The sequence below is a fragment of the Syngnathus typhle genome, linkage group LG14 (genome assembly GCF_033458585.1).
Source record: "Syngnathus typhle isolate RoL2023-S1 ecotype Sweden linkage group LG14, RoL_Styp_1.0, whole genome shotgun sequence".
NCBI classification, from domain to species: Eukaryota; Metazoa; Chordata; class Actinopteri; order Syngnathiformes; family Syngnathidae; genus Syngnathus; species Syngnathus typhle.
Window position 1 is genome coordinate 9,373,122 of NC_083751.1, and position 70,558 is coordinate 9,443,679.

General features: G+C 45.1%; 4 protein-coding genes across 9 annotated transcripts; 2 read left to right on the forward strand and 2 right to left on the reverse strand.

The window, feature by feature from the left end:
- Positions 1–15,149: 15,149 nt before the first annotated feature.
- lrrc8db (leucine rich repeat containing 8 VRAC subunit Db) lies at positions 15,150–20,614 on the reverse strand. Of its 2 annotated transcripts, none has more exons than XM_061296475.1 (2): positions 20,376–20,614; positions 15,150–19,214 (listed from the first exon to the last, which is right to left on the reverse strand). In XM_061296475.1, the coding sequence occupies exon 2, from the start codon at positions 19,210–19,212 to the stop codon at positions 16,702–16,704; it is 2,511 nt and encodes an 836-aa protein (XP_061152459.1). In that variant the 5' UTR covers positions 19,213–19,214; positions 20,376–20,614; the 3' UTR covers positions 15,150–16,701. The 2 variants fall into 2 exon arrangements, with proteins under 2 accessions (XP_061152459.1, XP_061152460.1); XM_061296476.1 differs by having other exon boundaries at positions 20,193–20,519.
- Positions 20,615–20,880: 266 nt separating this feature from the next.
- On the reverse strand, positions 20,881–26,020 carry lrrc8c (leucine rich repeat containing 8 VRAC subunit C). The gene is made up of 3 exons (XM_061296477.1): positions 25,880–26,020; positions 24,881–25,023; positions 20,881–24,305 (listed from the first exon to the last, which is right to left on the reverse strand). Exons 2-3 carry the CDS (start codon positions 25,016–25,018, stop codon positions 22,077–22,079), a joined length of 2,367 nt encoding a protein of 788 aa, XP_061152461.1. The 5' UTR covers positions 25,019–25,023; positions 25,880–26,020; the 3' UTR covers positions 20,881–22,076.
- A 75-nt stretch (positions 26,021–26,095) lies between these two features.
- On the forward strand, positions 26,096–30,936 carry LOC133166518 (kynurenine--oxoglutarate transaminase 3-like). The gene is made up of 11 exons (XM_061296483.1): positions 26,096–28,079; positions 28,245–28,386; positions 28,533–28,769; positions 28,849–28,971; positions 29,039–29,159; positions 29,406–29,482; positions 29,596–29,685; positions 29,745–29,931; positions 30,027–30,106; positions 30,512–30,598; positions 30,701–30,936. The coding sequence occupies exons 1-11, from the start codon at positions 27,997–27,999 to the stop codon at positions 30,767–30,769; spliced, it is 1,296 nt and encodes a 431-aa protein (XP_061152467.1). The 5' UTR covers positions 26,096–27,996; the 3' UTR covers positions 30,770–30,936.
- A 110-nt stretch (positions 30,937–31,046) lies between these two features.
- On the forward strand, positions 31,047–35,601 carry LOC133166516 (kynurenine--oxoglutarate transaminase 3-like). Of its 5 annotated transcripts, none has more exons than XM_061296479.1 (14): positions 31,054–31,104; positions 31,221–31,283; positions 32,290–32,359; positions 32,442–32,506; positions 32,585–32,729; positions 32,925–33,161; positions 33,241–33,363; positions 33,430–33,550; positions 33,837–33,913; positions 34,195–34,281; positions 34,355–34,544; positions 34,764–34,837; positions 34,962–35,048; positions 35,155–35,601. In XM_061296479.1, the coding sequence occupies exons 2-14, from the start codon at positions 31,261–31,263 to the stop codon at positions 35,221–35,223; spliced, it is 1,368 nt and encodes a 455-aa protein (XP_061152463.1). In that variant the 5' UTR covers positions 31,054–31,104; positions 31,221–31,260; the 3' UTR covers positions 35,224–35,601. The 5 variants fall into 5 exon arrangements, with proteins under 5 accessions (XP_061152462.1, XP_061152463.1, XP_061152464.1 ...); XM_061296480.1 differs by having other exon boundaries at positions 31,064–31,104; positions 31,221–31,252; XM_061296478.1 differs by lacking the exons at positions 31,221–31,283; positions 32,290–32,359 and having other exon boundaries at positions 31,047–31,104.
- Positions 35,602–70,558: the final 34,957 nt, after the last annotated feature.

The window sequence follows — 70,558 nt, forward strand, 5'->3', positions numbered from 1 at the left end:
CCAATCGGAACTAGCACCCAAAAATATTCAGTTATATTTGTCTTTGTGATGAAATATTATTTTATATTTGGATATTGTTTGGGGTTTTATTAGTTTTTTTATAGAGGTATTTTTATATTATATATATATATATATATTTTATGATTTTATGTCTGGTTTTCTTTTCAAAGCATATTTTTAACTGCAAAAGGGAAACAAATTAGTGAAATGACAATACATTTAAAATTAATTTTCAAGAAAATCATTATGTTTTCATAAGAAAATTAGCCCAAATATCCTATTTCTTATTTCTAAAAGTATCTGGTGTGAGAGATTTGTTTCTTCGGAGAGTGATTTTTCACAACTCTCTGACCGTCGGACGGGTCTACGAAAGCCCCCCTTGATGGTGCGGCTTAATGCGACGGCAAAGGGTGGAAGGAGAGTGGGGGTGAGGAGTGGGCTCACATCTCATCACCAGGGAGCCGAGTGGACCTGCTAAATAAATCAACTTAGGTTTGAGGGCCCGTCGGTGTTGCTTCGGCGGCCCGGCGAGGAGGTGCGGGCGAGCGAGCGAAAGGGGCCGGGGGGGGGGCATCTGGCTAGAAGGGATGCTGTTGAAAGTTTGACTGGTCGGCGCTTGGCTCCCAGCGGGCACAAGGACCAAAGACGCCAAACACTCTGTGATTCTTTCAAACATTCAATATATTCGCTTGGTGTGAAAGGGCCCCTTCTCCATCTTCTCCTTCTTCTTCTGTACATTAAAGTGGCGGGACTTTCCCATTGGCTTTCCATCAGCGGCGCTTTGAAAAGTCCCGCTTAATGATTTCAAGCTCTTTTAAGAACTTACTTTGGGACAATTTCTTTTCATGTGGAGATGAGTGAGGGGCAAGGGGGGAGGGAACACGAGGGACTTTGGAATTATCCGACTTTAGATGGAACATTGCTTCTTTGCCGTCTAATTGGACGCGACTGACTTTGGTTTTAATCCACTCGCCACTGGTTTTATTTGCACGCTGACTTATTTATCATAGACACGCCTCGCCTTTGGCTGCGCCGTCTTTACTGCGGTGAAAATGAAGGATGCCAACAGGATCAAGTGCTCATCTTCCCAGATTGGATATTTTTTTATGGCAGAATATATTTGCAATTTTTTTTTTTTTACCAGGCGAACTTGGCATTTTTCAAGAAAAAGAGACTCATAAAATGATCTAATTGTTTTATTTTTGTTGAGTAGAAAGTAAAGTTTCTAAAGAATTTAAAAATATATAATCAAGAAAGTAACATTTTTACAATATTTTATTAGAAAAAATATATATTTTGCTCTGGATAATATCGGCAACCTCCAGGAGTACAGGGACACCTTATAATAAGGCCAGTATCGACGTGATACCGATACCTAGTATCGATACTCAGTAATCCTTAGTTCAGTTCGTTTGGTTCGGGTTCGGGTTTCACATTTCAATAGTTCAACAAGGGAACAACCCGACTTTGGAAATTTCTGCTTTACTGAAATCAGCGATCCAAGCCCCCAACGGCGTTTGGCATTTTGACAGCGTTTGATGTGATTGGTGGCTCGACGTTGACACGCTTTCGGCTGCATTTTGTCAGCTGACGCTCCAATTAAACGCTCGACTGAGGGATGCGTCACGTCGGCTGCAAGCGTGCGAGCGGGAAAACTAAACAAAAGGTGTGTTGGGACGAGAAACAAAAGGACAAATTCCCCGCGTGCTTCCTCCCAGTTAGCAACTTAATGGCTGTGTTTACCTTCGCGCGCGCACACAATACACACGCACACACACACATCCAAGGCTTCCTCTCAAGGCTCTGCTTCAACATACTGTATTTGACTCTAGGAAACATTGCATCCCGTCTCATTTTCCCCGTCACTTGCTCATTCCCTTTGTTCCTGGGCCGCTGTTAAGTTTGCCGCACTTTGCCGAGCGGCGGCAGACGTGTCTGGAGGCGTATCGCCGGCTGACAGAGGCTGCCGTGCACCGGGGCTGACAGGCGGGAAACTCTTGTTCTTGCTTTTTTTGTGCCGGCGCTAACACAACACCCCTGTGATTAGAATCTCTTTCTGATATCACCCGCAACATTTCCATGCTGCGGCGAGAGGCTGCCAAAACCGACAAGCAAACGCGGCGTGAGACGGGATGGGACGGGATGGGAGGAGGGGGGCAATGGCGCGAGAATAGCGGGTATTTAAAATATTGAAGCCCTGACTGCTTTATTGTGAGTTTGTTTGTTGATTGCATGCTTTGGAAAGGAGGGGAAAAGAACGTCAGCGTCCAGCGGCAACACGGCTCTGCACGTTGCTACAAATGGATATCGCTACGCGCAAAACCAAACCGCAGAGTCCAGCGTAAAATGGACAGAAATATTTTCATAAATCGTGTGCAAGCATGTGACCTTGAAGGAGAACTTTGCAATTCTTACATTTGCACTGACCTGTTATCTTGGGCTTCTGGAGAGTTGCTGAATCTGTGGCGGAATATCCAACTCAGGGAAATCCATACATCCATTTCCTAAATCACTTAATATTCAGTGTGACGCAGTTTGAATACCTTTGGAAAACAACAAAAAATAAAAACTCTATGTGAGATGAACAATCAGAAGCAGCGAAAATACAAAAACATTCTTGTTCGGTACGAGTAGCACCAGTGGTACACGGGCTCCCTCCAATGTCACAAAATACTTCCTGCCTATACAGTTCAGTTGTATTTAACCTTTTATGACTATACATCTAGTCTTTTGAAAAATATATTTGAAAACTTTTATTTTGGTATATATAAAATAGCAAACCAGGAGGGGGGGTTGCCCCTCCCCGACCCTGCGCCACTGCAACCGCCACCCACCATCACACAACAACGCCCGCAGACAACAATTTTTAAGTGGCGCTTCTTCACCGTTTCGCATTTCCACCTGCGTCCCAGACAAAAGAATCATTTACATTTCCTTGGGCAAGGCCCAAGCCCCCCTCAAAGCCCTCCTCCCGCCCATGCCGCCACCTCCATGTTTCACTCTGCTCCCCTGCTAACAAAAGCTTATTTAACCCGAGGTTGGATTACACCGGCGAGGTGATTGCCTGGCCCTCTTCCAACACCCCCATTATCAAAGGGGCGGCCACCTTCATTAATGTATTATTAACGAGCGTGTCACAGTGTCGTCCCCGCCGGGCCGGGCGTTGGGGGTCTGTCGGGCTAATGGCGAGCGAGAAGGGCCGGGCGAAGCGGTCCCTCACTCGCCGTCATCCTTCGTCGAGCCCCGGTAGCAATTAGCTAAATTGCGTATTTGCACTGTTAAAGACAGCGTGCTTTAATTGAAAGCGACTCCCCCACTGAGACACACACACACACAGGTGGCCAATCTGTCAGCACAGGCCACCTCCCTCAACCTTTTATAATAACAAACGCTGCTAACAAGCACCTCGCAGACGAAGCAGCGCATCAAAGAGCATCTCAACAAAGCGAGCATGCGAAGACATGCTCGCGGGGCATCCGAGTCGAGTGGAATTAAGAGTAAATAAATGATGAAAATGCAATAAGTGACAATTTGGCGAACAGAAGCAACACGGCCGTAATTAAAAGACATTGAGAAGGTGCAGCAGGGAGCAAAGATGACGCTACTTTTTTTTAATTCAAGATCTGATGAGACTTTCTTTGATATTGCGTGATCCACTTTTAGATTTTGTTGTTTTGCTTGTTTATTTGACGTTAAAGTTCACATTGTCACGCCGCCAAACCCAGAAAAGGGCTGAGCCACGACTTTTCTTAAACACAATATAGGTAACTGCTTGATTTTATTGTTTGGTGGCCACTGGGTGGCACTCTTAAAATGATTTTTCTGTGAGAAAGCTCTGCATGTTTTATTGCCCGATACATAATTCTGGTGATTCAAATTTTTTATAAAATGCTATTTGTAAATAAAGTGCTATTTTGCCTTTGTGAAAACATGACGTTTCTTGGAGGTCTAGAACAGATTAATAGCATTTCTACTCGTTTCAATGGGGAAAGATGATTTGAAACAAGAATTAAGGGTTGCAAGCGCAGTCGACGAATTGAACTCGTATCTCAAGGGGTCACTATTTTTTTTTGGAGTGGTACTTAAAAGTTACTAATGGTCCCTATGGTGTAACATTGTTTCCATGTTTTTGGATATAAAGCACTGGTAGGGGGAAAGAAAGAAGCATATTCGGCTCTTGATCGATAAGAAAGTCATTTTCAAAAGGGTCTAAGTTAAGCCTCTTTTGCAAAGGGGCCTCCTTTCCCTCCCCTACTCCTTCCTTCCTGTGCTCTTCACACTCCCGCCCGGCCGCCTAATTGACTTCATGTCTGTTCACGAACTCGACGGCGCCCTCCACCTGCTCGCGTTCCATTCACGGCGTAACACCCGAATTCTCCCGCGCTCGCACTCTATTAACGCGCACACAGCCAAGTTCAGCTCCCCGCTATTACAAGATCCAATCTCATTTTCAACCCAATTTAACCCGGACCACCTCAGAGCGGTGGGAAGGCTTACTGTAATTAAACATACACAATAAGTCAGAGTCAAGAACATTTGGATATGAACCATTCGCCCCAATTACAACACAGTACATACAATACTGCACATTGACATCCTCAGAGTGATTCGATTCACTTCAATAACGATGCGATTCAATCCCAACACTGTAAGATTCATGCCAACTGAGTGACCTAGGCACAAAGAGTGATTCACGTCAATCACGATACCGTTCCCGCCAATTCACCCCGACAACGAACCATTCACAAGGTATATAAAGCGACTCCCGTGAGCTGTGATTCACTCCAATCGCTATTTGATTGACTCTGTGATTCACTACAATCCCACTGGCTAAGATTCACTTCAATTCAAATGCCTTTGCCTCAATTCTGATGAGACTGACTGCAGTTACATGATGCTCTCAGAAACTTTATAAGGCCACTTTTGAGGTTTCAAAATACTTTGATTGACTCCTGCAAAGATATGACCAGATTCATGCCTATTATGCTATAAATTTCCAATATGTAGAGAGCTTCTGTGAGGTGATTCACTTAAATTAGAATGCAATTAGATTCGCTCCAATAACATTAAGCTAGGGCGTGATTCACTCGTATTACTATATAATAAGATGCATAATATTTGAGTGTCTAATATTCAAGTGATTCCTGCATTTGATTCAACCTTCGAGGTGCCCAAATTATGATGAATAATTCAGTGGTCTTTATGCACCCACTTCAAGTGACCTACATAAATGCCTTCAATCAATGACCATGAGTTTATTTTACTAGCAAAACAGACACCAAGTTAGTCTGAAGACCTTCTCTGAAGAATCTATTCTTTCTTGCACTGCACAATAAACAACTTTACGAAGCATTCCGTGCTTCAGCTATGCGCAAGCTAGGCATTTTCCGACATACGACTCAGCCTTAGCACGCTAGCGGCCCGGGGTGGGAGGAGGCGGAGTATCACGCCGGGACTTTGCTCCGAGCTCCCCTCGAGCGCATACAACAGATCGTCAGCCACCGCGCGGCGGATCCGTGTTTCGCCGGCGCGCCGACACCGGCTCGCGTGTGATAGCGACGACTCCCGTCTGCTCTTCTCCATGGCGGTTGTCGTCTTCTTCCTCGCAGCCGTGGTGACGTACTTAGCGAGCCATCTGTGACTCAAGTGCGGCGCAGTTAGCCCACTTTTACACGCATTAGCCCGTCACGCCGCAAGCACTTTTAGGGCAGTACTGAAGCCAGCAGCTTTTTACTCTCAATCAATAATTGATATAATAATTAAGGGCAAAGCTAAAACTTGGAAGTTAGAGGTTGAAGAAAAGATTGTAGATGCCACAGCAAATTGGCAGCAAAGCATTAAGGTCTGAATAAAACACCTCAACTCACTTCAATGTACTTCCTAGACATAAAAACAGCGCATAGGTGAGTTTTCCAACGAATCGTAGAATGCATGTTTACCTGACAATTCAGTAAATAGGCAAATTTGTAAATATTCAAGGGGGAACATGTGGGGGTTGCCATTATTTGCAGTTAGACACGACATCCACGCGATGCGACTGTTGAACACATGGTCTCAGCCGCTCGCACCCAGTCCTCATTTTCACCTCATTCGCACCCGCAGGGAAGGCGGCGTTGACGCCGCGCTCAGGTCGTAGCCCGACGGCGCGCCCCCCTGCCGTAGGTAACACCTCAGAGCATCTGTCAAGCAGCGCCCGATGCCTATTCATGTCGCTTTCGTGACGCAAACACGGGGATGGGGGTGTGGGGGAATCGTTGAATTTGTGCTCCGACGCCATTTTTGAGGGAAACAAATGCTGCCGGACTCAAGTCAAATATCAACCACAAAAACTCTTTGGCAGCGAGATGCCACAAGATGGTGACACCCATGGAACATGTTGAAGGCAACTCAAGGCCTGTTTGTCAAAAGTGCTGCTAGCAGCTAATCGCTAATAGCGTCGTTCAGCTTCCCTTTAGTGGCCGAGAGCCGAGCTTTTTCTTTGCCGCTGTGCTCGTATTCCCCAAAGTGGAAGCGTGTCCCCTCCGCTTGCGTTAGCCCTCTTTATCCCGAGACTTTCACAACGCCGAGACCTTCAAGCGCTTTGCGACATGTTGATGCAGGCGCAGGTCGTGCATTATTCATCATCTAAACGCTGCCGTCTTATTGCGGTGCAGTGATCCCCAAGTCTGTTTTTCCCCGTCCGGTCCGATCCTTCATTAGTTGGGCCTGATTGAAAAACATTATTGTTGTTCCGAGGGCGGCATTTGAGTGACAAGGTGACGCTCTTGACTTGCGTTGAATTAAAAGCGGATCCACCAGTGCAGGTTTGCCGATATTGGAACGGACATTTGCATATTTGCGCGATATTAAAAAAGGATTAGCACAGCAGAGCACAACAAGTGGAGGGAGGAAAGGGGGGTTGGGGGGCGCTTCATATCATAAATGACAGAGGTTGGAAGGAGGGGAGTGGGGGCCCCACATTCCCGTATGGCAACCTGATTAATGCTTCTTAATTAGGACAGCTTCTCATCTCCGTCCTCATGTTCGGCAGGAGTTAAGTCCCCACATTCAATATTTACTCGGCACTCCCGCACTTGTAGCGCCACTTTCTACGGTGTGGGAGGGGCAGAGGGGCTCCTAGGCAGGTTCCTCGTGGAATTATCTCGGAATGTGCAGGTGCTAACCAATTAGCGAGCTGGCATTTGAAGGACTTTTAATTAATATTTAGTCACACAGGTAAGGTCGGAAAAGAGCGGGAGAGCAGCAGGCACTTGGCGGAAATGGAAAAGTGAAGGGCGCGTTGGAAATGTCACTCTGAGTCACATCGGTGGAGACCAATTTTCCAGTTTTGTTTTTTTGGTGGTTTGGGATTGCACTAGTAACCACCACACTGTACTAGTCACCACCACACTGCAGTAGTCAACTGACTTTTTGCTCCGATTTCGAATCAGCTGTCATTATTTTTCATTTGATTCTAAATTAGGATATGAAATCATTCAACTTAGTCACAGTCCAATTGCCTAAGATTATGATGCAATACTATTCATTCCAGTTATAATACAAAGCATTTAAATGTGATTTGGTGAAAATTCCTCTTCGCTATCGCGATAGCCCTTGCTTATGTTGTTTGCACGCAAGTGACGACGTTGTGGAGACGCACTACTAAACAATACCACGCTAGCCCGGCAAAGCTACGTGAACACAAGCGCGCCTGTGGCAAGGCGTCACGCTTTAGTGGCCGGCTAACGTGCGCCTGCATTCGCGCCCCGAAGCAGCCGCGGGGTTGCCGGCCGGCCCGGTCGACGTGTTGGATTATTTGGGGGGGGGGCCCTCACCCGGGAGCATGGCGGGCGGCTGCTGCGGCGGTTGAACTTTGACCCTGGTCCCTCTGGCATCCCTACCATGTGGAAAACATGATGAGGTCACGGCCTCCGATGTGATTGGAAAAACGTCATCAATGTTTCATATATGCTCACCTGTCCACTATATAAGGTACACTGTCCAATGAGAGCGAGTCAACTGTACGGAAGGGGGGATTATAGAACAAAAGCAAAATATCAAATTTGACAAAAAACATGAAAATACAAAATTTGAGAAAGGGATGTTTTTGCCGCAGGCTCTTCCTTTTTTCCGGGCTCCAAGTCACATCGTACCTCAGCGATGCATTTTTCTCCTCCCTAGTTTACGAGTAAGGGGAGTGCATACTAAGTGCGTGCTGATTGGAAGTCGCTTGAGCACAATTAAAATATGTTTGCTCTCCCTGTGTTAGCGCCTACTGACGAAGAGGAGGAGCAGGGGAGGGCGGGCGGGCGGGGTGGAAAAAAAGTCATATTAGCAAAAATAAATGTTGGCGGGCAAATTGTGGCTAATGAGTCAAGAGACTGCGCTGGTTCACATGCATTAAAAGAGCCATCATTAGGAAATTAGGGCCCAGATTAATCCCGTTAATGACACGCCGGCGCTCCTGGGAGGGATGAGAAGAAAAAGATAGCAGGCCCAGATGTCGGCCTAAGACGGCTCCCCCTCTCTTCCACTTGAAATGCAAAACGAGAAGGGGGGGCGGGGTGGGGGTCTTGTAGTCGACTGCTAATGAAAGCACATCCTGGAGATGAGGGGCGAGAGACGCTGCAAAGAGGATGGAGAGAGAGCAAGCGAGAGGAGGGAGAGGGGAGGCTGGATAAATGAGAAAAAGAAGAAGAAGAGCGCAGGATAAGACTCGGCAGCGGGAAGTGTGATGTCCCCAATTAGGTGGGATGTCGCCCCCCGTCTGGGCCCGCCGTAATAAAGCCGTCACTCGGTATTCGCCGGCACACGGCTCCGACACTGTTAACATTCTAATATGTCGCCGGCGCGTGCGAACATTAATTACTTTGGCCATTTGGACGCCGCTCGCTGTTTGCTCCCCGACGGAAAACGTGAGCTCGGGCTTAGCAGCGCTACATTAGGAAATAATACGCCCTATTTACCCGCCCAGCACGCCTGCCGCCTGTTGACTTTTGCGTGCAAGCACCCACACGCACAACGACTGCCTCAATTTGAACTCCATCTTCTTTCTACATGTGTAATTTATACACCAGTTCCTTGATTTCAAAGGAAATATTCTGAAAAAAATAGATGTACAATGGGGGATGTGTTTGTGAAGGCAGCAGGCTGGTGAAATCTGCGCTTTGACACGGGCCATGCTACATTTACATTTCATTACAACGAACCTCAGGCCCATTGGTCCAGGCTGATAACGGCGTTCGTTGTCACCTTGGTCGGACAACTTGTTCTCCGAATCTTATTAAATCGTAAATGGAGTCTATCGTGTCGGGATTGGAATGAACTGTAGTCAACTTGTAATAGGCGTGAATTGTATTTCTATTAGAGCAGGGGTGTCCAAACTACGGCCCGCGGGCCAACTGGTGTAAATGATATGATAATTGTTTTATATGTTACTGTAATTGAAAAAAATTTAACTGTATTGTCACCCAACTCAAGCGCCTGACGTCACGCACTCAGCCACACCCCTTAAAGGCACAGGAACAGTTTGGGCACTTTCCAAAACCCGTTTATTTACAGCGCATACTGTACTGTGTGCACGGCGTGTTTTTGCTTTGTGCTGTGGCCTCCCTTGCATTGCGGTGGCCATGCTTGTCTTGCATACATTATTGATGCAGCGGGCGGAGGCAGGTGCGGCGGCCCAGGAGAGACGGCGGGCTTGTGCAGCGGCGACGGCGAGTCTCTGCTGTTCAACCACCTAATCAATGTTAACTCGCGCTTTCTGTCAGCCACGCGCCCACGATTATTGCCTCATTGCGATGGTAAAATACAGTGAAGAATTAATCCGTTTTTGCTACATCTTGTGTGTGACTTGGCCACTTGGGGGCAATTTAACACACATCTGTATTTACGGAATACCGTATGCCAACAAGCCAACAACAATCAATAAAATTGCATTATCGTTTGCAAGTGGAAGATTCCTTCTCTGTCGGAGGGTGCCTAACCCAATTGCACCGCCCCTGCCTTGCACAGACATATGCGATGTTTGTGGGCATGATTCCCGAATGCATAAGCGTATCTGAAAGGTAAAATAGTCGTCGGATCGGTGTTGAGCGGGCGAGTGGACGTCCTTCTGCATGCTGGTATGTGAGATGAGATGAGATTAGGATGAAATGGGCTGCCATTATGATGCGAATGATGCTTTTAGAAGAGGATCACACCAATTTCACTTCAAATGGACCCGATTCATTCATTGGCTGGAGCCAAACATGCATCGGAAGTCACACACTGCCCCCCTGTGGCAGAAACCATTTATAGCTAATCACTGCTACCATAGTGGAGAGGGAAGACATTTTTTCAGGACACGATGGAATATTCTATTAAAGATATCACAGGGGTTTTTTAAGACATGAAATACTGGACTTTTTTTTTAAACATCTTGGGGATTTTTTGACATAGCACAATCAATATTTTTAATCCAAGTGAAAGCGGTCAGAGCTCAAAAGTTCTTGGAAAAAATTGAGAATCTTAAAACATTACTAAATATGTCAATGATGTGAGTTTCTTAGCAACACGTTTTTAAAAATCTAAATGTTATGAAGCGATAGTAAAATATTTTGTTGTACTTTTCGAAAAGCAGAAAAAAAATATTTTTAGTCCCTCACTCTTCGGACTGAATTTGTGGGTCAAATGTGCATGTTTGCACATGGCCTGTGTGGTCATGTGGTCAGTCCCGATGCGGGTTAATGGACTTCCTGATTGAGGTGGAATTGCCGCCATTCCTTTTGCCGGGATGGATTGAAAAGAAAAGCCTTGTTCTGCAGTTAAATCTTTTCATCCGGGCTCACGAATGCTAATGAGATGCTAATGTTGTCCGATTAGACGCGGCATTACGGGACAGAGATGTAATATGTTTCGCCTGTTAGCTGCCACCATTCGGATATTGACTCGCGACCGATTGGGATTGTGGGAGCAAAATGAAAGCATGTTGGTAATAAACTTGCAGTACATCGGACAATCACTTACAACTCACTATAGTTGTTTTAATTAAGGGAGGGCGTGGCTTGATGCCATTTGTCCACAACAGCCCATTTGGGCGCAAACTAGTAGAGGCAATAACTCCTGTTAATTTCTTCTCTTTAAAAAATAATCTTGGTCTAAAAGCCAACTAAAAAGCCGTTTTTGACAGAAAATATTGTAAATCCAAAGATATATTTTGAGCGAAGTATATATTGCAACCTTTCAAGATAAAAAGTAATACAAGCCACCAAAAGTTTGCTTGTTTTTACGAAAAAAAGTGTACTTTGACTAAAGTCTTGATTTCGGTGCGCCGCGGGTTGAACTGTCAACTGTGTGACGTCAAACATTTTGTACGTGAACCCCGCCAAAGCGTCAGCATGGCCAGTGCAAAGTAAAAAGTGGAGCAAAGCGCCCAAAAGCGACCTGTCATCGCGTTGAGCCGAGCAAAAATAAACATTTGTCGAGAGCGAGCCAAGAATTGATTGTCAGTCTTCGGGTGAGATGAGGAGGGGAGGGGAGAGCAGCGCGCTCGCCCGTCGAGCTTGGCCCGAGGCTGTAGCTTAGCGCCGCTTTTATACATAGTTTATTTGTACCTGTTTCTCGGACCGCTGCCGTATCGGCCGTTCCCCCTTCTGCACCCGCCCGCGCCGCTCTCCTTTCAACGAGCCAGCTTGTGAATAAAACAAAGCGCTCGGCTTGCTGCTGTATAATGCACCGCCTCGCCATTGGACATCAATTGACAACACGCGTAGAATTGAAAAAGGGGTGTGGGGTGTAGACTCCGGATCGGATCGCCACCAGATCTGTGGATGGAGTCGCTGCAGCAGGGTTAGGCTTTTAAATATTTCATGGCCCCTCCGAGCACAAAAAGACTGCAAAAATCACTGAGCGAGCTGCCTTGGAGGTCGACGAGCATTCAAGGTCACGCAAAGCCTTGTGGAAAAGACGCATGCAAAGATTGCGCTGGTTCATCAACGGCGCGGTTAAAGCGATCGTAAAGTTTGTAGCGCCGACTGAGACGAGGACAGACCGAAAAAAGAACGTACAAGAATGAAGGTGGAGTTTTACCAAAATAGTCAAGTAATATTGTAGTAATATTGCCATTTTAGAGAAAAAAATTAAGATAAATCATTTCTTATGAAAAATACAGAGACAGGAAGGCGGTGTGGCAACTCCCCTGCGACCTTCAAGTTTAACAAGTCCAAATGTAAAGAATAATAAATCTGGCCAAGTCGGATTTATTGACTATCATATCAGAAAGTTGCTGCCCGAGCATTTTTATTTTTTGTCTTGAAATACAATCATTTTCCAAGACAAAAGCTAGCTGGCAGAAGTGTGTGTCAGTGGTGTAATGACGAGCCCCTGGGGTTGAGCGTGCTGTCACGAGGGATCCCTCCCTCCCTGCTTCCCTATAGTTGCCTCCGTGAAAATGAAAATGAGGCATTTCAAAGAGAATGGGTGCGGGCCCCTGATCACAGTGGTTGGACCCCCGCCCTCAACACGTCCACGGTGCATGCGCAGTACACCGACTCAAATCTACTTGGCAGAAGTGCGAGAGTCGGAGTTAGCAGACTATGCAGCTAAACAGTTGAAGCGAGCGATATTGCGTATCGATTGGAGGTTGCCCCTTCAAAGCGGCGAGAGCATCGATCATCTCCTAAGTGGAGTCATTAACATACACGCTGTTAACAAGCGGCGGCGCGGTGTAGCGCGTCCGGGCATCAAGACAGCCATCGACACGCGCGCTTAGCGGCTAACTCACGCTCTCGCCGAGTGGATCATCCTGAGCCTCCAACCTTTTTACTTCAGCGTGAGAGCGCGCCCATCACAAATTCAGAAGGCAAACGGAGGGGAAAAGGATCCAACAAGCCGGGCCAAACTCAACGCTTTAGACTCGACGCAAACAAAAGTGACCAGAATAACCCCACAGAACGCTAAAAGCATCACTACGCCCGCTAAAAGCAGCTTTTAGCAACAAACCAGGCCTGCGAAATGCATCCTGCAAAGAATACGAGAAGGACACAGGAGTATTTCAAATACTGCATACCACACATGAAGAAAACGCAGCATTACTTAGTACAACTTTGAATCGTGTCCAAAATCCCATTTGCAAATGCGGTTGACTAACTAAAGCCTCTGTTGACATCAGATCAGGTCCTGAGCGGGCGCCGCTACTTCCTGTCCGACATGCACGAATATCAGCGGGAATATTTCCCGCCACTTGGATACAATTGTACTTCTCCCATTTTCTCTCGCTTCACTTCCATAAATACGCCAACGTGATTTACGGCTCCTCCGAGGGCTAATTTAGAACAGGGGCCCAAAAAAAAGCGAGCGCATTTATTACCGCAGAGAGAGGGGGGGAAATCCCGCGGTCGGCTCGCATCAGCCGCGATTTTCTCCTTCAAAGGCAGCGCTGATAGATGCCAGCGGACGGCGCAGTACGATCGATATACGCTCCCGAGGACGTAACGGCCTTCCCGGGATATGTCGACCTCTTTCCAAGGCCTTTAATGCCCGACGTTTAATTGCCCGCTGCAGATATATTAATTGGCCTCTTTTTACTTTACGTATGTGTGTGCTTTTTTGCCATTTTGTGTGTTTGGCCATTCTCAGACACATCAACATTGAGGCTTCTATTTCTTTGGTGCATTGGAGGAGTAAAATGGAAGGGTTGCCATCAAGCCCTGTATACCCGCGAGACGTCACTGATGGACACTCAGGTTTGTGGCCGGTGGAGGGCGCTCCCTCCCTGGAGCCTACCTGCCCCGGTCACCTCCATGCTTCCTCTGTGCCTCATCGCAACATTTTGACAATGACGAGCACCTTAAAGGAGGCAAAGTGCTCTCGGCCCCCAGAGAGCAAACACAGAAGCTGCTGGCAGATGTGTAAATGCATCGCCGCCGCAAGGGAACGTGGCTTTTTATTTTTTTATATCCCAACTACATGTCACGTTAACCACTGAATGCTAATGCTAATGGAAGTTAAAAAGGTATAAAGCTTGACAGGGCTTGTTCCAAGCTGTTAAATACAAAAACATTTTTACAATAATATCTGCAATGCTGTCCTATCGAAAGACAGTTTACTAGTACAGCAAGTTTACCAAGGACCTCAAAATAATAAAGAAAGTAAAGGTAGTTGTTCTGGAACCGCCAATTTATCAACTACGTGAATAGAGATTAACAGGTCAACTGTCTATTTTTTAAAACATAAATTCACCATACTTTGAACCAACACATCATAGCGATTGCAACCATAAACCACAAATTACAATATACGTACTTATTTGTATTTTTTTAAATGAAAAGTCCTTAAATTGATAGTTTATCATTTACCTTCCTATTCTGTCAACACACAGTATGACAAGTACTACGCCAGTATATTCTCTCATGACAGCAGTTAGCGCCAATTAGCACACAAGACACTAGCAGTTAGTTAGCTGTTAGCACAAAACGCAAACTCACCAAAAGAGTAGAAAAGTAGTCTTAAGTCCAGTACACCGTCTCCAACTCGGTTCTTGCTGAACGTCCTTGTTTTTGTATTCCAAGAGTGATTCTTTGCTGCCATCTCTCTTCCATCCGCGTATAAACACTCAAGTCCGCAAGATGGCTCCCTCCCCGTATTTTCGGGTCACTCCATTCTGCGAGACACGTTGTCTTACACCCGGAGACACCGTAACCTTCTTGCAGGTGTCCAATTCAGGGCCTCCATCAAACATTTACTCCAGAGTTCGCCTCCGGCGAGGGTAAGGGGGCTCACTGGGGTCTTGCCAAGGACTTTTTTCAACAAGCTATCTGTCGGGGGTTTCTTTCCCTGGTTGATTAGAAGCACCTGTGGCTAAAGCCAATCTGTGGTAAGGTTTCTACTTCCTGGACGGAAATTTGACAACTCTGCATACAACCACTGACTATTTCAACAAAAACAGAAAACTAACTACTTCTTGGGTAAAAGGAATCCCCAAAAATACTGCAGTAGAATATAATATATACAATATATTGGCTTACAATAGAAAATGGTTGTCATTTTTTAAAAATCGTAGTAACCACGGTCTTCCACTAGATGGCAGCATTCCCCAAGGAATTAATTGACTTGCACCAAAGTGCTTTTTTTCAACTGAACATCTCATTGGAATTATATTTACTAAAATAAATATTACGACATACAACAGATTTGTTCGTTTTCAGCGTTTTTTTTTTTTTTAAACAAGCTGAACTAATTTATTCAAATGCCACACTTGGTACAAGCAGTTTGTCAAAGTAAAACATAAAAAATAATAGAACACAAAATGTGGTCTGTTTTGTAATCATCATTTTGATGGATGTTTGGTCCTTTTTGTCAATGTTTGACCACACAGAACGCAGTGGAATGTGTAAGCTTACACAAAGAAACCTTTTCACCTCTGAACAAAAACATTTACTAAACTGTTATTCTTGTTCCCTTGCTTTTGGTCTTTTTGGTTTCCTGCTCTTGACACAGTGAAGATTAGTTCAATGTGGACGTGTGTGCCAAAAGAACTAAAGACACACACAAGCCACAACAATTGGTACACCTGAACAAGTCAAAAAGTTCAATGCTGACTTTTGGTTAACTTCACAAAAATTACATACAGGATGTTGATAATTTGGGCTGGAGGTCTGCAGTCAAAGTTTCAAATATTTGGAGCCGCTCATTTAGAGACAAGAATAATCTTTGTCAAATTGACAACAAAAAGTGCAATTCAGTATTAGCAGTGACAATACTGCAATTGGGGAAAAATACGTAGTATGAATAAAATTTAAAACAAAACCCCTCGCCTACAAAAGTAATTAATTTCAGGAGGAACAGTTCAATTGTATCGGATTACTTTGAATATTAATATAAGTGGAAAATACAATTTTGGGAGGCTAATCTTGATCAAATGAGAAATAAGGTTACAATATTACATCTACAAAGTAATATTAAGACAAATCAAGTTCCATTTTATCTACCAAAGCATCCCAAATGTCGTGAACGAAACAGGGTGCGACATTTAACACCTGCCAGAAAATTCCTGCTGGAAAAAAACAAAAGACTGTTGAACACCGACTTGACAAATCTCAATTTAAATAACTTGAGGTCTCCAGACTTTGGTGATCTTGCCGTTGTAACGCTAATGCTAAGTTACTACATGCAGAAACATGAGGACAAACAACATGATGACAGATTTTTTCATCCAAGTGGTTTCCAACCTGGCTTTTCTAGTGCTTTCACTTTTTCATGGCCCTTTCTGTACCGCACTGGCAGATACCTACGATAACCAGCAGAGGGCACTCGAATTCACTGACGTGTATTTGGAGTCATCTTATTTGTTTTCCACCAAGCCAGAACGCAAATACCCGGGGAGCACCATTAGCGGCACCACTGGTGCCTGCGCTAGTGCTACCCAATCGGAGGTTGCTGCCCATGTAACAGAATCCTCCTCTGTGGGCCAGTAAAGAGTTGCCGCTTGTCAACAAAGAACCTGGTGAAGAAGCGGTACCAGTTCTGCTTGGTCTGTGAGCTGCTGTATCAAAAAAAAAGAAGGAGAAATTGAGGAAATATGCACTACAGGATTTGATGTGGTCACAGGCAGGGGGCAGAGGGGTCTTAAGAATACTACTACTGCAAATAATACTATTTGCAGTATTTAACTGTAGGCACACCTTTGTTTGCCCCCCTGGCCCAGCATTAAAACCAAAAAACCAAAAACGATGCCCTGAGTTGCTATCGCCCGTCCGTCAGACACCTGCACCCGTTTGCGAAAGCGCCAGCAGTTTCCTGGTTGAGACTCTCCTTGACCTCCACGGGCAGTGAGTCAAAGAGATGGTCCTCCACCAGCAGGCAGCCCCGGCGCAGCAGCGGGCATTGACCCAGCTGCGGCGGCAGACGATCCAGGCAGTTGCTCTTCAGCTCAAGGTGGCTCAGCTGCGCCAGCTGCCCGACCCGCTCCGGCAGGGCGGCAATGCAGTTGTGGCCGAGGCACAGCGTCCGCAGTTTGGTGCACTTGAAGAGCTGCTTGGGGACCACCTCCAACTTGTTGCCGGCGATTGCAAAGTGCTGGAGGTTCTGCAGGAAGCCCACCTCGGGGGGGATGACGGCGATGGAGTTGTGGCTCACGTCTAGGTGCCGTAGCTTGAGCAGGTTGAAGAGAGCGCTGGGCAGACACTCCAGCTTGTTGTGCGACAGGTAGAGCGACTCGAGGTTTTTGACATGGGTGATGGACAGCGGGATGGAGATGATCTTGTTGTGCCAGAGCTTGAGGCACGTCAGCCGCTTCAGATGCTGGAAGCTGATGACTTCCTCGATGGTCCGGATGAGGTTGGACTTGAGGTCCAGTTCTTGAAGGTTGTTGAGGCTGAAGATGGCGTGCGGGATTCGCTCCAGCTCACAGTTGTGCAGCTCCAACTCGGACAGGTTGGTCATCTTCTTCAGGCTGTTGAGCACCAGGAGCTTGGTGCCGTCGTTGTGCACCACTAACTTGACCAGGTGTGGTGACAGATCCGTGATGTTGGTGGGGATCTTGGTGAGGTTGCTCTTGAGATGCAAGACCTTCAGGTGCCGCAGGTCTCGCAGAGACTCGAGTCCAATCATTTTGTTGTTCTCCGAGTTCAGGTTGCCCACCAGGTAGAGTTCCTGCAAGTTCTTCAGCAGGTACAGCCAGCTGGGGATCTCGGCCACGTCCGTGAACTTGACGTGAAGGCATCGCAGGTGGTCCCGCAGGAAGATGAATGCCGTCTGTTCCACTTTGGCCGGACAGTGGTAAAAATGGAGCTCCTGTATGTTGATCATCTGCGAGATCTTGGCCGTGATCTTGGCCTCGGGTATGAGCTCCAGCTTGAGGATCTCCAAGTCGGTGAGATCAAACACGGCGTCGGGCACACCTGACAGCATGAAGAGGTGCAATTCCAATTTCTCCTGAGCGTTGCGGGTCACATGCTGCCGGAGCTTCTCGAAGGTCCACTCGTGGTTCAGGCTGATCTCCCTCAGTTTGTTCTCACTGACCTCTGACAGGAAGACGCCGAAGCGCTTGGAGTAGAGCTGGTCGTACTGGTCCACCATGTGCAGCAGGAATGCAAAGTCGTTCTTCACGTCGGGGATGTCGCTGAAGCTGCTCTCCTCGCGGACTTTCTCGAAGGAGTACTCCTTGAGGGGGCGGCGGAAGAGCCAGAAGAGCGTGTAGATGCAGATGACGCCGTAGACGCAAATGAGCGCAATGTAGCTCACCAGCAGCTTCTTCAGCATGAATGCCATGTTGTGCGTGCAGTGGAACTTCCCGTATCCGGTCAAGTGTTTGACTTCCGGCTCACACAAGTGGTAGAAGTTGATGGAGGTCACAAAGTTCATGGTGTAGCACAGGATGACGATGAACTTGACGGTCTTGATGAGCGTCTGCAGGGCGTACAGGCGATAGATCATGTCGCTGTCCTCCACGTGGGCGCGGAACTTGCGGACCTTCTCAAAGAGTGCCTTGGCTTGCTCGCCGTCCTTCTTGTCGAGGATGGTCATGGAGGGCGCCTCGCTCACCAGCTTCTCGGTGGAGAAGGTGACGCCGGACTTGCTCAGCATGGGTGTCGACTGATTGGGGCTACCCTCCTCGCTGCTGGTGGAGAAGTGCTTGTGCTTGGCAGCGGCCCCCGCCAGACGCTGCTTGTTCTCCTCCGAGTCCTCACACGCCGTCTCCGAGAGCGCCTTGGTAGTCCAGGGAGACTCGAAACACTTGCCCAGGATGGAGACAAAGTGCTCGATCTTGGAGCTGGTGCGAGGATACTTGAACCAGAAGTTGCTGCTCACCATCAGGATGAGTGTGTGGATCAGCGCCAGGTAAGGAAAGTATTTGGAGTACCACGGAAGGGCCACGTGGTAGCACATCTGATTGACAAAGACGTACTGCTGGAAGTCCAGCTTGGTTCGGATCCCGGCGGGGGGCGGCGGCTGCTGCGTCAGTGCTTGATCAGGAGCTGGCGTCAGGGGCGTCCCTTGCTCCACCGCGGCGCTCTCCTTACCCCCCAACCTGTCGGGCGCCTCAGTCGGAAGGGGCGCCACCTTGTCGGGGTCCGAGTCCAAGTCAGGCAGGCAGACCACCTGGTCGCGCGTCAGCTGCATGGTCCCGGCGAAGATGGCCAGCATGAGCATGATGATGCCCAGGTAATCCATGAAGACGTCCCACCATGGTTTCAGGATGCGGTAAGTCGGCTGGATGTCGTTCAGGGAGGCGACTTCGGTGAGGGTGAACATTCCTACCAAACCAAAAAACAAAAATGATGATGGTGAATTAGTGGCTCACACATCTGCCACTGTAGTATATTGGTATTTCCCTGTGTGGGACAAATAGAGGAATATCTCATTTTGTCCTTTGAACATTCCTTCAACTCCTGCACGGACATGCTAATGCTAACAAGCCTGTGCCTGTTGTCTGTAAATAAAGCTGTCATACTGTACACAGATGTGCTTTTCCAAAAAGACGCTGTCATCGGGGCCTTACAAACGGGATTTTGCAAAATGGAGGCCTTGACGTTCATCAGAAATGACATCTGAACTCATTTGCTGTACTGGTTTGTTTCACTTATTATGCGTTAATACACCATATATACCGGCGCGGCTTAAAAAAACAGTGTTTGGAATTCATCTATCTATTTCACGTCAATATTCCACCTTTCACTGAAATTAAATATCAGCTCCACATACTAGTTATTGCCCTCTTTGACTACTAATAACTACATAATTATTGCATCATAATTAGACGACATACATTACCAAGACCATACCAACATGTAAAATCCTAATTTGAGGATTTATTTTTCATTTAAGATTAGATTTGGCCTAAATTTAATTTCTTGTCAAAGTTGCCCTTTATTTTTTATTGTACTTTATGGTTTCTTATTAATTACTAAGCTATCTATCTAGCAAGCTCAATAGCTAGCACTACAATAACAAGTGGTTTTTGAGTGTATAATAAGTCTCTAATATAACAAATTACTTGTATGGTCACGTTTTCTTGGGTGGCAGCGTGTTCAGGAGACAATGAGCAAGAAGTTTCCCCATGTCCGAGTCGTCCCTAAACGCCGCACGCTCGCTTCCGCATTAGCCGGGTCGAAAAACACAGTGTACTCGCTCCAATGTATTTAGAACAAATAAAAGACGCAAAAACAATCAACTAGCTGCTTCAAAGGCGCCACGCGACTATTTTGGATTAGACAGAAAATAGTAACACGAACCTTCGCGGAGGTCTGCTCGACGCGCGTTATTGTCCTCCTGCTACGGCAGAACCGAAGCTGTTCGCCGGTCAACCACCGTCTCGAAGGCGTCCATTCTTCCTGGTCAAGGCGCTGCTCGAGCCGCTTCTAAGCGGCTTAGGGCGGCTGCTGCTGCCCCTCTACCCCACCCCCTTTTCCGCCTACCGGCTGTCCTGCTTCGCCTCGCCGCGGATGGTCTGGTCCGGTTTGTTCCGCCGCCGGGCGCGGGTAGGGGTGGGCGGCCGGGAGGTGAACTCTCGGTTGTGTGGAAAGTGAAGACCGCGATGGTGTGCGCGTACGCGCCGATGTTCTTGTGCTGCTTTCCGTTTGCGGACGGCAGGTGGAAGCGGCGTATCGCGTGACGCCCAAAGCTCGCCGCACCCAAGGGAGTGTCAAGCAACGGCAGCTGGCACCAGATCGGTAGATTACATTCAGGGGTCATCCAACAAGTGCAAAGCGGAACATAACGCTACAAACAACAAAATAAAAAAAAAAAATCTGTTACAAAAAAACTAAATCAAAGCATCTTGGAAATAAAGGCACGTGAAAAAAAACATGAGAAATGTGGTAGGACAAGTAAGAGCATAAACACAAAACAGTAATAATGGAACAAGTGGTATATAAAATGGAGGGATGCAAAGTCCGGTTTGGATTGATAGCAGTCAAGAAAAAAGTTCCCAAAGTTTTATTTAACCTTGTAAATAGTCTTTGTGTAATATACAAGGCTTTAATTAAGGCATGGTTGGATGTAAAATATGCTATGTCTCCTTGATGTCAATATATATGTGTACAAAATAAATATCTCCCCATAAATGCTTTCTAGTCACCTTAAGTATACTTGCACAATCTTAGCAAGTACCCGTACAATAAAATCTGCATAGTTACAGAAGCAAACATGAAGAAAATTAAAAAAATATAATTCATGTTATGACATAATAATACTGTTTACATTTTTTATAGTTACTAACATGTAGAGGTGTCAAATCCAGGTTCAGAAAGTTGACAAACTGTGGCAGGGTTATTACTTTCCTTATCTGGATTTGTTACCTCTGCTAACATGGCCATACATGTTCCTTTAGCTACACAAGGTAACAAAATTTATTACACGCCAGTGACAACGACAGCTTGCTGACCAAAGTGAAGATTTTTGTCTCATAATTTTATTTTATTATTTTGGGTCACCTTACGTCATGCAGGTGTACCTAATGCTGTGACCAGTGACCATCGATGTAAATGAGGATTGAATAAGGTCAGTGCCTTTAATTAGTTGCGGTGAAAATCAAGGAGCCCTAGATTCGAAGCTCCAGGGGATTGCAGCAATATGTCAAAAGCTGTTTAACACAAAAATGAGGTACTGCTTTACGTATTATTTCATCTTTGGTATTTTCCTCTTCTGACTGAATTCCATCAGACACAAAATAGAAATGTTAGTCAGTCACAGGATGTAAATTTGACGTTTGGTGTTTTATGGGGAGTCGTCCATATTTGCCGTCATTTTCCAACCTGAGGCGGACAGACACAAATTGCTTTGCTTGTCAGCAATCTATCAAGCCAAATATTTGAGATGAGTTTGGTTTTTGAAGGCAAATGATTTAAATGTCCCTAAAATAGCTGCTTCAAATCAAAACGGCAGACTTTCTGTATCTTTACAGATCTTGAGTCTTTTTTCGTGGCTCTGACCAAAATAGATGTAGCTACCAAATTCCACATTGCTAGGTGAAACTGGCCACGGGGGCTGATTTACGAAAACGGGTACAGGGAAACAGACGTAGTAAAAAAATAGTGCACATCCGATGCGCCCTCGTGAGATCCTACAAAAGTCGGGAGGAGGCAACCAGCAGGCACGGCGGTAAGAGTAAGGCGTCTTCACTCCGCTTTCATCTGGTCCCTGACGTCCGACGGCAGAGTCTCAAACAGGGCGTCCTCCACCACCAGGCCGCTGCGCTTGAGTGCCCAGCAGCAGCCCAACTCCTGCGGCAGGAGCTCAAAGTGGTTCCCCTTCAGCTCCAGGTGGACCAGCTGGGCCAGGTAGGAGATCTTTGGCGAGAGGACAGACAGAGAGTTCTTGCCCAGTTTCAGCGTCTTGAGCTTCTTGCAGAAGAAAAGCTCATCGGGCAGGTTCTCGATCTTGTTGCAGGATACCGAGAAATACTGCAGGCTCTGCAGGACGCCGATTTCCGGCGGGATGAAGCGGATCTCGTTGTGGCACAGGTCCAGGTAGCGAAGCTTGTTGCACAGGAAGAGGTGTGAGGGCAGGATCTCAATCTTGTTGTGGCTGAAGTAGAGGCGCTCCAGGCTGCCCAGCTTCTTGATGTGCTCGGGGATGTACATGATGCCGTTGTACCAGAGCTTCAGGCAGGTGAGCTTGCGCAGGTGCTGGAAGCTTAAGATCTCCTCGATGGAGCGCAGGTTGTTCTCCTTCAGGTCCAGTTCCTGCAGGCCGCTCAGGCTGAAGATAGCGTGTGGGATGCGCTCCAGGTCGCAGCGTACAATCTCCAGCTCGCTCAGGTTGGTCATCTTCTTCAGGTTGCCCAGCATCACCAGCTTGGTGCCGTCGTTGTGCAGGTAGAGCCGCTGCAGGTGACTGGACACGTCCACGATGGACTGCGGGATCTTGGTCAGATTACTCTTTAGCGAGAGCGTCTTGAGGCACTTCATCTCCCGCAGAGACTCCAGGATCATGTTTCTGGAGGCGTCTGGACACAGCGAACCGGTGAGATGGAGCTCCTCCAGGGTCCGGAGTCCGTACAGCCAGCTGGGGAACTCCCTGCTGTCGTCGAACTTGACGCGGAGCACCTTGAGGTTCTCCTTGAGGAAGGACATGGCCGCCGTGTGCAGCTTGATGGAGCACTGATACAACGAGAGCTCCTGCAGGTTCTCCAGCTTGGAGACGGAGGCGGGGATGCTCACGTTGTTGATGATCTCCAGCTTGAGCGACTGCAGCTCGCTCAGCTCAAAGACGGTGTCGGGCAGGCCGGGCAGCATGAAGAGCTGCAGCTCCAGCCGGTTGTTGGCGTTGACCTGCAGCCGCTGCCGCAGCTTCTCCACCGTCCACTCGTGGTTGAGGTTGAGCTGCTTCAGCTTGTTCTCGCTCACCTCCGACAGGAAGACGGCGAACCTCTTGGAATAGAGCGGGTCGTACTGGTCGATCATGTGCAGCATGAAGGCAAAGTCGTTCTTCACGTCGGGGATGTCGCTGATGCCCGTTTCCTGGCGCACGTACTCGAAGGAGTACTCCTTCAGGGAGCGGTAGAAGAGCCAGTAGGACGTGTAGAGGCTGGTCAGGCCGTAGAGCGCCACCAGGCACAGGTAGCAGTAGGAGAGCTTGGAGAAGAGGTGCGCCATGGTGTGGTTGCACTCAAATTCCTCGTAGCCCGTCATGTCCTGGATCTCCACCTTGCATGGGACGCAGTTGCGCACCTGGTCCACCAGGGAACTGTTGTAGATGATAATCACCAGGAACTTGAACACCTTGAAAACCGTCTGCCGCACGTACATGATGTAGAGGATGTCGCCCTCCTCCACGTGCAAGCGGAACTTCTTCACCTTTTCGAAAAGCGCCTTAGCCTGCTCGCCCTCCTTTTTATCCAGAGCGCTCGCCGACGGTTTGTCCGCCACAATTTTTTCCGGGATGGAGCGCAGCGACTGAGTCTTCTCCAATTCCACGCCTTCGGGGGACACCACCGCGCCGCTCTTCTTCCGGTCCGTCTCTTCTGGGTTTTCTCCGGAAACCTCGGATAGAGCCCGCGTGGTCCACGGGGAGTCAAAGCACTTGCCCAGCATGGAGATAAAGTGTTCAATTTTGGAGCTGGAGCCTGGGAACTTGAACCAGAAGTTGCTGCACACCATGAAGACCAGCGTGTGGATGAGAACCAAGTAAGGGAAGTACTTGGCGTACCAGTGCAGGGCCTTCTCGTAGCACATCTGGTTGATGTAGCTGTACTGCTGGAGGTCCAGGTCCGTTTTGAGGCCGCTCATTTCTCTGGGCCCGCTCGAGATGTTGTAGCGGAGCTGCAGAGGCTTGGTGGCCACTTCGCACGTGTTGTCGTGGGATGCCGTTCTGTGTGGGAGACAGATGATCTTGTCTTGCATGACCTACAAAAGAACGCAAAGAGAATAGTGTTGGATTAGTTTCAACGTCTAGATTTCTTTTCTTTCCAGCCCGAAGTGGAAATTTGCCTATTTTGGAGATAGAAACAAAACCCGCCATTCCATTTATTTGACTTTTTTTCCTCCAAAGTCCCATATCAAAATTGGCTGTGAAAGCTCCTTTTCAACCCACACATTTTTCTACTGGGTTGATCCCCACATTTTATGACTTTGGAAGGTCCTTCAAAGCCAGATCCTTGCCACGTCTGCTTTTCCATGTGAAAAGAACTAATACACACAGAAAAGCTGGGCCGCTTTGCACACTCCATCTTTCTGAGTGTGTAAAAACGCGGCGTACTGTTACATTGATCGCTGCCAAGTTTCTGTTAAAATAACAAGAAAAGGCACACAGAAAAAAAGGTCAAGCATTTACAATTTGCAGCCTCGTGTTTACGAGAGGAGACTGGGCGGGGGTTAATTTCCGCTGCTGAATGGCTCCTTTGCCGCCGCGTTCAGGTTGTACAAAAAAAAAGGCGGCGGCAAATTAGCGCGGCCGAGAACCACGGACGAAGGAGACCGACCTGAAGCGTGCATCCAAACACACCGATCATAAGCATAATGACGGAGAGGTAGTCCGTGAACACGTCCCACCACGGCTTCAGAACTCGGAAAGCGGGTTGCTGCTCCGAGAACTGGCGGAATTCCATCACGGGAATCATGATGCCTGCAACGAGAGAGGACAGTCGTTGGAAAAGTGGAGCGCTGGCAGGAGGTCAGATTACTGACGGAATGCCTCGCACAGGATGTTTCTATTGATTCTTCGAAGAAGGATGGGATACTCCCCGGAGTGCCGTCAACAACAAACCAACATGTTGGAAAAGTCAGTGAGTTGAACTTCTGGTGAAATTTGGTGGGCTTGGAGACTCAAGAAGAAATGCATGAAGACAGGCAGGACGGCTATTTTGGTTCCGAAACGGCCCCTCTGTCGTGATAAAGTGCGGCCGTAACCAATGAATTTCCAACTTACTCAAGCAACACTATTATGCCAATTTTAGCTTGTTATGACGGTCACAAGAGAGATGAGGCCAATAAGGTCCAGTTTGTCTAAAGGAAAATTCCCATTCCTGACCGATGAGTCAGACAGCCCAGCCACACATCCTCCACCTCATCCCTTTCCTGACAGGAAATTTGTCGCCGATCCCAGATTAATCCAAAAAAAGACATGTTTGGAACACACCCAGACTTCTTTCGACAAAGTAACCATGTGGATGTGAATGAGTGTGTCCTTGGGGGAGGTATCACCCCCCCCCCCTTCGAATGAATAAATAAAGAAATAAATAAACCTACTACACAGTCTAACCGCAGTGCAGAATGAAAAGACTCACGCAGATGGCTGAATTGAACGAGCGCTATCAACGAGGATGCTGAGGTGAATTATATATATATATATATATATATATATATATATATATATATATATATATATATATATATATATATATATATATATATATATATATATATATATATATATATATATATATATATATATATTTTAAAAAAAAAGAAAGTAACGTTACCTTGGGGGTTGGGTCACCTTTCTTTTGAGGGTCGTCTTTTTTCTCTCAAACGGCAACCAGGTCGGCTCTCCTCGTCATCGTCGTGCTCCGCAGTGTCCGGTCCTGTAATGCCTTTTCCTGGCCGTCTGATTGAGGTTCGGCGTCGTAGTGCAGGGCAGAGCCGAGCCGAGCACGCGCCGGTCGGGCGTGGGTGCGCGCCATGAACGGAGGCGGGCTGGACGTGGATCGGGGCGTGGACTGCCGCGCGAGAAACATGAGGCGAGACGAACCGAGTCGAGCCTGGCCGAGCAGGTGGAGACTGTGGAGGTTTCCTCTGGCCACAATGAAGAGTGTATTTCTTCGAACGTGAACTTGCATCTCGTTGGTTATCACCCTAACGTTGATGCGTCATTTATATGCTTGTATGTATTGTTTTTCATTATTTACTGCAGTGGTCCCCAACCTTTTTTGCGCCACGGACCGGTTACATGTCAGAAATATTTTCGCGGACCGGCATTTATATAAATAAATAATACATTTATATGAATAAATAAATAATACATTTATAATAAATATATAAATACGATGAAATAAAATGATACGACTGACATAAAAACAAGTACAAATGACAAAAATAAAACTCACCATTACCTTGAATTAGTGGGAGCACTGAGTTTGTTTCTTAGAAACGAGCCGGTCCCATCTAGACGTAATGGGAGACAATGACACCCGAAGTGATTTAAGGTTTGTCTTTTATTGCAGGGTGCTTGGTCCATGTGTTGAAGCAGTTTTGAATGCTTCGCTGCCTGGTTAGTTAGCCTCGTCGCCACATATTAGCTTTGCGGGCTCGACTGGGGAAACATGTCACGTGACCGGGACGAGTGTCTTGACCTGAATTAATTGATCGTCGATAAAAAAAAAAAAAATTCTGTGTGGCTTGGCGGCCCGGTACCAAGTGACCCACGGACCAGTACCGGTCCGCGGCCCGGTGGTTGGGGACCTCTGATTTACTGGATCTAATTACGGTCTGTTAAATTAGAATTAACACAAGCAATTTCCAATAAATATGGATTAATCAACGTATATTTCCTATCTTTCAACTAATTTATCTGTTACAGCACTTATTTAATGTGTAATATGGTTTGCAATTTTTTTTTTATAGGAATCACCCGATTTTTTTTTTTGCTCTGAGTTCCCACATTAGCATACAGTAGCATTGCAGTGGCCCTTCAGACATTCCATTTTGAAACACGTCACTAATAGTGTCGTGCACAGGGGTCAAACTCAAGGCCCGGGTGTCACATACGCCCCGCCACATCATTTGATGTGGCCCGCGAAGACAAATTGTGCCTCAAATTCGTGTCATTACAAGAATTGCAAATTGTCTTCACTTTTAAAAATATCTTTTTTTAATATTCGACCAGTTTTTACGAGTCTGATTTGAAAACATGTTGTCAGTTTGTTTTGTAGCTTATACTGTATATAATATGAGGTGCTCATACATTTATTTGGGTTGACACTCATAATGGCTCTCCGAAAGAAACTATGACTACAATGGGCCCCGCGAAAAAAACGAGTTTGACACCCCTGGTAGTGGTACATTCACCTGATTAAGGTGCAGGAATCCTACTTAATCGCCACTGGTCATCTCTCAGTGCAACCGACTGGTGACCAGTCCAAAGTGAGATGTCGTGTGCTATTCCACCAAAGTCAGCTCGGCCAAGCTGCAGCTCCCAAAATGATTGGATGAATAATTGCACAGCAAATCATGTAATTTGGTCTGCTAGCTTAATGCTAACATATGTCAAACGCATGCTATTCCTTATACTGCATCTTTTCCAGGACACTTGGATCTGCCCGCCATGTTGTTGCATGACATGGCATAAAAACAATGGCTTCAAAATTCGGGGGAACTGCAATTCTGTTGGGCGACATTTACTGTACTTGTGTGAGTTATAATTCTTTGCATGTGTAATTTGCAAATGATGCCTTGCAAACATCATACATCTCATTACTTCCAAACAAATATCCGGATGGGGTGGGTGTGTGCAGTCGATTTCACTTGAACGCCAGCTCACCGAGGTTCAAGTCCACCAATATAATTCTGTCAAGCTGCTTTTAGCATAACAACTTTCGGAATGAGTTTTTCTCGCCTGTACACATCATTGGCATCCGGACGCGGAGTATCCCGGAGAATCCAAGGACTGAAGAAGAGCATCTGGTGAGTGCGGTGATGATGACAACCTCAAGCTATGGTCATGTACTCATGGTGAGGGTTTTAAAGAGGAAATTGGAATACAGGTTCTACCATAGGGAAAAGTGAGCTTCGGATGTTGTGTTGACTTGTGGCTTATCGCTGAAGAATACGCATTTTGATCTTTCCCAGGTCACAAACCTGGTTGCAGACGGACCCCGGAGTGGTCGACCTTGGCCAAGGATTCCCGGACACGGCGGTTCCATCGCTAATCACGGAGGCCCTGGTGAAGACCGCCTCTGTCAACTGGATGAACCAGTACACCAGGGGGGCTGTGAGTCTTGAGTAGAATTTTAGCCTAGAGTTTCAAGTCAGGATATGGGCTTGAAAAAATAAAAACACCAGCGACACTTTTCCTAATGTCTAAGGCCAGACTAAGAATCCAAAGCCATCCCTGTTAGCTTGTCTCATCTGTCTCAGGGGCACCCATCGTTGGTGAAGGCACTCTCTCTGGTTTACGGAAAGGTGTACGGGCGCCCCGTTGACCCCCTCAAGGAAATCCTGGTAACGATGGGTGCCTCCGGTTCCTTGTTCAGCACCATGCAGGCTCTGGTGGAGGAAGGTGATGAGGTCATCATCATAGAACCCTTCTTTGACTGCTACGTACCCATGATCAGCATGGCTGGGGGTAAACCTGTGCTCATACCTCTTCGACCTGTAAGAGCAATCAGACACTCCCCAAAATGTTGAAGTAACAGTTGAAATGGATTCATACACACTTTTCTCCATGTGGCAGAAACCTGGGCAGAAAACTACCTCCAGCGCCAACTGGTTCCTGGACCCAGAGGAGCTGGCCAGTAAATTCAACTCCAAGACCAAGGCCATCCTCATCAACACTCCCCACAACCCCATCGGAAAGGCACGTTGGACATAAAAAAACAAATCGGGGTGCTGCCTCTGACAAGGTGATTTTCTTCTTCCTGCAGGTTTTCACCAAAGATGAGCTGCAGATGATCGCCGACTTGTGCATCAAGCATGACACGCTGTGCTTCAGCGACGAGGTCTATGAGTGGATGGTCTATCGTGGGCAGCAGCACCATAAAATTGGTACGTGAGGTTGGAATCTGCTATTTTGAAGTATTAACGTTAAAAGATGTTTGTAAATTCAAAACATTTACAAATGTACATGTATTTTATTAAATTATTTCTTAATCTTAATTATATGGATTATTCCAAATAAATTGCTAACATATTGAAATTGAAAAAAAAAAAACATGAAAAAATGGTGTGATGGTAGCTACTACTAACGAGCAAAAGCTAATTGACTGACAGAAAATGTTGGCATCTTTGCAGCCACTTTTCCAGGAATGTGGGATCGAACCATCACCATTGGCAGCGCTGGGAAGACCTTCAGCATCACCGGATGGAGGGTATTGCTGCCTCTAATCCCGCACAGCTCAAAGTCATCAAATCCGAAAACCTCGTGTGATTCAGTAATTAGTGTCCAGTGAGGTTGCTCTCCTGTAACTGTCGCCCAACCTAGCTCGGTTGGTCCATCGGACCAGAACACCTGATCAAGTATCTCGAGACCGTCATGCAGCACGTGTTGATCAGCTGCCCCACCCCATTGCAGGCAAGCGTCCCGAACGGTACCAGACATAAATGGCACTGTGACATTACGTTTTCCCGCAGGAGGCGCTAGCGGAAGCGCTACTGCGCTATTACGAGCTGATGGGTCAGCCGGAGTGCTTCTTTAAGGCCATGGCCAATGAGCTGCAGGGGAAGCGGGACCGAATGGCAGCCATGCTACAGACGGCCGGCTTCTTGCCTGTCATTCCCGAGGGAGGTCTCTTCATAATGGCGGACGTGTCAGCGCTCTGTGAGTTCTCGCCAGACCGATATAAAGACCAAGCACAGGTCGCCATCTTAGGTTGCTCGATGCGCAGCTGATCAAGACCCACTTCATCTTTCTAGCTAAAGACCTGCCACGTGGCAACATTGGCAAGGATGAATCCTACGACTACAAGTTTGCAAAATGGATGATTCAAGAAAAGGTGAAGTAAGCTGACGTGATGCACTGAGACAACAACTTAGCTGTCCCGTGTGGTGTCACGAGCGTTACCTTCTCTGTCACCTCGGGCTGATACGTCACCATGTGTCAACACGACTTATCTCAGGAAGAAGAGCCGATGGCAGGCTCTTTTTATCAAACAACTAAGTAATTAAAATAACTAGCCAACTAAGTAACAATCTGACACTAGTACACAGTCAACTCATCTGACAAGCCAATTTTGGTATTTATACCAAAATGACTAAATAAACAACTGACGAACGAACCAACCGACCACCAAGTAAACAAACAGGCAAGCCAACAAATGGGCAACCAATTTAAAAAAAAGTAACCACAACAACTAGCAAACTAACGAACCAACTTCTTTACCAACCCACATTTTCTGTAGAAACTGTTGGGCATTCCCGTGACAGCGTTTGCTCGTGAGGATTCCATTTCTGCCTTTGACAAGTATATTCGATTTTGCTTCTTCAAGGTAAATGACAGACACCAACAAACAACATATTTGGAACCATACATATACATATTACAATTTGTAAACTATTATTTTTTTCCTTTATTTATTCATTCCCAACAGCGTGATGATACTCTGGATGCAGCTGAGCGGATCCTGAAAAAGTGGAAGTCAACCAGAACCAATGCCTAAATACGACCAATATCAATGATCAGTAAACTCTCTCAAAGGTGTTTTCTTTTTTTTTTTTTTAAATAACTTAAGGAAATAAATTATAGTTATTCGTATACGAGAAGAAGCTCTCAATGTATTGCAATGCATTTGTTCACTACAATGACTGTGAAGACATGTTGTCAATTCATGAATCATTTTTATGCATAAAATTATTTTTATTTTTTAATTTAAAAAGCAAATATCACGACAAACTTGACTTCTGCCGCTCACGTGGTACTATGGTGGTGCCTTCAAGTGATCGCATAAAAACAGAACAGAGAGGTTTGCAATCGTTACCCGTCGATAGAAAAGAGGTAAGTCGTTTTTCTCGTTCCTAAAAAACTTTACAGTCCCACGGTATTACGTTGTAATACTTCATCGGCCCCCTGTTCAAAAATATATTTCTAAAAGGCATTTGAAAAATGTTCAGGTGGCTGTGACGATACTACGTCTTCCTTGATTGTAAGTGAATGCATCCATTTTCCTGTTCTAGGTAGGGGTCGCCGCAGACGTCTCTGTCCTTCTGTTTGTGAAATAAACATTGTAAAACATTCGGAGTTTATTTTTGTTGGAACAGGAGAGGCGCCAGTATTACTCCGATTAGAATATCTGTAAATGACTTTAGCGCTTAGCTGACGTTTATTTCCTAAAAGCCTTCAAACAGATCGTCTTTTGCGGTAAAGTGGGCCATATAGTGCTAATAATTACGAATACATCTTTTTGTCGTATAACCAGGGAGTGACTTGATACGTTTTATTTTGAAACGCTCTGCGCCCATGAACTTATATGATATGTACAGTATATCCGTTCATATATGACCCTGATCAATAACTGTCCGCGGCTGCGGGACGGTGGCTACTTCCTGTATCTTTTTTCATCGTCTTTTATGAGCATTTAATACGCAGCAGTGCCGCTTGATGGATCTCCACGTTACTACAAGTAATGATAATGAAGCGCTCAGGGAAAAGTGGCGCAATAATAATATATAAAATATATAACATCCAGGCCTAGTTATGGACAGAAAAAAAACATTTTAAATATATTTTTCAAAACAGAATTTTCATATAGTGAAAAACAATAGTCAGAAAATCAAATGATGCATTTTGCTGTCACAGAAAAAATGATTTTCCTATGCAGACAAATTGTGGCTTGTGCGACTTAATCACTGACTGCTCACTGACTGCAAGGTAGAAATTATACTCAATAGGCTTGGATCTAGGCGGGGCAATTTTTTTCTAATATGAACACCGACATCTGACATGGCATTCGGCCTTGTTGTGCGTGATGCTAATGTAAAGCGTGACCATAACCATAGAACAAGAAATGGCACTAATTGCTTAGTGCAATAAACAATTATATTGATAGACAACCCCTAGAAGACAGTATAGCTCTACAAATGAGATCTTGTTCACCACATTATGCTAAGTATTCATTATGCTAGTGGTTTTGCTTTATCGTAGTTTTATTGTAACACAGTTAACTAAATTATTAAATTGCAGAATGAGCCTTGCCAGGCAGCTCAGACTCTGCTGCAGGTTACCTTTCCGAAGAAGTTTTTCTACGTCACAGGTATAAATAACTAACAGTGGCCGCAATGCTTAGCATGGCATGATACTACCCCAAAACAACGCAAACTACTGGTGTGTTGCAGTATACACCGATGGCGTCTCGACATGGTAACACCAAGAGGATCCAAGGATTGGACAAGAATGTTTGGTGAGTGAGCATTAGCCTTTTTTTTTTATTGTTTGACAAGTAAGTACAGTAAAATGAGTTTACGGTGGTAAAACCCAGGGTGGCGTTTACATCGTTGGCGGCGGATCCTTCAGTAGTCAACCTGGGTCAAGGCTTCCCAGATATTTCACTGCCACCATACGTTAAGGATGCTTTGGTGCAGGCAGTGTCGGTGGACAAAATGAACCAGTACACCCGAGGCTTTGTGAGTAGCACCTCTGCTTCATAGTCACAGTAAGCATTATCCCGCTACCATTTAGTCAACTATCAATTGCGCAACACACTTCTCTAACATTCACTATTAAATTTAGCCAGCTAATCTGATCAAATCACAATTTTACACATACTGTTAGCTTTAGCTGGCTAACACAACCATGATTGTCTGTCTTGTTGACTTCAGGGGCACCCCACATTGGTGAAGGCGCTCTCTCAGGTTTACGGCAAAGTTTACGGGCGTCCCGTTGACCCTATCAAGGAAGTCCTGGTAACGGTGGGCGGCTACGGTTCCTTGTTCAGCACCATACAGGCTCTGGTGGAGGAGGGTGATGAGGTCATCATCATAGAACCCTTCTTTGACTGCTACGTTCCCATGGTCCGCATGGCGGGGGGTAAACCTGTGCTCATACCTCTTCGACCTGTAAGAACAATCATACACTTCCCAAAATGTTGAAGTAACAGTTGAAATGGATTCATATGCACAATTCTCCATGTGGCAGAAATCTGGGCAGAAAACCACCTCCAGCGCTGACTGGTTCCTGGACCCAGAGGAGCTGGCCAGTAAATTCAACTCCAAGACCAAGGCCATCCTCATCAACACCCCCCACAACCCTATCGGAAAGGCACGTTGGACAAAAAAAACTAATCGGGGTGCTGCCTCTGACGAGGTGATTTTTTTCTTCCTGCAGGTCTTCACCAAAGATGAGCTGCAGATGATCGCCGACTTGTGCGTCAAGCACGACACGCTGTGCTTCAGTGACGAGGTCTATGAGTGGATGGTCTATCGTGGACACCAGCACCATAAAATTGGTACGTGAGGTTGGAATCTGCTTTTTTGAAATAGTAGCGTTTAAAGATGTTTGTAAACTCAGTTACAAATGTGCATGTATTTTATTAAATTATTGCTTAATCTTAATTATATGGATTATAAAAACATGCATGTATTTTATTAAATTATTGCTTAATCTTAATTATATGGATTATAACAAATACATTGATATAGTGTTGAAATTGAAAAAATTTTTTTATAGTTATGGTAGCTACTACTAGCAAGCAAAGGCTAATTGACTGACAGAAACTTTTGGGATCTTTGCAGCCACTTTCCCAGGAATGTGGGATCGAACCATCACCATCGGCAGCGCGGGAAAGACCTTCAGTGTCACCGGATGGAAAGTAAGACGCCATTTTGAACAGTTCAATGCTCATCCATGGCCATGTCGTTTGATTAAAACTCTGAATTTGCTACTTGAACCCCAAACAGTAAACTTTTTCACGACGAGGGATGGGCATTCTCTCTTCCAGGGCTGTCACTATCTAATATTTCAATATTTTTAGAATTGATTATTCTATCGATTAATCGAATATAGTTTTGTTTGCGTTAAAATGTGTTTTTACTGTTTTACTGTTTGATTTCCTGAATTGAGTAATGTTGGAATTGTCGCCTCTTCTCTCAGCTCGGTTGGTCCATTGGACCCGAGCACCTGATCCGCCATCTTCAGACCGTCATGCAAAACACGCTGTACACCTGCCCGACGCCACTACAGGAAAGTTGGGGAAAATGCGGCAACATAACCTAAAAAATTATCGAATTATAACCGTGAGTTGTTTTGCTGGCAGGAGGCTGTGGCGCAAGGTTTACTCCTCAACTATGAGCTGATGGGTCAGCCGGAGTGCTACTTCACGTCGCTGGCCGAGGAGCTCGAGGGGAAGCGGGACCGCCTGGCCGACATCTTGAGGGAGGCTGGACTGTCCCCCATCATCCCCGAGGGGGGTTACTTCATGTTGGCTGACGTCTCCGCGCTAAGTGAGCTTGTGTGCTAACGCTAGCCAGCCAAATGGGGGGGAAAAAAACAGTGCTAACAACTGTCACTGCTAGGATGAGCGTTTCACAATATTCTCTCATCAGGCTTGGGCAAAAATAAACGCTCAATGAATCAATTATTTTTAAGGATAGCATTTCTAAGGGTGGAAGGAACTGCTATTGACATCTGTCTTTTTGTTGTTGTTGTTGTTTCACCTGTAGATTTGGACCTGTCTCACATGGCCAGCGACGAAGCCTACGATTACAAATTTGTCAAGTGGATGATTAAAGAAAAGGTAAATTAAATTTCATGCTGCAAAGTAAAAATGGCTTCAGGGGCTTACTTTTAAAAAACACTCCGAGGGCCGCTACATTAATCTTTATTGATATAGTTTTTTAATAATGTGATATGTGATGTAGAAACTGGCTGCCATTCCTGTCACTGCATTTGTTGGGGAAGAATCCACCAAGGCCTTTGAGAAATATATTCGTCTTTGCTTCATCAAGGTAAACATCAAGCTGATGAAAATGTTGTTAACAGCACAAATGTATTTCAATAGTATTATTATTATTTACCGTATATATTCATTTTTCTTGGGATTTCTGATGACAGAGAGATGAAACTCTGGACGCGGCAGAACTCATCCTGAAGAATTGGAATTTGTCTGGAAGCAACAGCTGAAGATTTTTTTTATTTTTTATATTTTAACCCTGCAGGGGTCATAAAACATCTTTCTGTTTAGCTATTGGAAACCACTGGAGTGCCTCAAGCTTTGGTTCTTTGCCCTATCATATTTTGCAACTGTGCTGCTTCCTCTTTGCCTAGTTATAGTAAAAATAATGAATTCTAATGTTGTCATATTCCTAAAACAAAGAAATACTTGAATTACTGATATAGTAAATGAACTTTTCTATGTTAGGGTATTATAGAGATGTGCATACTTTATCTGAAATGTCATTTTCAAACAGTCCAGTACATTAAGTTTTACGTACTGTCCGTTACATCAATCGAGTATTTAGTTTGCGGTGTCCCAATAAGTCAAAAGAACATTCAATCACGTTCTTGGCCTACTTTGTTGCCGAGCATTGATCGTCTTGAATCGAGTGATATTTTCTGCTTGCAGCTTACCTGCCAAGCCACTGGAGGGAGACAAAGCACAACAGTTGCAAAGAAATAATGTACTGAACACTTTTGTACTGTATGTTTAGGCACTCGTCATCAACCACGAGATGGCCATGGACCGTTCCCGGTGGAAGAAAGCCATATCGACAACCCTGTCCAACCCAGCGGCGCCTGGAAAGCGGACTTTAAAGCGATGATGATGTTTAGTATTTTGTTTGTTTTGTTTGAATCTGGTTTTCTTGTGTTTGTGTGTGTGTGTGTGGGGGGGGGGGGGGGGGTGCGTACCTAATGGGAAATAAACCTTTAACACATCAACGTCAAATTTACTGTAGAGTCTACAGTATGATTAAATTTTACAATTCTACAATGGAGACTTGACAAACTTCTCAAACTTTTTTCAGTGACGTACCCCCTTTGAAGTATTTCTTCAGCCAAGTACCCCCTGACCGGCGCAACACATTTTTGGTCGAAAAGAAAGAGGTACAGCATTGTCCCATCAGTGTTTGATTTATTCAAGTTCAACCAGAACATTATGAACAATATATTACAGGGCTAACATTGCCCCTGAGTGGAAAGGAATGGAACACCATCTGGTCCTGTAGCTTAAGACTTTTTGTACTCGATTCTCTCCACTTCTCTCTCCGCAACTTGTAGCAATGTACCTGACAGACATATTTATGTTTCAGACATTGCATAGAGAAACACAAAAGATAAACAGTAAACAGTGACCACCAAGAAGGCGTAAACCCTTTCAAAACTCAAATACTGTATGCAGAATCCTGCTAATTTATATGAATCGTTCCAATCGTAATAATCTCTTGCAAGGAAATAAAATATACAGAACTAAAAATGTGTTCACATAAATAAATTAACTTAATTATAAATAAATAAGATCGTGTTTACAAAATAAATGGATAACTTTATAATCAAAGATTTGCTCATAAAAAAAACTATTTTCACGTACCCCCATTTGAGAATGTAGAATAAAGTTCTTTTATTTGCGTAATTGCAGTGCTTCTCAAATAGTGGGGCGCGTGTGACCCTGGGGAACAGGCTTTTTTTTTGGCAGTACTAGAATAAAGTGTAATTGCGCGTTTACTACAGCAGGGGGCAGTGGCGCTCTCATTGTTACTTCTGTCACGTTTGCGACAGTGCAACATTTTACGACTTACAAGACAAGTTAGGATAGTCGGGGTGGGGAGGGGGGGCGCGAATAGTTTTCTTCTTGCTAGGGGGGGGCGTAACAGAAAATAATTGAGAAGCACTGGGTTAAATAAAGGTTAACCTAAAAAAAAAAAAAAAAAAAAAAAAGTGAACCCTGAACTTTGAACCCGCGGTGACCCCGCGGTGACCCCGTGGTGACCCCGTGGTGACCCCTGGGTGACCTTTGAACCCTGAACTTTCAACTCTAGTTAAAAATCGAAAATGTGCACATGACCCCGTGAACTTTGAACCGACCTTTGACCCCTGGGTGAACTTTGAACCGTAAACTTTGACCTTTGACCCCTAGCTAATTACGTTTTTTTTTTTTGTTTTTTAAACCGGCATAGCAGAACGATCCATGGTCTTCAGATGCCGCGCTGTCGCCATCTCCTGGTCAGTTAGTGAAATGCTTTTGCTGATGTTTTTTTTTCTCTCAATTAAAACAAATCAATTAGCCAGTTGGTTTTCTTTATTTAATATCTATTATCAGACAAAACCAAATTGTGAATCAGTCACCTAGGCTATAGCAGAACAAACAATCCATGGTCTTCAGATGCCACGCTATCGCCATCTCCTGGTCAGCTAGTGAAATGCTTTTGCTGTTTTTTTTCCCTCTCAATTAAAACAAATCAATCAGCCAGTTGGCTTTCTTTATTTAATATCTGATATCAGACAAAACCAAATTGTGAATCAGTCACCTAGGCTATAGCAGAACAAACAATCCATGGTCTTCAGATGCCACGCTGTCGCCATCTCCTGGTCAGCTAGTGAAATGCTTTTGCTGTTTTTTTCCCCTCTCAATTAAAACAAATCAATCAGCCAGTTGGTTTTCTATATTTAATATCTGATATCAGACAAAACCAAATTGTGAATCAGTCACCTAGGCTATAGCAGAACAAACAATCCATGGTCTTCAGATGCCACGCTGTCGCCATCTCCTGGTCAGCTAGTGAAATGCTTTTGCTGTTTTTTTTCCCTCTCAATTAAAACAAATCAGCCAGTTGGATTTCTTTATTTAATCTCTGATATCAGACAAAACCAAATTGTGAATCAGTCACCTAGGCCAGTGCTTCTCAAATAGTGGGGCGCGCCCCTGGGGGGGCGCGTGTGACCCTGGGGAACAGGCTTTTTTTTTGGCAGTACTAGAATAAAGTGTAATTGCGCGTTTACTACAGCAGGGGGCAGTGGCGCTCTCATTGTTACTTCTGTCACGTTTGCGACAGTGCAACATTTTACGACTTACAAGACAAGTTAGGATAGTCACGGTGGGGAGGGGGGGCGCGAATAGTTTTCTTCTTGCTAGGGGGGGGCGTAACAGAAAATAATTGAGAAGCACTGCGTAATTGCATCGACTGAGGGGTCCTTGAGTGCCTCACGCCTCCACCCCGCTCGCCACAAAGCCGCGCAGCGCCTCCAATCCAGAAAGGCCAAATATGCAGAGTGATAGACTCTAAACTTGTAGGGGTGGGTACAATCCTCAAGCTCGCTGATCATGTCAACGTTGTTACTGTCTGTAGATATTGATGGTATTTACACTTTGAAACACGATATTGTACTTCCTACGCGCGAATGCACACGCAGAGAGAAACTGTAGATATTGATGGTATTTACACTTTGAAACACGATATTCTACTTCCTACACGCGAATGCACACGCAGAGAGAATTGTATTTCTTTGCATCATGAAGCAAAATATGAAGGTGAATGTAATTGTCATTGAATTACTCCTGTAACACGCATCTTTGACCAGCAGGAGGGTTTGCATGCCTCGAGAAATGAACCTATTTGAGAGCCGCTTGGTTGGAATGCCTCAAAACCCAATGAAGCCTCGCGGGCCCGTCCGTCTCCTTTAGGCGAAAGGCCACTTGGAGGACGCGTGTCGTCCGTCGCACCCTGAGTTCTTTTATTTGCGTAATTGCATCGACTGAGGGGTCCTTGAGTGCCTCACGCCTCCACCCCGCTCGCCACAAAGCCGCGCAGCGCCTCCAATCCAGAAAGGCCAAATATGCAGAAGACTCGTCAACTTTCAAAGCGTGCTTTTGGGGCGATAATGACGAAAGCATGCAGCCTTTGTCGGCTTTGCTCCCACGTGCTCGTCCTCCGTCCCTCGACCGATCAAGTGAGCTGACTCAGACATTTGGACTTTTGTCGCCTGCCGCAGTCGACGCATTCGCCGAAGGGAGGAAACACCGCTTGATCGCGACCAGATGGGGCCGTCCCGACTGCTGCTGCTGCTGCTGCTTCTGCCGCCGCTGCCCCTGGTCTCCTCCGCGCCAGGTAACGCGCGATCGAGCCAACCAGCGCGCACACAAGTTGCGGAGAATGGAGACAGTCGCTCTTGCCTGGGCCAAGGGAGGAAGCCGTCGCTTAGCTGACGCGCAGGGCCGGTTTTTGCCGTGGCCAATATTGGCGACCGACCGGCCAATATGGGCGACCGACCGCCCAGGGCCGCAATATGCTGGGAAAAAAAAGCCACTTTTCCAGCTAAGGAACATCCCAATTCTGTTCAGTCTGCGCCCTTATGTCACGCACGTAGTGTCATTTTGTTGCTGACAGTCGGGTCGATTGTATCTGCAAAAAGTTTGTTAGGGGGGGCGCAAAAGTAGCCAGGACCACCTCTGCTGACGCGTCTTAATAAAACAGGTGGGTTGACAATGGACAATTCTATCCCGCTATTGTTGTGAACGTGACGGAGTGAAATTAAAGCGTTAGGGCCCGCATACATCTTCAAAGCTCCCGTTGCTGCATGTGACCAATGTCTTGTCGCACACACACACACACACACACACACACACACACACACACACACACACACACACACACACACACACACGCACAATGTTTAACAGAGACTTGATCAATTCCAAAGTGGATTTGAGTTCAATGTTGTTGGCCGGACGGTCCAGTTGTCGCTACTTTGGCACACGAGCCGCTCCACGGTCGAATCAGCACTTTGAGCAGTCTTGTTTGCCTACTTGGACTTGAGTGCAGAGCCCGCTCGAGTAACACTGCCTCGTTCCCTTGTGCTTTTCCAGCGGACTGCTCGAGCGCACAGGGTGCAACTGAGCAGTGCAAGTGCGAGACAAGCAGTGACCTCACATTGAAAGCCACAGGAGCCCCAGATTCTGAAACAGTCAAATGGTTCCAAGGCCTGACAGAAATCAAAGATGGTGGCAGGTACGCCGTGACCGCTTCAGGAACCGAGTACTCCCTGAAGATCCAAAATGTGGCAGACAGCGACGCCGGGGAGTACACTGCCAGCTACTTAGGGAAAACCCACACGTTTACTGTCCAACCTTTGGGTGAGTCTGCTGTTGCCACTCGGGCGACTCGTTCAGAAAGCGAAACAAAACCGCGCGTTTATTCTTGCCAGTGTAAAGAGGCGCCCATTATTTAATGATTGCCGATTCCTCCCAAAAGGGGTCGCGGCCCGAAAGAGAACTTTTGGTTTGGGGAAGACAAAAGTTGCCGCGTCAAACGGCTTTGCACTGGAGTGCGTTATGTGTGTCTTTGTCGCCCGAGTCAGCAAGCGCAATGAGTACTTTTTGCTTAGCAACTTGGACCCGAGTCGTGCGTGCGAGTGACACCTGTGCCGCCTCTGCTCTTCGTTCTGCCAGTTGTGTGTACGGTGCCTGAGACGGCCGGGACGTGCACCGTCGATCAGGGCAAAAACGTCCGATTGAAGTCTGGACAGCCCAGCGGCGTCACATGGATCTTTGACGAGTCCGCTGTTCCGACGGCGTGGGGCACGTCTGTCAACGGTGACTTGGACATCATTAACCTGGTGAAGCAAACTCATGAGGGGAAGTACGAAGCCAAAGACAGCACGACACCCACCACAATCCATAAGACCATCACACTGAGCATTACAGGTAGGTTGCATGTCACCGACAAGTCTCATGGGGCCTCGTAGTCAGTCGTTTTCGCCAAGCGCGCCCTCGGGCCTTTCCAAAGATGGCGCCGGCCGTGTCTCGCTCCTTCGCGTGGTCTTGCCGGGCCCTCAGTGGGGGACCGCGGCGTCCAAAGCGAAACCAAAAAGCCAGCTCACGGGCAGAAGGGTGGCGGGCAGGCATCGCAACGAGGCACCAGGCGCTTTTGCGGCTCAAAGCCCTCGCCAACGGCTCTTGGGCTCTGAAAGGTTTTGCTGCGTCGTGCCATTCCGCCTTTTCCACAGTCCCCCAACTCCCGCAGCCGGGCGGGGGGAAGGACCTGGCAAAGAGCAACGACAGCAAACCAGAGCAGGCGGGCCGCCTGGTTGAGGTCAAAGCCAGCAGTAGCGGCATACCGAAGACAGGCACAGAATTGACCCTGGATTGCGTCGTCACCGAGAACGGAGCCCCCGCCGCCGGCGTCACCACCTTCGTGTGGCTCAAGAACGACGCCGTGATGGTCGATAATACCGGCGCCACGGTGGTCTTTAAGGCCCTTAAGAAGATGGACGCAGGCACATACGCGTGCAAGGTCGGCACAGACCAGTCGAGCGGCTACGACTTGGAACTGATTGGTGAGTAGTGGCGACGGCCCTGTGGGCTTGTGGCCCTGTGACCTTGTGACCTTGTTTTTGCCTGTCTCCCATCTTTTGCAAGGGGGCGCCGTGGCGGCGTCCTACTCGCCGGCGCTGCTGCTGACGCTGAGCCTGCTGCACGCGCTGCTTTGCCTCTTGTGCTACTAGATAGCGGAACGGCGCCCAGCCGCCAGGTCGGTCGGCGCACCGGCTCCACTTCTCCTTGCGTGCTCTGCTGACAAAGGCGCCGTTTTGTCTTTGTGCTTGTCCGCAGCTCGTGCCCGGCCGGGAGACGTCAGCTGGGGAGCCACCGCCGTCGCCCTACGAGCAGCCAACCCACCCCACCCACCGCTGCACGCAGAAAGAAGAAAAGGTGCAAAAAGTTGAAAAAGAAAAAACAGCACTCTTGGTTGTTATTGCTTCTTTCTTTGCTCGGGGAAGTCATCGGCCGGCCGGTCGGTGTTTTTGTCTTTGCGGCATTGTCGGGTCGCCGCCCATTTTCAAATAGTCACGGGAATAATGACCCTCCTCCCTCTGTATCTGTTGCGCTCGCCGCCCGCGATGTTTGGGAGAAAGCAAAAAGCGTAGGGCGGCCTTTATATGGAGGGGCACGTGAAAAGGCTTCCAAAACAAAGGCCGAATAAGGTTCCTTTAGGTGGGGATGGTTGGGCCAAAGTGTCTTTTGGATTTTGCATGCTGTCTTTGGTCTTGTTCACCTGTTTCTGCTAAAGCTAATAAAAGCATTCAATGCACACCTCCGTCGCTTTATTTTGCCCGCCGACACAGTTTGTCATTTTGCAATATTGTCAGTTGTTTTTAGGCGACATTGCTTGTGACAGATCGGATCTAGGCGACGGCAAACCCGAGCGGACGCCGTCCAGCAAAGCCCTCCTCTCCCCCATTTACGGGGTGGACGCGGGCGACGCGTTCGTGCGCCGCTCGGACAAGGACACAACGGGACAGGAAAAGTTTGAGGACAAAGGCAGCGAGTTTGCCAAGCGGGATTGGAGTCTTCTCAGGCAGCTCCTCTCGCAACAGGAGTCCAATCTGGGCGTGATCAACCCGGTGCCAGAGGAGCTGAACCTGGCACAGTACCTCATCAAGCAGACGCTGTCTTTGTCCCGAGACTGTCTGGACGCCAGGTCTTTCTTGTCCCCGGAGAGGGAAACCTTCAAGCTCATCTCGCCCATGGAGGATTCGTCCACCAGTATCACGGTGACCAGCTTCTCCCCGCAAGGGGAGTGGACCATTGTGGAACTAGAAACACACCATTGACCTTGCGTCCACACGTGTGAAAAGTAAAGGCATATTTCATCTTGGTCCCCGTTTATTCTAAAAAAAAAAAAAAAGTTTTTTTTTAAAATTTAACCTCAGCCAGGTTCATCCACCTGATCTTCTGTACACATGTTTACACCCGATTGTCCTATTCATTCGGTGTTCTAATCGATTCTTTTTGGGAAAACTGGCTACAGCCTTGCATTGTGCGTTGTGTTACCAAATTAAGGATGTGTGTTTATGTAGAGCTGGAACGGTTCCTATAGGTCAAGACACGTAATATGGTCAAATTGCGGAACAAGCCCCTTCACCCTATAAACACGTGGCTTGCCTTGGATTTGAAAACCCATCCATTTTGTCTACCACTTTGTCCCCACGGGGGGTTGCGGGCTTGCTGGAGCCTATCCCAGCCGTCATCGGGCAGTAGGCGGGGGGACACCCTGAACTGGCTGCCAGCCAATCGCAGGGCATACAGAAACAAACAGTCATCCGCACTCACACCTAGGGACAATTTGGAGCGCTCAATCGGCCTACCAAGCATGTTTTTGGGATGTGGGAGGAAACCGGAGCACCCGGAGAAAACCCACGCGGACACGGGGCGAACATGCTAACTCCACACAGGGAGGTTCCGCAGGTGGAATCGAACCCGTACCCTCCTAACAGTGCGTCACCGAGCCGCCAAAAACTAAAATTTGAAACTGAAAATAAACGTGTTGAGCTTGATGATTGAAAAAATAAAAAAGAATATTCAAAATAAAACTAGTAAAATCTGGCACTCGCTGAGCGAGGCATGGACTCACGAGTGACCGTTGAACAAGAACGCTTGACAGCGTCTTCAGGGAGCGCAGGTACGAAAGCAAATGAAACTCAACACTTAGATACGCCATATTCATGAGATTGTCAACTCACAAGACACACAGCAAGTCGACCCGTGAAAATAAGTACCCCCCCCTCCCATTTTCAATTCTATGTCATCAATCGTTTCTAATCAACGGTGATTCCTAGTGATGTTTATCTCTTTCCTAGCGTGGCCATGACGATAAAAAAAAAACATTTGCCTAAATAGTCAATATTAATTAAAATGACATTTTTGGCCCTGGCCTGTAAAATCAAAGTTTTGATTTCTATAGGATACATGTGAAGTGATACGAAGATACTCTGGCCAATGACGTCATCACGGAAACAAAGGTGTATATTTATGCAAATATGGTTATCCATTTGGAGTGAATAATCCATGTATTTGGCGGCGATGCTGCCATTTGATCCCCTTTGCAAACGTGTGGGAGCGCCGCATCTTAATTGCCGTGTAAAGTAAAAACTGTGCAGCAGATGGCCCGCTTCGTGTTTATTTATGGACAAAATAAAAGAGTTTTGTGGCCTACGTGAGCTCGCCGCCTCGACACTTTCCATGCATGTGGTGTGCGTTTTGAGCGGGCCCTTGTTGTGTAATCATGTTGGACACGGTTAGGATTGAAATTCTTGGGTACCGTTTCAATTTCAAACAATGATTAGGGTATCAAAGTAAGATTTTGTAGCAGCTAGCATTGTTTAATGCATAAATCAATTGACACAATGTGTGTCATCAAGCAGTTTATCTGCGTCTTTCTCAGACACGTAGCGTGCAGTCATCACACGCTCGCAGATTAGTTGTCTGCCACCGCCGTAATAATCCCGCCGTCATTTATGCAAATTACACTGATTGTGCCAACAATCTGCTATCACCGCCAATGAGGTTAACGGTGGATCGCAAACCCGACAGCGCACGCTCGGTGTCCTCCAGGTGCGTATTATGTTAAGGCCATTAAGTAGGGTATCAGGACAGGGATGCACTTTCAAGACACTATTTGGATTGCAGATTAGAGTTTCAATTCAATTGGGCAGGTTTCAAGACAGGGTTTGGTCAAGCTAATGTTAGGGTGTCAAGACAATCTTGGGGTTTAAACAGGGAGTATGAAAACTGGGTGAGGCATTTGAAAAAAATGAGTCCTTCAAAAGTAAGGTTTCAAGACAGTCTAGGATCCAAATTAGGGTTTTCAACCTCGGCATATATTCAAAGTAAGGTGGCATGACAGCTTTAAAGACCAGTTTGTTAGCAAGTTAGCATCGCAAAGTATAATTTGAACTCTGTTACGGTTTCGGGCCTCCAATTAGTCTGTCAAGCTATTGTTGGAATTTCCCATGGGGGAAAAATAAAGAAATGACGAATTGAGTTCCAGCACCATGATGAAGTTCTTGATGACCTCTCAACATGTTCATCCGGCTTTGTCAACGTCCATGTCCTGTTAGCGGTGAGAAGGTCCCGCCCTCAAATATCTGTGAGAATTTGAGGCCGACATGCAATCCCCAATAAAGCCCCCAATAATACACGTTCCCACACTGGCCATATGGCCCATCGCTCGACAGCTTGCCGGACGCATAATTAATTTGTGCTGGCGTCTGCCTGTTTATTTTCCAACCTACATTTCCCTAATTGCGCCGACGCTGTTCAACTCAAAAGGGATGTCGTCCCGGCGCCGACGGGATTTATGGGACAATACGGCAGTTAAGGGGTGACATGTTGGAGGCTGACGCTTGACACTCACAAGGCGGAAATGCCTGTTATCGCATCCATGACAAGGATCCATTATTGCGGGATTTTTTCTTTTCTTTTCTTTTTTACTGTTTCAGGCAGAATTTTGAATATCAGAGTGGGAAAAGTAGAATATGGAATTCCAAAGTAGGCATCTAGTGTGACAAGAAATTAAAAATACAGCAACTTTGGTTTTCAACACAGCAAAACTAAGCACTGAGTGTCTTTGCACACCCTCGTCCCATATTTCCATTTCAGAAAAACTGGTTGTAAAAGTTCTTTGTCGACGTGCTCCAGTAGTTTCAGGGAAAGTCATTTACTTGCAGTACGTCTTTAAGCCAGCAGAGGGGGCGCAAGCACAGTCAATTTCAGCTCAGCGTTAAATCAGAGGAAACTATCATGGATTTAAAAGAAGAGAAAGACGTCAGCTGTCGTCTCAAAGCCTACTCATGTAAAGTTAGATTATGAATTGGGTCAAAAATAGAAAAAAAGTTAACACTTGACATTTAAATCAGAGCAGAATTTGCGTGGCACGAATGCAAATGGAGGTTGTTTTATCATTCTGATTATAATTTTGTTATCTGTGTGATCAGCGAGATAGACGAGGTTGCGTGGAGATAACTTGTTAATTAGAAAAGCTGAATATGAATGAGGCGCTCTCATTGTCTTACAGTAATAAGTTTAATTGGAGGCCGTCATAGCGAGTGGTTACAGATAGCAACTAATAATAATAATAATAATAATAATAATAATAATAATAATAATAATAATAATTAGCTAAGGTAAATCGTTGACACAACTCCCTGTCTGGTATGAAAATTGGAGGGGACACGTGCTGCTGTTTTGGTTAGCGACAAAAGTAAATGAGGAAACGTGAGAACAGGGGCCTCGGGTTTTAATCACCTGCCTCCCTTGAAGATCTTGCAACCCCCACCTTTAGCCTCCCCCCCCCCGCAGCGCTGATTTGCGAGAGCAGATTAATCAGAGCGTGCACGGGCCCTGATGAAATTTTGCTGTTATTGTTCCCAATTTTAGCCTCTTTTATTGTCTTCATCACTCATCGGCGGGGGGCGGGGGTGCCGAGCGAGGCTGGGGGGGCTTTACACATGCGTCAATTATGCAAATGAAGCTGCACACTTTTGCAGATTACTTCACTCGGCGGCTGTTGTTTGCGAGGGTTTTGATTATTAAATATTATTACGTGGTTTTTTTTTTTCGTGTGGCCCATCTGCTGCAATCAAAGCGGCGCGCAAACTCCATTTGAGCGCTTCAAACTGGCACAAAGCAGACACACGGAGAGCGAAAGAACAGACGGGCCGCGTTCAAGCGCCCCAAGAATTGAATTCAAGTTTCTTTCAATTAGGGGGCACCTAACCATATTTTAATCTTCTGCCTTTCATTTCCAGGAAGCAGCCCGTTGAAAGGTTTTCAGGCCGAAATAAGGAACACACGGATCGACGTTCAGATCTCGGACGACGATAGCAAATTAAAGCTTTTATCGGCGCTGTTTTCTTGCTAAGACGCTTCAGTCACTATCTTTCTCGCTGTACGATAAGAACATGAATCTTTTTCTACAAATGCTCTTTTCTCTATTTATTAAAAAGAAATGGATTCGCTATTTTTAGAAACATTTCATTATGGTAGTTTATAACCTTTGACCTGGCAAAAAGTTCCACAAAACATCATTTCAATAAGTTATGCTGTGTTCATGTGATGCTATTTCCTTACTTTTTGAAATAGCCACAGTGATTTTTTTTCAATCGCAAACAATAAATGAATTTATGTACTAATGTAGACTTTACCAAACAAAAACAGCTCTCCATAGGGTTGAGGTTGGGGCATTCACGGAAATGTTAAGAAATTCCTTTTCGGTAGACAAGGTTGCTGACATCGCTTAATGAAGCTCATGATTTTTATTGCACAAATTATTCAAGTCGTGCTGTTTTTTTATTTTCCGAAATATTCAAGGTGGAATGCAGATTTTAGTCTTAAAGAATTCATCTATAATATTTTATATACTAACCTGGATTTTATTAAACAAACTCCACGATAGGGTTGAGTTTCATTTTCTTAATTAGTGAAGGCGATTTATAGTTAATATAACTTTTTAATGTTTAAAAAATAGTGGGAGAAAAATATCAATACATTTTTATGAGCTTGCTGACCATTCTGGTGCTTCAGGACAAATCAGAGAGAATATTTCACGTCTGATTGTGAGGCTGACTGGTTTCATTGCTGTGGGTTTTGTGTGTTCATTAATTCTATTTATGTCTCGGGTGGTGGTGAACGATTCGGTAGTGGTGGTGGTGGAGGAGGAAGCGGAGGGGGAGGCCTCTGGTCATCGCATCCCAGCCCCCTCGAACGCGAGACCTTCCTGAAACTCTTGACAGTACTTTGACGTGCTCTGTGTTAATTACAGTAATGGCAGCCATTCTCATTAAGTCATTGTTTACGTACCCCGGAGGTGGGGGGTGGGGCATATATGTCTGTGTGTGTGCGCGGGGGGCCTCAGCGAGCCCGAGCTAGGACCCTGCCTCACTAGCGCCGCGCAGCTGTTCCTGGCGGTGCCGGACGCCGTGGTCATTTTCAAGAATAGAAGTGAGCAGTCCCGGCAAAGAAAAAACCTGCCACGGTCGACCATGCCCCCGTGTGGAGGTTCAACGGCGTCGCTGACGTCATTTCGCGCCGCAGCACAATCCGTCCTAACAGGCGACATTATTAACAGATAATCACGCAGGGAAGGCTTTCATAATGGCCTCATTTCTACCAATAGCAGACTAATTATCCGCATTTGCGGCGGCTGTGAATTACCTTTGCGATTACGGCGGCGGCGTCTAATGTGCACTTTATGGTCTGGGGATGACTTGTTTGCATCCGGCACTACACTCACACACACGCTCACACACACTGTGAATCTCAAGCGTGGCTTAATTAAGAAGGTAAATTCTTAATAGCCCCTGCCATCAATTGCCATGTTTTTCATTTTCTGTTTACTTTTATCTTTTGCTAATTAATGCCACTTATCAAATATGACTGTGGGTGTGTGAGTGTTTATGTTAGTGCGGCAAATAATCTTTTAATCCTCCATTCCTTGTGGAAATATGTGCTGCACTTAAACAAGTTGTTACGACCCAGGCTGGGAAAAAAGGAAGGGAAAGAAAGCATTTCATCTGGTTCACTTCACATAAAGTTTGTTGTTTTGCTCGAATTTATTGGACTAATAGCGGAATGAACTCCGGACTATAGTTTTTTCGAATGATTATAAAAATGACAAAACTATTATGATGCTACTCATGAGTGGTCGCTCAAGTCAAGGAAACATGTTTTATTTTTATTTTTAATATCACAGATAAAAAAATGGATTGCACATCCCACACAAGGACAGCAACACAACTGTGTGTCAGCGATTGATGACAGCGCGGCCCCGAAAGTAGTTGTGTACGCTCGTGTCTTAATTAGCGTTGAATTATTGCCGCTCACGCAAATGTTGTTTGCTTTACTTTCAGGGCTTTGGGGGTGGTTAGAGGCAGTGTTTTTTTTTTTTTTTTTTTGGTGAGGGAGAGCCGGGCCGTTCTGGCCTCATTTTTCCTCCTTTTGCACATCATTCGTTTGTTCTTCTTTACGTTGCATTAGCGCCCGGCTAGCTTGCGGCGTACACATGTTTATGTTACAAGGTGATTTAAGCCTTTGGTCATTATAGCCGCGAGTAACATCGACATGTTCATGCAAGCCTCCAGTCATTATACTGGCTAGTAACATGGACATGTTTATGTTATTGTACGGTCATTATGGCTACGCTAGCTTATATATAGACATTTTTATGTTAGGCTGTGTTCTTAGCATATGACCATTGTATTAATTTATTGTTTGTTAGCCAGTGTCTGAGCCTCCGGTCATTATACTGGGCGGCATGTCTGTAATGCATTTAAAATTAGGGCTTTAAACAAGGGGAAGGGATTCAAATGCAGGGTTAGACACTTGGATTCTGGATTGCAAACGGGTTAGTGTTTAGAATAATTGGAGTTCAAACCTGGGTTTGGGTCTGAAATTAGTATTTCAAGACAGGATTATGATTACAAAACAAGTTTGAGTGTAATCAATCTAGTTTTCTTGCCTGAACAGTCTGTGTCAAAAATACCTAAAATGGCCATATTGGCGTTTCACAAACGTTATATGCAAACGTTAAAATGATTTTTCTGGGGTCTAAAGATGATCTTAACACAGATGGTCTTTTATCTGGCCTGCCCCCTACAACAGCACTTTGTCTCCTTGAGAGTGAAAGGAGGCTTGGCTCATATGACTCAGCGCCATATTAGCTTTAATTAGCCTGTTGCTATAACGAGGTGTTCACGTCTAATGGAGGCGAAGAGGAAGAAGAAGAAGAAGCAGTCAGAGGCAATCAGCGGTGCAAAGTGCAAATGAGACTTACTCACAAATGAATTATATGCCCTTATTCTCTCTCCCTCTCTCTCTCCGAGCCCATTAATTAAATCCTCTGGCATCGGAGGTCTTTTTCTTAATTTCAAGTCCCATTAGCATAATAAACAGCATGTGCGTTAGCACTATGTGATGGCGGTAATGGAGGCTATTTATTTGACGTTATTATTTAAAGCTTGGCTAATGGGAGGAGAAACAGAAATATATCTCTGATGCAGGGGGGGAAAAAAAATTCCGTCAGGCGACGGTTGTGACGCCTCGGTCGCCTTTTAAAGAGTCACTGAAAAGGTTTCCACGGTAATAATTTAAAACAGAATTATCTCAGCTCTCTGGTTAGGATTTAAGACTAAAAATGTTCCACAGTGGAATTTTTTTTAATAAATAAAAGGATTACGAAAGAACAATTGTTCCTGCTAGATCAAATGTTGAACTTCAACAGTAGCCTGTTTGACTGGAAAGATTTTGTTTTCTGTGTGTTTGACAGTCATTTGAAAAAAGTTGCGGCTTCAACTTAGGCGTTTGGAAAAGAAAAAAGCAGTGATAACCAACGGTTAAAAGTTCAGACTGGAGAAAAATCAGTCTACCATAAAATGTACTGGCAGACGGCGTATTGTGTTTTTGGTGTTAAGTGATAAATTCTTCCACTGAGAGAGCAAATGTAAATTTCATTCAGACAAATGCACGCTGTCAGAATGAGTCCATTCTCTCCCCATGTAGACTTATTATTATTGTTATTTCCTGCCCACAATAAATTGCTTGTTTCAGTACGTTTGCTGTGTCGGGTGTCGTTACAACGACAGCGGATCGATGCGTCGCGAGGTACTCGAGGCTCGCCGGCGTGATCAGCTTACCGCGCTTTCTTCCCGGAAGCAACTCTCACTTTGTTGCGCTGAAATGAATCCCCCCCAAATTCATAACTTTCGATTGGCAGCTCCCAAAATTATATCAATAAAAGCCCAATTCTGCTTTGTCATTGCTCTGACATGTTTATCTCGGCAGGGGACGTCAACAGTTAGCTACCGAATGCCTGCGATGACACCATTGATGATCGACGTGTAACTCGCTAAAGTGTTCCATCGAGTTTATTTGTTAGCTCTCAAAAACTATTACAATGTTCAATTACTGACGATAACGATGTCTTTCAACCTGAATAAACTTAAGTTCAGATCAAGGTATGCTAGTTACGCTAACAGAAGTGGGATGCAGTTGTGTTTGCAACCTGACTGATACGCCCCAAAAAAAGAAAGCTTGGCAGCTTTTGGGGCACGTCATCGCAGCAAAGTGACACGAAGGCTCAGGCAGAACATTCGATTCGCTCCTGGCCGTAATCCGTCACGTGGTGGCTGGAAGCAAAGCGTAATGGAGCGGACATCGATCCGTCCTCACCGTCTTCAGCTGATTGAGTCGGATAATTAAAAAGCCTCTCATATGCTGCCTCCATTACAGATTGTTTGTCAAAATGCTTTCGTCTCTGTCTCGCTGCTGCCAACGTTGAAGGGACAGCTTTTGAGTACAAGATCAAGATCAGGGGCAGAATCTTTGCTTGCTATGTCGATTATGAGCGAGAGAAATACCACCACTTGATTTTAGTCGTGCTTTATGCAAATTCATTAACTAAAAGGTATTGCTGTCTTTCTAAAAAAAAATAAAAAAAGTTTAATGATGACATAATAGTGCCTTGGCGGGGGTCATAATTAAAAATCCAGTTATCACAGGAGTGTCACGAGTGGAGCGATGGCCCATCGGGGGATCAAAAGGTGACCTTTCGCCGTACGAATGTGTTGCGACGTTGTCAACCTTCATGTGGTGGTGCGCTGTGATGGCTCAGAGAGCGCAAGGAAAGAAGGAAGCAAGCAAGTAAGGAAGGAAACTGGGGATATGGGGACGAAGAGTTTTGATTCCCCATCATGCACTTTGCTTGTTTATGTGACTTTTTAGTCTCTGTGACAAACACAGTGAAAATGAGTGGTCCTTTTATGGTTTGATAAATGTGCACGTCCAGGCGTTCCTAATCCAATCAGCGCCACCACCACGACAACAACAACAACAGCGGCGGCGGCGGCGGCCGTTCCTCTGCTTGCTTTTTCTGCTCTTCTTTGAAAGGACGTGAGGCTAATGAGCCGCGCGCAATGAGCTAGCGCCGCGTACTTTGAAGCTATCAATACGCGACCGCTGTCAGTGCATTAGCAGCGTGATGTCTTGCGACTCGCCGCCCACCCATTGGCCCGAGATGGCTCACGTGACCGCCGGTTATATTTCATCATTTGCGTCGCTATCACGGCCCATTTGGAAATGTGCAAATTCTAATTAGCCGCAAGCCTCTTGTTCCTTAATGCCTTGAATATTAAATTATTCCTGCGCTCCCCCTCTCTGTGGAAGCTATGCAAATGTCCGCTCATATGTCAACGGCTTTCCGAGGGCCCTTCTCGTTTGTTACGTTTGGCGGGGCTCTCTTTGTTTACACGCATTAGCGCTCGTGCTATCGGACGCGAGCTAAGTGAGAGTGCGGCCGTGTTTGGTACTCGCCGTCCATTAAGCTGCCGCTCGTTTGAGCGCTCAAACTGTTTAATGCTCGCAAAGCGACTTTAAAGTGCACACACGCTAAAAGATGTTAACGTCCTACTATTTGTATGCACTAAAGCAACGCTTAAAGAGCTCCAAAGCGGGATATACTGTCAGTGCTAAATGCACAGTCGTGACGGAGGAAATGTCCAAGAACAAAACAGGAATAGAAGGAAAAAAGCAGACAAAACAAGTCTGCCATAAGGTTTTTCTTTTCATCCTTTGAATTGCGTCTTGTTGTTTTGCTTTGCTCAACTAAAATAACATTTCGAGCACTCAGTAGTTTAAAAAAATGCAGACCCTGAAAGCACTTCCACTTAGCATTTGGTAAGTGGACCACAAAAAAGTCTAATGAAGCCATGTTTCATGCTGAATAGAAAATCTGCAGTTTTGTTTTGAATCAATGCTTTTGGGTCCTTTTTAGTGGTCTTCCAAAGACGAATTTGGACTTCAGATTGTATCCGATTGCTTCCAAAATCCAGCTCGCGAATACATTTTAAGCAACTTAAAATTTGGTTGCCATGTCTATCATGAGTAGATGAATCCCATAGTCATAACTTGAATACCGCATCACAAAAATGTGAGCTTTTCAGGCATTTTCCTTGGTAAAGGTTGGCCCCTGTTTAACGTGTTCAGTCAGCATTTTGCAACGGCTGAACTTTGATTAAATGAACGTCGGAGCGTCTTTATTGCGGCCAAACAAGCTCTGTAATCAACTCGTCGTAACGCTTTCCATGCTAATTTTCTCCCGCTCGCTGCGGCTTAATGGACTTGTTACAGCTCCGCGCCGCCATTATCCAACGGAGGGACGGGAATTAATCTTGCCGGTACAAGCGTGCCGATCTCCCGCGTTAACAGCTGGATCTCCAATATGCTCGCAGCTCGGCTAATTAACAAACTGCAGCAGATTCGGGCAACTCCGCTGAAAAGTTGTAGCAACGGAGCATAGGTTGGAGGGCGGGGTATATTCTCAGGGGAGATTGCGGTGGACTGCAGCCCCGCCCCCACCCGCCTATCGCCGTGCACGCCTCATCCTTCATGTGCGAGCGCTCGTCATGTCCCGTCAGCGTCGTGGTTACACCTGAACACTCGACTGGTGCCAAACACCTGGCGTCCGCGTCGCTCTGTCCAAATGAAAAATAAGCATAATCTGCGTCCGGCAAATGAGGGAGCTCGTGACGGATTGGACGCCTGTTTATGCAAAAACTGAAAGGAGAAACGCTGAGTGTCTGGAACAACTCTGCTCTCCTCTTGACATCTTCATTCCACCACGGTTAGCACAACTGCTACATGAACCTTGGTGAGGATATATTCGAGGATTAACTTCTTTGCACCTCTTTGTAAATTTGGGGGTACTGGTCCATTTTGATTTTGTGAGTCTGTGGGCTCCTAAAGGCTTCTCCGGTGTCCTTGTTTTTTTCTCCCTATTTGTCATTTTCAGGGAGCTCTATGTTACCCGCCAGCTCATATCATGTGACCGTGCCGCCACTTGAAATATCGACTTCAATATCTCATTTGGAGGAAAAAAAGGGAAGTGTGTCATCTGGTGATGTTAAATCCATACTCATTTGCGCGCTGAATGTCGGCGGAACGTGCCAGAACAGGGACGATGGGAGACATCCCGTCTTGGAACGCCGAGCTCGACTCCTCAACGAGGGACAAAATGGAGGCGAGCATTAAGGCCAAATGAAAAGAGCTATTGATTGTGCGCTTACTGCCTCGCTTTCTATTTGTTTCATTTCCTAAATGCACGATAAGAAGAGCTCGCCGCAGCTAACAATGCTCCTTAATGAGCACTCACAACCAAAGAATTAGCGGAATGATTCACAGATGTTTCACTCCTCTTAATCCCGGTCATGATGCAATAGAGACGTGATTTGATGATTTTAAAATGCCATCGTATCGTGTTAGCGACGAGATGGATGATTGGACGCTGACGAGATGGGAATGAGTTTGTCAATCAAATTAAAAGATGTTCTCTTAAAAGATGTTGTCCAGATGGCAAAACAAAATAAAGTGAATTGATGGATTTCATCACTGTGATGAGTTTTGACGACAAAGACAGTCAGGACTGAAACAAGCCTGGCTCGACGGCAAGTCGCAACACAAACTGTGGCGAAAATAACTCAAAGGGCTCAATACATTTTATTCCACAAATACTAAAAATAGTTTAAGACCAAAATAAATACATGGTATGTAAGTACGAGTACCGTAATTTTCGGACTATAAGTCGCTCCGGAGTCGGACCAGCCATAAAATGACCAAAAATGTGAAAAAAAAAACGTATATAAGTCGCTCCGGAGTATAAGTCGCATTTTGGGGGGCAATTTATTTGACAAAATCCAACACCGAGAAGAGACATGAACGAGAATAATACAAAATAAAACTTCTAAATTGAGGAAACTTGTGTGTAACCTTTAGGACAATGTAGTATTGCTCCAAATGTTCGTTTATATTCGTTCTTCACGTGTTAGCACAATCGCGAGTTAGCATCTTTCCGCTAACTTGTTAGCCTGCCCAGTACTTCTTGTTGGTGACCGTACATCGCGGATTTCACTTATTGCGGGTGGTTTTTAGAACCAATTATCCGCGATAAACGAGGGATTACTGTATACAGTTAGCATTATTTTTAGCCACATTAGCATTAGCCAGATGAAACCACAACACCATAGAGTCACGTTGTCCTAGTTTACATGTTGCGAAACTTGCCAAAACAACAACCTACACTTTTAATCAGGTTATCTATGTGAATTTGGCAGTGTGGTTAACGTGTATAAACATGAAAGCCAGAGCAAGTTTAGCGCAGGTGGCTTTGATGTTAAGTCGAGTTGATTGTCGACGTGACGCGATTCTATCGGCTGATCCTATCACCGGGTTGCCTTTCCTGAGGCCACACGTTTGCATAATAAGTCGAAGTTGTTTTTAAGTATGAAGCTGGATACTGCAAACTTTTATCTCAACACTTTTAGTTATGATTGGTCATATTCATAACGCAAATGAGTAAAGGGATACATAGTGAATCCAGTCCAAGTTAAATGCCTATATCATTCTGTGTAGTAGATAATATAGTGTAGAATCGTGGCCCTAAATGGACAATATAATTTTTTATTAAATTAATTGATGGGCTATCTAATCTAATAAATACTTGGTTGTTAGTTACTAAAATCCCTTGTTGGTTTTAAACATTCTCTCATAGAAGAGTTGATCTTTAAGGCCCGTCTTCATCGAACGGGACACTTTAACTTCCTGCTGTTCTTTTCTTTTTCTTTTTGCTGACTGCGCTCCTCCTTCTATCCTGGGACAGTGGCATGCCGGGGACCAGATGGTTTTGTTCCTCTCCAACTGGGAGCGTCGCTGTGCAGTGCATCCGGAATTGGGCAACCACACTCATCGCCTGGACACTTCATTAGGCACGCTATCTAAAAAGTGCCAATTCAAAAATTCGACCTTGCAGAGCTGATAATGTTGGGTATTTGTTTGACTGTTGTTTTTTACCAGGGTATAGTTTGATTTAATATTTAATTTAAATTAAGCATAGTGTTGCCTGGTTTAATGGATCTACTGAGTTTTAAAATAAGAATTTGGGTTTAAATGTTAACGTCCTAGCTCAGTGAAGGTTTTAAAGAAAAGTTTCCAGCCGGGGAAAGGGTGCAAATTACGAGTAAATAACGCCTCATTTGCGTGAAAATTATTCGTCTGTAGTGTGGAGGGGAGGTTCACCTTCACCTTGCACCGTGACACCTTGCAATTCTCTGGAGTTATTTGGCAAAAAATCCGGCGTGATTGTGCCTATTCATCATCCAGCCCGACGCTCCTAATTGCAGCTCGGTCGACAAACTCTCAGGTGGGCGTCGATGACTATTAAAGGCCCAAAAAGTCTCGCTCTCTCCTCTTCTCTATCGCTTTTTTAGTGTTACTTATTTAGCCACTTCCATTAGCCAGTTAGCCTCCTGTCACTGCGACTCAGTCCCATCATCCCTCACTACCCCCCCCAACCGAACCCCCACAGCCCCCCTCCTCCGAATTAACAGGTAATTTGTAAACGTCACTTTGGGTTAGACGCCTCATTTTGTCGCCGGCTTTCTCAACAATCCGCTTGACGCCGGCTAATTTTTCCTTGTCGCATGCGTTCGGAATTCAGCGGCCAAATAGAGTTATGCTCCGTTAAAGAAATAAATGAGAAGCACTGACGAGCTCGTCAATCAATCAGCGATAAGAAATGTTACGTTAGTTTAAACAGCACGACAACTTAACGTTACTTTTTTTTGTCTCTGACTTCTGATAAAAAGATAGTTTTGTTTTCTTAAAGGGACAGTGTGTAGAAATTTTACAATGTTAAATTTAATTTAAATTGAATTTTATACATTTTACAATGTTCATTCATTTTTAAAAACCCATTATTAATTTCAATTTCACACTGAAGTATTAAATAGCCTGACGTATGGTCACATGTTCAAGGTTGGGAAGTTCAGGGAGGTGGGACTTTTTCGTCCCATTAGCAAAGGGGACAAACGTAATTAGAAAAATGTGATAAGGTAGGGTACAAAACATGCGGAAAGAAAGGAAGTGGTCCAATGTGGATGAGTGTGATTGATTCAGTACAGGAAATACCCTTGTTGTAATGATAGCTTCATAATGAAGATGAAAGAGCAGCGAATACAACGAAGACACCCCAGTCGTGTCAAGGGGCTTTAACGCTAATGCCCGGAAACAAGGGGAGAACGAATTTGTGGATTTAGAGCGGTTATTGTGACTCACCAAACTTCACCGCCACATTCTGGCTACACACAGGTATGGAAATCTAAATCGATCACAGTTTAACCTAATCTGTTTTGGAGGCGTGGTTCCGGTTTGGTAGTGCGTTTGTATTTGAAGGACCCCTGAAAATGGGCACAATAAGGCCGAAATGGCCGCTTCAGAACAAAATGGCAGACTTGTTGTGTACGGTTACATAGAATTGAGCAAAAAATGAGGCGCAAGGCATGTGTTGAACAGCATCTGATGTGCGATGACGAGAATGATGACGATGAGTCAGTGTTCACATGGAGGCAGATTGGAACACCATCTGTCCCGGTAGCGCCGCCACAGCCTGGTGTCCGTTGCTAATGAGCTGGGCTGATAGAAAGACAACAACTCGAATACAAATATAGAGAGAAATGGGTCACTCCAGAATTGAAGGAGCCTTGTAGGATTTTTTTTTATAATTTTAATTTTAAGAAGAAAGTGGTACTTTTTGGTTTTTTTAGATTTGTATACATTTTTTCCAGGAAAAAAGCCATTATATATCTAGCAAATATATCTACCAGGGAAAAAAAATATTTTAATCATCTCAACCAGCCTATTTTTCGCAAAAGAAAAAAAAATTAACACATTGGGAGAAAATCCCATCAAAAGGTGTCATGTGTCAGATTTAAATAAGCCGTTTTTTAAACCAGGAAATCAGCATACTGGCTGGCTAAGAAGCTAACGTGCTAAACGCGCCACTGATGTGATTGAATGTAATCTGTGGTGTAGTGGGCTAATCTTTAGCACTGGCAAGTTGGCGCCAAGGTAGAAGGTGTGTGAATGGAAGTGCGGTCTTGGAGCTTGGATTTACTAGCCATGATATGCTAGCTAACTAGCTAGACTAGCTCTTGACGCAGTTCACATTGAAGTTGTAGGGTACTTCCTACTTCCCATTCACCTTAAAAGCAGTACGTGTTTCATTTTGGCATGTTATCTACTTTCATCAGGTTATGCTAGCTAGCTATGTGTACTTGCTAACACTGCAAAGTGGTTACCAACCCAGCGCCTTGTCACGACTTCCTCGGGACACATGCACTACGACCTTTCCCAACATGGCCACAGTCCCTCACCATGTTGTCTCAAATGTAATTTGTCGATGATTTAAGACAGTTTGATTTGGACATTTTCTACGGCTGAGTGCTCTCAGAGAGAAAATTTAATTAAAAAAAAAAAAATGCAATAAAAATCCTCTTTTCTTTTTCTTGAAATGTCATTTTCTGACATTACCATAAAAAAAAATCTGATTGATCAAATCTTAACGAGCTATGCTATTTGCTGGAAGTGGATTTTGACCTTTGATGACATTTGGTCTGCGGGGTGGGGATGGGGGGGGGGGGGGGAATCATCCAATAAATGAAGGGAGGTACCCAATGAAAGTAAAAATTGGCAAGGTATTCTGGGAAATGAGTGCTGCCCTGCTTCCTTGCAAGAAAGCGACAAAATTGCACAAAGCAGACGCCCGCAATGCAGCTAACGACAGTTGCGGCCCCGACTCGCAGGGTAGCGGCTACTTTCTGATGACGCGTCGACGTCCGCTGTGATAGATGGCGAAAACATATCATTTTGTGTGTGCGTGTGTGTGCGCGAGCGTTATTTAGCGCATGGCATGCAAATGTTTACAGACGTGCGTGGAGCACTAGATGAAGATAAGCGTGGAAGTGCGACATGTCCTTGAGGCTTTGAAAAGCAGATCCATTTAGATAGAAAGCAAGACGACGACGACGAGGACGCCTCTCATATTTACGCCGCCTTTGGAGATAGCATCTTAGCAAAGTAGCCTGAATGTTGATGACGATCCAATTACCACGGCTGCCGACCACATTTGGAGGCGGGATTACTTACTTTTTTTTGTAACGGCTTTAGTTAATGACTGCTTTTTTCCACAATAACTGGTGACAATTGGCAAAAAGTTGTGAAAAATAAGTGCATCGTACAGGGAAAATTAAAATTAAAACAAAATATGTTTTCTGAAATTGTACTATTTTTAGAACAAAACCGTAATCTCATAGGGACTTGTTTTTTTCTCGTAACTGTACGTCAAGGTACCTTCATGAAGTTCCTTGAATGTGTCGCTGACTATTGCGGGGTTGTCAAATCCCTGCTGAGAGGAAGACGAATGACATCAGGAAAAAAAAAAGAAGCTGCCGAGCACCCGCCCCCCTCGTCCGGTGTGTCAAAATGTACTAATGTATTCACGCTCATGTACGGCCGCCATCTTGTGTACGTTTGAAGGTGAGGACGGGTGCGGCATGCTAGCAGCTAATTAGCCGCGCTGAGCTGGCCAAATAGGCCTCAGCGGATGGACGTGCATGCCGGCCCTCATCAATACAATTAGAGAAATGCTGCGCCTACAAATACACAAATCAGATCTCATTGATTGACAGAGAAGTTTTCTTTTTTCCAAAAAATAAGTTTGACTCTTGTCCAGAAAATCTAATGCAGTCTATACAATGCAAAGGAATAGTAAGGCCACACTGAACAGAAAGGTCCAAGATTTTTTTTTTTTTCTTTTTCTCTGCAAGCGTTGACCGAATGGACACGACCATGGTTGATGTTGGTCCTCAGCTGTGACACGAGCACGAAATGACCTGAGCAGGTCAGCGTCTTAAATACCTTTTATCGCCTAAATTCCCGTTTTAACGCCATTAAAATATGCAAAGAGGCTAACGCTAAGCGCCGCTGCCTACATTATTTATTCCCCTGAGAGGAAAAAAAGTGTTTTATCAGCGCTTAAGATGGGCTTTACTTCACTTTTTGAAAATGTTCACATTAACCAAAAGTGGAGAGCGGACATTTTTGCTTTTCTTCCCGTCTTTCCTCTTTCCCGTGTTTGCTTAAAAAGCGCAAGGCGGACGGTTTTGAACGGAATCACTGCAGGCAATGCTAAAAGCTAACGAGTTACATCATGTTACCCGTGATTTAAGCAGTCTGTTCCTGGTCAAAGTGTCCCCTAGCTTGACGCTAATAATTAGCCCATGTTACCAAGTAGCTGTTTCTATGTGTTTAAATTTTTAAATTTGAATAGATTAAAAATTTATGAAAATGAATAGAAAATGCATTCAAATTATTATTAAAGTATGGTTCAATAGAAGCGGATACAATACAGGATTATGGCTTTTTTGGGGGGATGATATCAAATCAAACACTGAACATATGACAGTGGGTGTCTACACAGACACTCGCACGTGTGCTTGGCAGCCATGGTGACTGGAAAGTGACAGGTCAATTGGTCATTTGTGTTCGGTTAAAAAGGGCTCGCTAGCAGCAGTGTGCTAAAAGCTCTCAACGGCAAAGTAGTCTCTTCAGCGAGTGCGTGTGCACACGCGTGTGCGTGTGTAAAGACTACTTAATGGAAGTGGCTCGGCACTCTGACAGCTGAGTGGAGAGCATCGAGCATGGGCGGCGAATCCAACACACACAGAAATCAGCACTTTGGCTCTTAGGGAAAGTTAGTCGTGAATTAGCCATTCATTGTTAGCGGTGACTCAGGAAGGTAACTTTCATGTATTTAATTTAATCTCATGCAATGTTTTGTTTCTTGTATTTTGATCTTGTACAATTTTTATTTTTTTATAGTTTTTATAAAACTGTATGTCTTAATTTATTATATATATTTTTGGATATTTTTTCATTCGAATTAATTATGTTCTTATATTTTGATTTATTTTAAACATAGCCCAAGGACTTTACGACAATGCGGCGGGACACAGCTTTGCGTGTGTTCCTTGGACGCGTTATTAAAAAGTCAGGTGGTTGTGGAGGTGTCAGATGAGACATGCAGCGGTTCGTTATCCGAGCAGCGGCAACATGTCAGGTTTTGCACAAGACGAGCAAGCGTCTTTGAAGCGAAGATAGCAGACAGCTTAGCCTGGGGCCATGAGCGGGACTTCCATTCCATAATAGTAATCGTAATAATAATACTAAAGAGCCGCTGTCATGTCAACCCGCTGCCATCTTTTTCTTCCCCTTCTCATTGCTGGCCTTTCGGCGAAAGCTCTTTGCCTCAGGTAAAAATGTACGCGAGGAATCCTTTGATCAGGTTTTTACCTTCGAGTAACCTCTCACAACATTTCGTGCATGTAGGCACTTTTTATTTTTATTACTGACCACGCACTTCCTGGATGTTTCATCAAAAGTACTTTCTGCAACTCTCCTCCTTCTATGCTGCAACTTTGCATGTGAACATCACATTTATTGTGCCACACAACTTCAAAATCATTCCATGCAGCTCTAAGAGACCATTTGTACTACAATTGCATATGTGCAGTACTTTATCATACGTTTTATGTCTATCCATCTGTAATGAAGCATATTTACGCCATATTTATTAGCTTTAATGTTGGATGTTTACATCGCACTTAATAACGCCAGCGTCGCTGATTTACTTCATGGTTCGAAGTCACGGCCATGGCACCAGAGGACTATGTGAATAATTATCATGTGCGCTGAGGCAAGCCATACGCTTTCTTTTTTTAGAGCGACTCATTTGCGCACACCCACTCCCTGTACGCCCCCCCCCCCTTTAAAAAGACAAATAGCACAGGCCAAAACTAATTAGTAACCAGGAAGTAGTTAGACGCCCTTTAAAGAATCCGACCTGAGGCAGGATTCCATTGTAGAGAGAGCGAGGAGATGAACCCACCCTCTTTCATTAAAGGGGGGGGGGGGAACATTCCTGGAGGGGTGCAAGACCTGACCCCACCAAATAGCCCACTCCCCACCCGCATCGCCTCCCTCTACCTCCTTCGGCGCAAAGTGCAAGGACGCATGTGTCGTGAAGCACCAGCCTAGTCGGGCCTGACGCGTGCACCACCTCTGGCGCTGGGGAAGTCCACACGGACCTCTAGGAGACGAAGGCAAGGACGCCAAAGCTGTTTCCTCTACTTCACCGCCAAATTAAAAGTGTCCAAATCCTGCCTCATGGTCAAAACAAACACACAAAACAGCTATGGCAGCACAGAAGTCCAAACAGTAGGCGCGGCTACCCGTTTATGTGGCAGTGTCCCTTGCGGCCGGCTCGTTCTCGTGGCGGCCGAGGGCCTCGCCTGGCAATCAGGCCACAGGGCCGGGGGGGTGATGCGCCTCTTTAGCAAATCACGTTCCCTCTAAGCGGCGGACTTCCTTAATTAGGCGCCATTAGCATCTAGTATGTCAAGGATGGACGCCGCGACTTTCATTTGCATAGCAGCATGTAGGACAAACAGCAGAACAGAGCTAACCAAAACAATGCTTTAATGGTGCCATTTTGGGTTTCTAAGGCAAACTAGTTTGGTCTGAACTAACAAAATGCAATTTTTTAAGTGAATATTTATTTTGTGGACTTCTTGTTGTCTTCCTCTGGCAGGCTGTTTTGGCGACGTGCGTGCGTCATCGGTCCAACTCCCACATCTGGCTATTTTATTATTTTTTTTGCTACACCGCGTTTTAGCCCATTGTTCCGCCACCTCGTCTTCCTTCTGATTATTATTACCACAAGCAGCCTAATGACAAACTCGCCATGCGCTTCACGCGCCGCGGCTAATGGCGCGTTTGCCTCCCTCGTGCTAATGCTGGCGCCGCTGCAGTGTTTGCGCGCCTTTTATTTGGCGTTCCAACGTGGCGCCACAGTCGAGCCGCATTGATGCCTCGCATGTATTCATGGAGGCGGCGCGGGTCAGAGCGTCACCAGCCGGCGGCCTGCTGTTTTTATTCAGGGCGCGGCGGGCGTACGGGCGCACCTGATACCAAATGAAACAAGACGCGCTAACGTCGACTAAATGAAAGGTTTGCTATGGCAACAGGCGTCTGCTCAATGTTGACGTCGCTGGCTGGGCAAAGGGCAGCTGCCTGCTTAAATTGTCTTTTTTTTTTCTCTCACTTGACATTATTTGGATTCACATAAAAGAGTCAGGGCGCAAGGTTCCATGTGGTGCGCTGTTTAGTGGCGTACCAGTCTCATTGCACCAGAATAAAAATCCGAGAATTGGATACATTTACGTTTTGACAATAATGAAGGGAAAGGTTTTTCTTATACATTATGAAAAAAAATAATCTTGTTTTGTATTTGGACAAAGTTTGTTCTTGTGTGTGTTCTTGTAATGAGTTCATCTCTCAATATAATCGTGTTTTAATGTTGCCACTTGCACAGGCGGCAGATGAAGGCCAGCAATGACCATCATGATCATAACGGGCGGCCATCATCACTCGCTCCATCCAGCTAATGCTTAACATTAAGAGGCCGCCACCACCATTAAGACGTTTGTCCCTTTCTCTTTGGTGGCTGCTGAATGTGGGCCATCGCCGCCAGTCATGTGACCGTGTAGCAGCGACGGCAGCAGGCGGGGTTACGTTCATGTCATTAACATTTTGGCCTCACAGCAATAATTAGCACAGTAGCTGTGTCACTACACAAACTCATTTCAAGACGTTTTGCCAGACGCTATTTCTGAGCTAGGTTTCAGAATAGACAAATACAATATTGAATCATGCAATATTTTGTCAAAGGGGTTGTTTTTTGTGGAAAATTTTGAATTTAAATATTGAAATGTAAAAAAAAAAAAAAATTCACCTTCACAAAACACTTAATTTTTAGCGCATCACTAAGCCTCCCTCATGAGGATGTCGAATGTGGGCCACATGAGGCAATGAGTTATGTTAATGCATGGGAGGAAGGGGGGGGGGGGCAAGGGAATGCATTCATTTCATTAGCACTTTGGCCTTACAGCAATAATTAGCAGAGTAGGTGTGTCACAAGCAATCATGTTGCCGCGTTGCGCTTCATTATTCAGATTTTTGTCAGGAGCGGAGTGGAGAGGAGGGACGCCAACCCCCCTCCACCCGATGTGACACAAGTCGCCCACGGACGACAGGATGGAGATGGCGGTCGCGAGCACGTGCGGGGCCTGCTGGCAGCGGCCTGGCATGTCCGCGGCTCACGTTGGCCACTAATTAGCACAAAGTAGCTGGTCAGCGCAGGAGGGCGCGGCACTAACGAGCGGTCGTGGTACTCCGGCGGCGGCGAGGGGAGGGGGGCTCTTTCCTGTCTTTGGCCCTGATTAGCGGGGCTGAGGGGGAGGACTGAGGGAATGAGATGCTACCGACGGAAGAACAAACAACAATAGCGTTCTTATCAACAAAAATCAAACATACTATGGAAGTTTTTTGTTTTGTCAGGAAACATTTCTTTGTGTCTCGACTATAGCAAACGTGTTGCGCAAGACGCTTAAATGGAGCATATGAAATTGCCAGCGTTTGAAATTTAGACCGCGTAATTACGTGTGGAATCAGATAAGGACGCTTTTACATTCTCTGTACACTCACAAGGTATGTAGATTTGTGTGTGTGCACGCGCGTAAAATAAGCAGTCCCCACCCTGCACCCGAGGACCCGCGTGATGGTGTCATTGCGAGACGATAAGTTGCACAAAAGTGAGCTGGCGCCGCCCGAGGACACTCGAGCAGCGGCGCCATCGCCTCGGCAGCCAGCCCAGGATGACCATTACAACAACAAAGATACTGATGATGAGAAGGAAGATTAGGAGGAGGAGGATGGACAAGTTTTGTAATTAAATAATGTTTTTTTTTAAAAAAAAATCGGACTTTTAAAGAGGGAATAAACATTTATGCTGGTATCTGTTGAAAAAAAATGTGAGAATAGAGTTGTAATATGTATTTCCTAATATTTTGTTTAGATTTTAGCCATGTTTCTTAAGTCATCTATTTTTTAAAAGTAATTTTTCATGGGATTAAAATTGATAATGATTTTCTTTCTGGAAAGGATTTTAAAATTTTGCATTTTCTTCAAAATATAGTTTTCTCAAACAATAACATCTTTTTGGGGGGTCATTTTTCATGAGGAAATGAAAATTGATGGTTTTCTTTCTAGAAAAATCTATGGGGCACGATTGCTTCGTCCAAAAGATTCATTGGTGAATCATTTGCAGGCATGTAAAAGAAAAAAATTGTAAGATGAGACACATTTTCCTTAATTACGCTGTCGGCTTGGACGCGTGCGCGCATACAAATAGCTCATCAGACCCCCGCTTCATTTGAAAAAGTACGAAGACGAGCGTTTGTTCGCGGGCTCCGTGACGAATGAGGGGGCGCTCTTATGAATAATTCCCAAATCCTCGGCCATCAACTTTTAAAGATATCGTAAATCGTCTTTAAGTAGCCCGCTTGGTTACGGCGGGGATGCGGCGTGGATGCTAATCAAGCCCAGACGGGCTACCTTGATGGAAATGTGACCTCAGCGAAAAAAGGAAAAATGATTAATTAATGAAAAATAACATCTTGATCAAATTTCAACACCACGATTGCTACCGATTGCAGTCACTTCTAGCGTGTTATTGCTCTTCTTTAACGGCATGAATCTTCAAAACGAGGTCATTACCGGGTTATTGCCTGTCACCAAAGGGAAAAATAATTTGCGGCGGGTGACGTGACAACACGACTCATCATATCGAGCGAAGATCATACGAACGCCGAGCAAATACAAGCTAAGCGCAACTTTAACAGCGGAAGTCAAACTATCAGGGGACATCGGAATTTGATTGGCTTCAAAATTTGGATTACAGTTGACCTGCCTCAATTGCTGTCAATATGTAAGAACCACGATTTACAAACACCATATTCAAATATTCACTAGACTTGTTTTTATAGCATATATGGCATTGACTCAAGAAAGAGTCAGTCATAACTGAAAATTTTTACATGACAAAATCTGGCTTGTTCCTCCCGGAGTTTGCATTTTTCGAGAATTTGTGATTTACGCACTGGCTTGCCATTTGCACACCGGTAGAGCATTGTCGTACTTGCCGCCTCTCGAGCGTTCCTAATTGGCACCTTCGGACGTTCCGTTTAATTAGCACGCTTGTCGAGAAGAAAGGCCAGCCCACAAGATTATTTACTCTCGTTAATGGAGGCTCTCCGCCGCCGCTGCCGTTAAAGGTTAACGCTGCCTTGTCGTATCGTTTACCGGACAAAGTGTTGCCGCTTCACCTTTGACGAGGGTGGGAATTTTCAATGGTTAAACCTCCGAAAATTTGGCTTCTTATGCGACCACCCTCGCCTTTGTCAAGGTGAAGTAAAACGCATGGACTCAGGTGCGACGGCGTACTTTTCCAGACACTTCCGTTTAATCCCGGCATGTAAAACTGATCCGTTTCATTTGAAGTGAGAGAGTGCGATTGGTGAGGGCTGACCCCGCCTTTGTCTTGGTGGCGAGCCGGCTGATTAAAAGCATTAACCTGGCGACTGAATAAAAATGGAAATGAAAGCGCTATCTAATTTAATCCCGTCTAAAGAAAAAGAACTTCGGAATATTCTACTATGAAGATGATTTCTTGGGCGTAATCTTCCGACATCTTCCTTTGTGTGACGCTTACCTGCAAAATGGCTGCCGTCTTTGATTCAGAAGAGTTGCCAATCCTTCAATGATTTTTCTTTGGGGTGACAATTCTTTTCAGAAAAATAAATTTTCTAAAAATAACTTTTACTCAAGGGTCGAATGACTTATTTCTTGAATTTCTTTCGCGTCTCAGAGCCTTGATTTGTAGAAAACGGTCACAATAGCCAAAAAGTATCTGATGCGAATAGTAGCTGAGCACAAACTACAACTAATGATTCATTTCACTTGTGAGCGGATATTGTTCAAGAACGTTTTGAGTGATAAATGCAAGTCTGTCTTATCCGAACTTTGGTGTTTGTTTTTTGTGCTTTGTTTGAGTTGTCTCCAAGCGCAGTTGCCGGCTTCTGAGAATGATGACTTGTTGAGCAGCACACGTGTCGCCGCTGTGAAAAGTCGCGACAGATAGTGTCTGCCCACCGCGACTCGGCGCATTTTTCAGCCTCCACTAGAGAGGAGTCTTTTTTTTTTCTTTTTCTCTTTTCGGATGGTCCCCTCTGCAGGCTGATAACTATTTGTGCAGGATTAATGTCCCAATCACTGCCTCCTTCTCCTCCCCCGCCCCCACTGACACATCAGCGTTAATGACCTTGATCTAAATCAGCAGGAGGCGTCGAGAGACGCTGTTATTACCCGCAAACGTGGCCGTACATCAGACGCCCGCCCGATCACACGCTCGCTCGCCACGCCGACGACGATATCTGCCGCATCAGCACATCTTTTCGCAGCGTTACCCTACCGGCCAAATGGAAGCCACGCAAAGCTAAGAATAGTCAGCAAAACTTTGCCGTCACGCTCCGCTCATACACAGTGACCAAAACATGTTCTATTCTGAATTTGGTGGCAAAGAGGCAAAGCGATATGAGGAGGCGACCTTGGAAGGACTTCTTGGAAGGACATCTTGAAAGGACCAAAGTGATCTGACTCTTTTGGAGACTTGAAACCAAAATGGCCGACTTCCTGTGACTTTTCAGGCTTGGCTTTTCAAGTCACTAGCATCGAACTTTTCTGAATGTCAGCTATAAGTACGCTCATTCATCAGCGAACATATTTTGTTGTTAGCTGTTAGACATGTGCGAGCTAATTGGCGCTTTCAACTACTTTTAATTGCTCTATTCTCCTTGAAAGCGCCAATAACAACAATTAGGCCAGCACTGATTGTTGTGACGGCAGCCGTATTTCATTTAAGACCGCTCCAAGGCCAGTTTTTACGAGCCTCGTTCCACGCAAAAGTGCGCTCATTAGTGAAAAGCCAAGAGTGCGGGAAAGAATAGAAATGAGAATAAACACGTTTGTTTATAGATTAATTATTGGTGCCGATTGTTTTTCGTTGCATAAAGATTTTAGGTCAGCACACGCATGAAGGCCGGATCAGTTTTCCGACAAGCGGGAGGGTAAACCTAAACAGCTCTCAGCTAGCGGGGTTAGCGATACCTTGGACCGTGTACATTGTTGATTTTTATTCAATGGAATGAAACCAAATCTACGTCCAAGAAAGCTTTCTTTGTGAAAACATCTTGAGAATATCATTATTTACCTAATTAAGCAGCAAAGCTAAAGTAATTAAAGTTCCATTTAAAATCTGAGTTCTACATGTAACAATTAATGATTAACTTGTGCATTTAACAGTTTTTTTTAAAGTGCGTTATTACAATAAAAATCACTTTGGTTTGTGTGCGTTTTAGGCACTTTTAGTTAAAAAAAAATGAATAAAAATGTTCTCCAGAGGAGCAATTTTCTATGATTATAACCAAGTGAATTGAAATCCATGTGAAGGTGATTATTTCTATTATACACGTTAATTCTCTCTCTCTCTCACACAGACACACACACACGCACATCTCCTTTTATTTGGATTTCTGTTCTCCTTTGATATTTCATAATGCTTATTATCTATCGCCTTTTCATTTTGTGGCCACTGATGAGCGTCAGGTTGCAAATGAACAGTAATTGCCACCCCATAGCTTTGATCCCACAATACGTGCAAGAGTCTTTTTAACAGCGACGTGCATTAGCAAAAGCGCACTTTGTTTCTTCTTTTCTGTGCTTCCAACGCACTCATATGACAATCGATATGTCCATTTGTGCCTCTTACTCCAATGAATGGCATTAGTACTGTGAAAAATAACACCAAATTTGCCAACCTGAGCTTTGATTATTATGAAAAATTAGGGCTTATTTGGCCACCTTGCCTCACAAGAGTTTGTACTGAATTGGCTCCTTGTTGAGCGACTTCCTGCTCCGATCCAGGCATGGGGCCTGAAAGTTTTTTGTGAATGACATGTTGCACCAAGTTTCTTTTGTTCAACAGTCAAACTGGTGCCAGGTTTTTTTTTTTTTTTACTTTTGAGCCATAATATTCATCACAAAATGGCTGCTTCAAATCAAAATGGCTCCCTTCCTCAATTTTTCAAATTTTATTTTGTACATTTACTTTCAAACAAATTTTCACACATCTTGTTATATCAAACTGGTGTCGGGGGCAAATTTTTTGCTCGATTTGTTGTCATATATCTGTTTTGTTTTTGCTCATTGCCGACCACCAGGAAGCATCTGCTGACTGACCTTTAAAGTTGTTCCCATCTGAAGGTGATTAAATGCTTTACTAAGGAATTAACGCACAACAACTGTTTGGGGTTTGGCTCCCATATGCACTTCATCTCTCATTCCAAAACAAAGTAAAGCAGAATATATTACGATCATAAAATACAAATAGAACATACTGGAAAAAAAAGAAGCTGTAATTACCGTACTCCTAACTGATTAGTTATTCAAATTGCTGCAAAACTTTTTAATAAAAAAAAAAACTACAGGAACACCTTGGTCTGCACGAAGGTAAACAATGTTGTAAACATTCTATAAAATATTGATAAGGTGCTGTTGTTAGCTAATGCTAACATTATGCTCCTAAAGTGGGCCTGTTATCCATCTGGTAAGGTAGGGTAAAAGTTAGTTCCTCCTCGCGTGGTAGTGCTAGCATTAGTGGTGGCCTTCTGGCAGGAAGAATCCTGCCAAAGACAAGCAATGTATCAATCCAGCCGCCGCTGATTTACCACCGTCTTGGCTCATTAGGCTTAAATGCATTGCTAGGATCACCATTATCAGCATAATGTGTCATAAATAACTGTGGGGAGAAAAGAACATTATCATCATTTATGCTAATGACTGATTTGTAACCTTGTGATGCTAATGGCGAATTAAACGCATCATGCAAATATTGTGAATATGTCATTATGCCAAAGCTAAATATTGAATTCTTGGTCATTGTTATCCAAAAAGCATGTTGAAACGTTTCATTGGCAGGCTATGCTAACAAGTGATGACTTAATTTTTTAAATAAAAGTTCTTCCTCCACTAAAGTACCCTCGAAAATCAATCTTAGTTCATTTTCACGCAAATCATACATATTTAGTATGTTAAATAACAAGCTAACAAATTTAAGGACAAAATCATGACATAAAAGGCCCGATTGGCCTAAGTACGCTACAATTTTTCAACATGTACGCTAACCATAGTAACTAAAAATATGGAGAAGCTGGGCTAACATAAACAGTGTGTGGGGGGGAAACAGAGTATATCATGCGGTTTTGGTCAATTAAGATATGGCTCAAATGTCGGGGCGTCTGATTGCAATAGTTACGACGCGTATCGGCAGGATCCTGATTGAACCTTTCACGATAAAACGTCAGCCATCACGTCGTTGCACATTATGAGTTTTTAAATTACGTGGACGTGGGCGGCTGCCATTATGGCGATGATGACGATGAGGGATGATGATGAGTGTTGGTCTCAAAAAGTTGAAGAAAAAAGTAGATCTGATGTGACTCTCTGAGCTTGTGATTTATTTTTGTGGCAAGACTTTGTCAAGTTGAAGTCATTATTAAAAGTCCTAATCACACATTCCTGTTTGCTCAGCACTATGCTCACATGATAAAAAATGGCATCAGTTTATTTAGACTTTGGCAGGTAAGCCAGCAGAGACAGACACAAGCATTTCAAAACAATACCGTTTCCAAGCTAGCTTGCTCACTGACTTTTTCATTTGAGTTCATTCGATTGAGTTAGTTAGTTACCTAGTTCATTAGCTACTTAGCTAGCAAGTTACTGTTTTGTTGGTTGGTTATTTGGTGTGTGGATTCATTGTTGGAAGACTTAGAATTGTTCCTTTGTTGTATT

Excerpts from the sequence above, each read along its gene's own strand:
- lrrc8db (XM_061296475.1), bottom strand. The coding sequence starts at position 19,212 with ATGTTCACCCTCACCGAAGTCGCCTCCCTGAACGACATCCAGCCGACT.
- LOC133166518 (XM_061296483.1), top strand. The coding sequence starts at position 27,997 with ATGAGTTTTTCTCGCCTGTACACATCATTGGCATCCGGACGCGGAGTA. Across the intron at positions 29,932-30,026 it reads GGCGGACGTGTCAGCGCTCT|CTAAAGACCTGCCACGTGGC; the intron begins GTGAGTTCTCGC and ends TCATCTTTCTAG. Across the intron at positions 30,599-30,700 it reads TTCGATTTTGCTTCTTCAAG|CGTGATGATACTCTGGATGC; the intron begins GTAAATGACAGA and ends CATTCCCAACAG.
- lrrc8c (XM_061296477.1), bottom strand. The coding sequence starts at position 25,018 with ATGATTCCCGTGATGGAATTCCGCCAGTTCTCGGAGCAGCAACCCGCT. Across the intron at positions 24,306-24,880 it reads TGTTTGGATGCACGCTTCAG|GTCATGCAAGACAAGATCAT; the intron begins GTCGGTCTCCTT and ends GTTCTTTTGTAG.
- LOC133166516 (XM_061296479.1), top strand. The coding sequence starts at position 31,261 with ATGCATCCATTTTCCTGTTCTAG. Across the intron at positions 31,284-32,289 it reads CATCCATTTTCCTGTTCTAG|AATGAGCCTTGCCAGGCAGC; the intron begins GTAGGGGTCGCC and ends ATTAAATTGCAG. Across the intron at positions 33,914-34,194 it reads TCAGTGTCACCGGATGGAAA|CTCGGTTGGTCCATTGGACC; the intron begins GTAAGACGCCAT and ends CTCTTCTCTCAG.